Raw genomic sequence first — 72089 nt, 5'->3', positions numbered from 1 at the left:
GACTTGTCTCCATGGGTCTATTGCTGCCTCGGGCACCTTATGGTCGTTCTCCAGTGAGTCTAGATTATCGAATGGGACGAAAAACTGATAGTTAATTGTAACATTCAGGGCCTCCTAATGACGATGGCACACTCAAATTGCGTCCCGATTCAATACATCGTCCTCCAGCAGACTTGTCTCCAATTGTCTATTTCTGCCTCGGGCACCTTATGGCCGTTCCGCTGTGAGTCTAGATTATCGAATGGGACGAAAAACTGATAGTGAATTCTAACGTTTAGGGCCAGCTAATGACGATGGATCACTCAAATTGCGTCCCGATTCAATACATCGTCCTCCAGCAGACTTGTCTTCATGGGTCTATTGCTGCCTCGGGCACCTTATGGCCGTTCTGCTGTGAGTCTAGATTATCGAATGGGACGAAAAACTGATAGTTAATTGTAACATCAGGGCCTCCTAATGACGATGGAACACTCAAATTGCGTCCAGATTCAATACATCGTCCTCCAGCAGACTTGTCTCCATGGGTCTATTGCTGCCTCGGGCACCTTATGGCCGTTCTGCTGTGAGTCAAAGATTTTCGAATCGGACGAAAAACTGATAGTGAATTGTAACGTTCAGGGCCACCTAATGATGATGGAGCACTCAAATTGCGCCCCGATTCAATACATCGCCCTCCAGCCGACTTGTCTCCATGGGTCTATTGCTGCCTCGGGCTCCTTATGGCCGTTCTGCTGTGAGTCAAAGATTTTCGAATCGGACGAAAAAGTGATAGTGAATTGTAACGTTCAGGGCCTCCTAATGACGATGGAACACTCAAATTGCGTCCCGATTCAATACATCGTCCTGCAGCAGACTTGTCTCCATGGGTCTATTGCTGCCTCGGGCACCTTATGGCCGTTCTGCTGTGAGTCAAAGATTTTCGAATCTGACGAAAAACTGATAGTGAATAGTAACATTTTGGGCCACCTAATGACGATGGATCACTCAAATTGCGTCCCGATTCAATACATCGTCCTCCAGCCGACTTGACTCCATGGGTCTATTGCTGCCTCGGGCACCTTATGGCCGATCTGCTGTGAGTCTAGATTATCGAATGGGACGAAAAACTAATAGTTAATTGTAACGTTCAGGGCCACCTAATGACGATGGATCTCTCAAATTGCGTCCCGATTCTATACATCGTCCTCCAGCAGACTTGTCTCCATGGGTCTATTGCTGCATCGGGCACCTTATGGCCGTTCTGCTGTGAGTCAAAGATTTTCGAATCGGACGAAAAACTGATAGTGAATTGTAACATTCAGGGCCACCTAATGACGATGGACCACACAAATTGCGTCCCGATTCAATACATCGTCCTCCAGCCGACTTGACTCCATGGGTCTATTGCTGCCTCGGGCACCTTATAGCCGTTCTGCTGTGAGTCTAGATTATCGAATGGGACGAAAAACTGATAGTTGATTGTAACTTTCAGGGCCTCCTAATGACGATGGAACACTCAAATTGCGTCCCGATTCAATACATCGTCCTCCAGCAGACTTGTCTCCATGGGTCAATTGCTGCCTCGGGCACCTTATGGCCGTTCTGCTGTGAGTCAAAGATTTGCGAATCGGACGAAAAACTGATAGTGAATTGTAACTTTCAGGGGCACCTAATGACGACGGATCACTCAAATTGCTTCCCGATTCAATACATCGTCTTCCAAGAGTCTTGTCTCCATTGGTCTATTGCTGCCTCGGGCACCTTGTGGCCGTTCTGCTGTGAGTCAAAGATTTTCGAATCGGACGAAAAACTGATAGTGAATTGTAACGTTCAGGGCCTCCTAATGGCGATGGAACACTCAAATTGCGTCCCGATTCAATACATCGTCCTCCAGCAGACTTGTCTCCATGGGTCTATTGCTGCCTCGGGCACCTTATGGCCGTTCTGCTGTGAGTCAAAGATTTTCGAATCGGACGTATAACTGATAGTGAATTGTAACGTTCAGGGCCACCTAATGACGATAGATCACTCAAATTGCGTCCCGATTCAATACATCGTCCTCCAGCAGACTTGTCTCCATGGGTCTATTGCTGCCTCGGGGACCTTATGGCCGTTCTGCTGTGAGTCAAAGATTTTCGAATCGGACGAAAAACTGATAGTGAATTGCCACGTTCAGGGCCTCCTAATGACGATGGAACACTCAAATTGCGTCCCGATTCAATACCTCGTCCTCCAGCATACTTGACTCCATGGGTCTATTGCTGCCTCGGGCACCTTATGGCCGTTCTGCTGTGAGTCAAAGATTTTCGAAACGGACGAAAAACTGATAGTGAATTGAAACGTTCAGGGCCTCCTAATGACGATGGAACACTCAAATTGCGTCCCAATTCAATACATCTTCCTCCAGCAGACTTGTCTCCATGGGTCTATTGCTGCCTCGGGCACCTTATGGCCGTTCTGCTGTGAGTCAAAGATTTTCGAATCGGACGAAAAACTGATAGTGAATTGTAACGTTCAGGGCCACCTAATGACGATGAATCACTCAAATTGCGTCCCGATTCAATACATCGTCCACCAGCAGACTTGTCTCCATGGGTCTATTGCTGCCTCGGGCACTTTATGGCCGTTCTGCTGTGAGTCAAAGATTTTCGAATCGGACGAATAACTGATAGTGAATTGTAACTTTCAGGGCCACCTAATGACGATGGATCACTCAAATTGCGTACCGATTCAATACATCGTCCTCCAGCCGACTTGTCTCCATGGGTCTATTGCTGCCTCGGGCACCTTATGGCCGTTCTGCTGTAGGTCTAGATTATCGAATGGGACGAAAAACTGATAGTGAATTGTAACGTTCAGGGCCACCTAATGACGAAGGATAACTCAAATTGCGTCCCGATTCAATACATCGTCCTCCAGCAGACGTGTCTCCATTGGTCTATTGCTGCCTCGGGCACCTTATGGCCGTTCTGCTGTTAGTCAAAGATTTTCGAATCGGACGAAAAACTGATAGTGAATTGTAACGTTCAGGGCCTCCTAATGACGATGGATCACTCAAATTGCGTCCCGATTCAATACCTCGTCCTCCACCAGACTTGTCTCCATGGGTCTATTGCTGCTTCGGGCGCCTTATGGCCGTTCTGCAGTGAGTCAAAGATTTTCGAATCGGACGAAAAACTGATAGTGAATTGTCACGTTCAGGGCCTCCTAATGACGATGGAACACTCAAATTGCGTCCCGATGCAATACATAGTCCTCCAGCAGTCTTGTCTCCATGGGTCTATTGCTGCCTCGGGCACCTTATGGCCGTTCTGCTGTAGGTCTAGATTATCGAATGGGACGAAAAACTGATAGAGAATTGTAACGTTCAGGGCCACCTAATGACGATGGATCACTCAAATTGCGTCCCGATTCAATACATCGTCCTCCAGCAGACGTGTCTCCATTGGTCTATTGCTGCCTCGGGCACCTTATGGCCGTTCTGCTGTGAGTCAAAGATTTTCGAATCAGACGAAAAACTGATAGTGAATTGTCACGTTCAGGGCCACCTAATGACGATGGATCACTCAAATTGCGTCCCGATTCAATACATCGTCCTCCAGCCGACTTGCCTCTATGGGTTATTGCTGCCTCGGGCACCTTATGGCCGTTCTGCTGTGAGTCAAAGATTTTCGAATCGGACGAAAAACTGATAGTGAATTGTAACATTCAGGGCCACCTAATGACGATGGACCACACAAATTGCGTCCCGATTCAATACATCGTCCTCCAGCCAACTTGACTCCATGGGTCTATTGCTGCCTCGGGCACCTTATGGCCGTTATACTGTGAGTCAAAGATTTTCGAATCGGACGAAAAACTGATAGTGAATTGTAACGTTCAGGGCCTCCTAATGGCGATGGAACACTCAAATTGCGTCCCGATTCAATACATCGTCCTCCAGCAGACTTGTCTCCATGGGTCTATTGCTGCCTCGGGCACCTTATGGCCGTTCTGCTGTGAGTCAAAGATTTTCGAATCGGACGAAAAACTGATAGTGAATTGTAACGTTCAGGGCCACCTAATGACGATAGATCACTCAAATTGCGTCCCGATTCAATATATCGTCCTCCAGCAGACTTGTCTCCATGGGTCTATTGCTGCCTCGGGGACCTTATGGCCGTTCCGCTGTGAGTCAAAGATTTTCGAATCGGATGAAAAACTGATAGTGAATTGTCACGTTCAGGGCCTCCTAATGACGATGAAACACTCAAATTGCGTCCCGATTCAATACCTCGTCCTCCAGCATACTTGACTCCATGGGTCCATTGCTGCCTCGGGCACCTAATGGCCGTTCTGCTGTGAGTCAAAGATTTTCGAATCGGACGAAAAACTGATAGTGAATTGAAACGTTCAGGGCCTCATAATGACGATGGAACACTCAAATTGCGTCCCAATTCAATACATCGTCCTCCAGCAGACTTGTCTCCATGGGTCTATTGCTGCCTCGGGCACCTTATGGCCGTTCTGCTGTGAGTCAAAGATTTTCGAATCGGACGAAAAACTGATAGTGAATTGTAACGTTCAGGGCCACCTAATGACGATGAATCACTCAAATTGCGTCCCGATTCAATACATCGTCCTCCAGCCGACTTGTCTCCATGGGTCTATTGCTGCCTCGGGCACCTTATGGCCGTTCTGCTGTAGGTCTAGATTATCGAATGGGACGAAAAACTGATAGTGAATTGTAACGTTCAGGGCCACCTAATGACGATGGATCACTCAAATTGCGTCCCGATTCAATACATCGTCCTCCAGCAGACGTGTCTCCATTGGTCTATTGCTGCCTCGGGCACCTTATGGCCGTTCTGCTGTTAGTCAAAGATTTTCGAATCGGACGAAAAACTGATAGTGAATTGTAACGTTCAGGGCCTCCTAATGACGATGGATCACTCAAATTGCGTCCCGATTCAATACCTCGTCCTCCAGCAGACTTGTCTCCATGGGTCTATTGCTGCTTCGGGCGCCTTATGGCCGTTCTGCAGTGAGTCAAAGATTTTCGAATCGGACGAAAAACTGATAGTGAATTGAAACGTTCAGGGCCTCCTAATGACGATGGAACACTCAAATTGCGTCCCAATTCAATACATCGTCCTCCAGCAGACTTGTCTCCATGGGTCTATTGCTGCCTCGGGCACCTTATGGCCGTTCTGCAGTGAGTCAAAGATTTTCGAATCGGACGAAAAACTGATAGTGAATTATAACGATCAGGGCCACCTAATGACGATGAATCACTCAAATTGCGTCCCGATTCAATACATCGTCCACCAGCAGACTTGTCTCCATGGGTCTATTGCTGCCTCGGGCACCTTACGGCCGTTCTGCTGTGAGTCAAAGATTTTCGAATCGGACGAATAACTGATAGTGAATTGTAACTTTCACTGCCACCTAATGACGATGGATCACTCAAATTGCGTCCCGATTCAATACATCGTCCTCCAGCCGACTTGTCTCCATGGGTCTATTGCTGCCTCGGGCACCTTATGGCCGTTCTGCTGTAGGTCTAGATTATCGAATGGGACGAAAAACTGATAGTGAATTGTAACGTTCAGGGTCACCTAATGACGATGGATAACTCAAATTGCGTCCCGATTCAATACATCGTCCTCCAGCAGACGTGTCTCCATTGGTCTATTGCTGCCTCGGGCACCTTATGGCCGTTCTGCTGTTAGTCAAAGATTTCCGAATTGGACGAAAAACTGATAGTGAATTGTAACGTTCAGGGCCTCCTAATGACGATGGATCACTCAAATTGCGTCCCGATTCAATACCTCGTCCTCCAGCAGACTTGTCTCCATGGGTCTATTGCTGCTTCGGCCGCCTTATGGCCGTTCTGCAGTGAGTCAAAGATTTTCGAATCGGACGAAAAACTGATAGTGAATTGTCACGTTCAGGGCCACCTAATGACGATGGATCACTCAAATTGCGTCCCGATTCAATACATCGTCCTCCAGCCGACTTGTCTCTATGGGTTATTGCTGCCTCGGGCACCTTATGGCCGTTCTGCTGTGAGTCAAAGATTTTCGAATCGGACGAAAAACTGATAGTGAATTGTAACATTCAGGGCCACCTAATGACGATGGACCACACAAATTGCGTCCCGATTCAATACATCGTCCTCCAGCCAACTTGACTCCATGGGTCTATTGCTGCCTCGGGCACCTTATGGCCGTTATACTGTGAGTCAAAGATTTTCGAATCGGACGAAAAACTGATAGTGAATTGTAACGTTCAGGGCCTCCTAATGGCGATGGAACACTCAAATTGCGTCCCGATTCAATACATCGTCCTCCAGCAGACTTGTCTCCATGGGTCTATTGCTGCCTCGGGCACCTTATGGCCGTTCTGCTGTGAGTCAAAGATTTTCGAATCGGACGAAAAACTGATAGTGAATTGTAACGTTCAGGGCCACCTAATGACGAAGGATAACTCAAATTGCGTCCCGATTCAATACATCGTCCTCCAGCAGACGTGTCTCCATTGGTCTATTGCTGCCTCGGGCACCTTATGGCCGTTCTGCTGTTAGTCAAAGATTTTCGAATCGGACGAAAAACTGATAGTGAATTGTAACGTTCAGGGCCTCCTAATGACGATGGATCACTCAAATTGCGTCCCGATTCAATACCTCGTCCTCCACCAGACTTGTCTCCATGGGTCTATTGCTGCTTCGGGCGCCTTATGGCCGTTCTGCAGTGAGTCAAAGATTTTCGAATCGGACGAAAAACTGATAGTGAATTGTCACGTTCAGGGCCTCCTAATGACGATGGAACACTCAAATTGCGTCCCGATGCAATACATAGTCCTCCAGCAGTCTTGTCTCCATGGGTCTATTGCTGCCTCGGGCACCTTATGGCCGTTCTGCTGTAGGTCTAGATTATCGAATGGGACGAAAAACTGATAGAGAATTGTAACGTTCAGGGCCACCTAATGACGATGGATCACTCAAATTGCGTCCCGATTCAATACATCGTCCTCCAGCAGACGTGTCTCCATTGGTCTATTGCTGCCTCGGGCACCTTATGGCCGTTCTGCTGTGAGTCAAAGATTTTCGAATCAGACGAAAAACTGATAGTGAATTGTCACGTTCAGGGCCACCTAATGACGATGGATCACTCAAATTGCGTCCCGATTCAATACATCGTCCTCCAGCCGACTTGCCTCTATGGGTTATTGCTGCCTCGGGCACCTTATGGCCGTTCTGCTGTGAGTCAAAGATTTTCGAATCGGACGAAAAACTGATAGTGAATTGTAACATTCAGGGCCACCTAATGACGATGGACCACACAAATTGCGTCCCGATTCAATACATCGTCCTCCAGCCAACTTGACTCCATGGGTCTATTGCTGCCTCGGGCACCTTATGGCCGTTATACTGTGAGTCAAAGATTTTCGAATCGGACGAAAAACTGATAGTGAATTGTAACGTTCAGGGCCTCCTAATGGCGATGGAACACTCAAATTGCGTCCCGATTCAATACATCGTCCTCCAGCAGACTTGTCTCCATGGGTCTATTGCTGCCTCGGGCACCTTATGGCAGTTCTGCTGTGAGTCAAAGATTTTCGAATCGGACGAAAAACTGATAGTGAATTGTAACGTTCAGGGCCACCTAATGACGATAGATCACTCAAATTGCGTCACGATTCAATATATCGTCCTCCAGCAGACTTGTCTCCATGGGTCTATTGCTGCCTCGGGGACCTTATGGCCGTTCCGCTGTGAGTCAAAGATTTTCGAATCGGACGAAAAACTGATAGTGAATTGTCACGTTCAGGGCCTCCTAATGACGATGAAACACTCAAATTGCGTCCCGATTCAATACCTCGTCCTCCAGCATACTTGACTCCATGGGTCCATTGCTGCCTCGGGCACCTAATGGCCGTTCTGCTGTGAGTCAAAGATTTTCGAATCGGACGAAAAACTGATAGTGAATTGAAACGTTCAGGGCCTCATAATGACGATGGAACACTCAAATTGCGTCCCAATTCAATACATCGTCCTCCAGCAGACTTGTCTCCATGGGTCTATTGCTGCCTCGGGCACCTTATGGCCGTTCTGCTGTTAGTCAAAGATTTTCGAATCGGACGAAAAACTGATAGTGAATTGTAACGTTCAGGGCCTCCTAATGACGATGGATCACTCAAATTGCGTCCCGATTCAATACCTCGTCCTCCACCAGACTTGTCTCCATGGGTCTATTGCTGCTTCGGGCGCCTTATGGCCGTTCTGCAGTGAGTCAAAGATTTTCGAATCGGACGAAAAACTGATAGTGAATTGTCACGTTCAGGGCCTCCTAATGACGATGGAACACTCAAATTGCGTCCCGATGCAATACATAGTCCTCCAGCAGTCTTGTCTCCATGGGTCTATTGCTGCCTCGGGCACCTTATGGCCGTTCTGCTGTAGGTCTAGATTATCGAATGGGACGAAAAACTGATAGAGAATTGTAACGTTCAGGGCCACCTAATGACGATGGATCACTCAAATTGCGTCCCGATTCAATACATCGTCCTCCAGCAGACGTGTCTCCATTGGTCTATTGCTGCCTCGGGCACCTTATGGCCGTTCTGCTGTGAGTCAAAGATTTTCGAATCAGACGAAAAACTGATAGTGAATTGTCACGTTCAGGGCCACCTAATGACGATGGATCACTCAAATTGCGTCCCGATTCAATACATCGTCCTCCAGCCGACTTGCCTCTATGGGTTATTGCTGCCTCGGGCACCTTATGGCCGTTCTGCTGTGAGTCAAAGATTTTCGAATCGGACGAAAAACTGATAGTGAATTGTAACATTCAGGGCCACCTAATGACGATGGACCACACAAATTGCGTCCCGATTCAATACATCGTCCTCCAGCCAACTTGACTCCATGGGTCTATTGCTGCCTCGGGCACCTTATGGCCGTTATACTGTGAGTCAAAGATTTTCGAATCGGACGAAAAACTGATAGTGAATTGTAACGTTCAGGGCCTCCTAATGGCGATGGAACACTCAAATTGCGTCCCGATTCAATACATCGTCCTCCAGCAGACTTGTCTCCATGGGTCTATTGCTGCCTCGGGCACCTTATGGCCGTTCTGCTGTGAGTCAAAGATTTTCGAATCGGACGAAAAACTGATAGTGAATTGTAACGTTCAGGGCCACCTAATGACGATAGATCACTCAAATTGCGTCACGATTCAATATATCGTCCTCCAGCAGACTTGTCTCCATGGGTCTATTGCTGCCTCGGGGACCTTATGGCCGTTCCGCTGTGAGTCAAAGATTTTCGAATCGGACGAAAAACTGATAGTGAATTGTCACGTTCAGGGCCTCCTAATGACGATGAAACACTCAAATTGCGTCCCGATTCAATACCTCGTCCTCCAGCATACTTGACTCCATGGGTCCATTGCTGCCTCGGGCACCTAATGGCCGTTCTGCTGTGAGTCAAAGATTTTCGAATCGGACGAAAAACTGATAGTGAATTGAAACGTTCAGGGCCTCATAATGACGATGGAACACTCAAATTGCGTCCCAATTCAATACATCGTCCTCCAGCAGACTTGTCTCCATGGGTCTATTGCTGCCTCGGGCACCTTATGGCCGTTCTGCTGTGAGTCAAAGATTTTTGAATCGGACGAAAAACTGATAGTGAATTGTAACGTTCAGGGCCACCTAATGACGATGAATCACTCAAATTGCGTCCCGATTCAATACATCGTCCTCCAGCCGACTTGTCTCCATGGGTCTATTGCTGCCTCGGGCACCTTATGGCCGTTCTGCTGTAGGTCTAGATTATCGAATGGGACGAAAAACTGATAGTGAATTGTAACGTTCAGGGCCACCTAATGACGATGGATCACTCAAATTGCGTCCCGATTCAATACATCGTCCACCAGCAGACTTGTCTCCATGGGTCTATTGCTGCCTCGGGCACCTTACGGCCGTTCTGCTGTGAGTCAAAGATTTTCGAATCGGACGAATAACTGATAGTGAATTGTAACTTTCACTGCCACCTAATGACGATGGATCACTCAAATTGCGTCCCGATTCAATACATCGTCCTCCAGCCGACTTGTCTCCATGGGTCTATTGCTGCCTCGGGCACCTTATGGCCGTTCTGCTGTAGGTCTAGATTATCGAATGGGACGAAAAACTGATAGTGAATTGTAACGTTCAGGGTCACCTAATGACGATGGATAACTCAAATTGCGTCCCGATTCAATACATCGTCCTCCAGCAGACGTGTCTCCATTGGTCTATTGCTGCCTCGGGCACCTTATGGCCGTTCTGCTGTTAGTCAAAGATTTCCGAATTGGACGAAAAACTGATAGTGAATTGTAACGTTCAGGGCCTCCTAATGACGATGGATCACTCAAATTGCGTCCCGATTCAATACCTCGTCCTCCAGCAGACTTGTCTCCATGGGTCTATTGCTGCTTCGGCCGCCTTATGGCCGTTCTGCAGTGAGTCAAAGATTTTCGAATCGGACGAAAAACTGATAGTGAATTGTCACGTTCAGGGCCACCTAATGACGATGGATCACTCAAATTGCGTCCCGATTCAATACATCGTCCTCCAGCCGACTTGTCTCTATGGGTTATTGCTGCCTCGGGCACCTTATGGCCGTTCTGCTGTGAGTCAAAGATTTTCGAATCGGACGAAAAACTGATAGTGAATTGTAACATTCAGGGCCACCTAATGACGATGGACCACACAAATTGCGTCCCGATTCAATACATCGTCCTCCAGCCAACTTGACTCCATGGGTCTATTGCTGCCTCGGGCACCTTATGGCCGTTATACTGTGAGTCAAAGATTTTCGAATCGGACGAAAAACTGATAGTGAATTGTAACGTTCAGGGCCTCCTAATGGCGATGGAACACTCAAATTGCGTCCCGATTCAATACATCGTCCTCCAGCAGACTTGTCTCCATGGGTCTATTGCTGCCTCGGGCACCTTATGGCCGTTCTGCTGTGAGTCAAAGATTTTCGAATCGGACGAAAAACTGATAGTGAATTGTAACGTTCAGGGCCACCTAATGACGAAGGATAACTCAAATTGCGTCCCGATTCAATACATCGTCCTCCAGCAGACGTGTCTCCATTGGTCCATTGCTGCCTCGGGCACCTTATGGCCGTTCTGCTGTTAGTCAAAGATTTTCGAATCGGACGAAAAACTGATAGTGAATTGTAACGTTCAGGGCCTCCTAATGACGATGGATCACTCAAATTGCGTCCCGATTCAATACCTCGTCCTCCACCAGACTTGTCTCCATGGGTCTATTGCTGCTTCGGGCGCCTTATGGCCGTTCTGCAGTGAGTCAAAGATTTTCGAATCGGACGAAAAACTGATAGTGAATTGTCACGTTCAGGGCCTCCTAATGACGATGGAACACTCAAATTGCGTCCCGATGCAATACATAGTCCTCCAGCAGTCTTGTCTCCATGGGTCTATTGCTGCCTCGGGCACCTTATGGCCGTTCTGCTGTAGGTCTAGATTATCGAATGGGACGAAAAACTGATAGAGAATTGTAACGTTCAGGGCCACCTAATGACGATGGATCACTCAAATTGCGTCCCGATTCAATACATCGTCCTCCAGCAGACGTGTCTCCATTGGTCTATTGCTGCCTCGGGCACCTTATGGCCGTTCTGCTGTGAGTCAAAGATTTTCGAATCAGACGAAAAACTGATAGTGAATTGTCACGTTCAGGGCCACCTAATGACGATGGATCACTCAAATTGCGTCCCGATTCAATACATCGTCCTCCAGCCGACTTGCCTCTATGGGTTATTGCTGCCTCGGGCACCTTATGGCCGTTCTGCTGTGAGTCAAAGATTTTCGAATCGGACGAAAAACTGATAGTGAATTGTAACATTCAGGGCCACCTAATGACGATGGACCACACAAATTGCGTCCCGATTCAATACATCGTCCTCCAGCCAACTTGACTCCATGGGTCTATTGCTGCCTCGGGCACCTTATGGCCGTTATACTGTGAGTCAAAGATTTTCGAATCGGACGAAAAACTGATAGTGAATTGTAACGTTCAGGGCCTCCTAATGGCGATGGAACACTCAAATTGCGTCCCGATTCAATACATCGTCCTCCAGCAGACTTGTCTCCATGGGTCTATTGCTGCCTCGGGCACCTTATGGCCGTTCTGCTGTGAGTCAAAGATTTTCGAATCGGACGAAAAACTGATAGTGAATTGTAACGTTCAGGGCCACCTAATGACGATAGATCACTCAAATTGCGTCACGATTCAATATATCGTCCTCCAGCAGACTTGTCTCCATGGGTCTATTGCTGCCTCGGGGACCTTATGGCCGTTCCGCTGTGAGTCAAAGATTTTCGAATCGGACGAAAAACTGATAGTGAATTGTCACGTTCAGGGCCTCCTAATGACGATGAAACACTCAAATTGCGTCCCGATTCAATACCTCGTCCTCCAGCATACTTGACTCCATGGGTCCATTGCTGCCTCGGGCACCTAATGGCCGTTCTGCTGTGAGTCAAAGATTTTCGAATCGGACGAAAAACTGATAGTGAATTGAAACGTTCAGGGCCTCATAATGACGATGGAACACTCAAATTGCGTCCCAATTCAATACATCGTCCTCCAGCAGACTTGTCTCCATGGGTCTATTGCTGCCTCGGGCACCTTATGGCCGTTCTGCTGTGAGTCAAAGATTTTTGAATCGGACGAAAAACTGATAGTGAATTGTAACGTTCAGGGCCACCTAATGACGATGAATCACTCAAATTGCGTCCCGATTCAATACATCGTCCTCCAGCCGACTTGTCTCCATGGGTCTATTGCTGCCTCGGGCACCTTATGGCCGTTCTGCTGTAGGTCTAGATTATCGAATGGGACGAAAAACTGATAGTGAATTGTAACGTTCAGGGCCACCTAATGACGATGGATCACTCAAATTGCGTCCCGATTCAATACATCGTCCTCCAGCAGACGTGTCTCCATTGGTCTATTGCTGCCTCGGGCACCTTATGGCCGTTCTGCTGTTAGTCAAAGATTTTCGAATCGGACGAAAAACTGATAGTGAATTGTAACGTTCAGGGCCTCCTAATGACGATGGATCACTCAAATTGCGTCCCGATTCAATACCTCGTCCTCCAGCAGACTTGTCTCCATGGGTCTATTGCTGCTTCGGGCGCCTTATGGCCGTTCTGCAGTGAGTCAAAGATTTTCGAATCGGACGAAAAACTGATAGTGAATTGAAACGTTCAGGGCCTCCTAATGACGATGGAACACTCAAATTGCGTCCCAATTCAATACATCGTCCTCCAGCAGACTTGTCTCCATGGGTCTATTGCTGCCTCGGGCACCTTATGGCCGTTCTGCAGTGAGTCAAAGATTTTCGAATCGGACGAAAAACTGATAGTGAATTGTAACGTTCAGGGCCACCTAATGACGATGAATCACTCAAATTGCGTCCCGATTCAATACATCGTCCACCAGCAGACTTGTCTCCATGGGTCTATTGCTGCTTCGGGCACCTTACGGCCGTTCTGCTGTGAGTCAAAGATTTTCGAATCGGACGAATAACTGATAGTGAATTGTAACTTTCACTGCCACCTAATGACGATGGATCACTCAAATTGCGTCCCGATTCAATACATCGTCCTCCAGCCGACTTGTCTCCATGGGTCTATTGCTGCCTCGGGCACCTTATGGCCGTTCTGCTGTAGGTCTAGATTATCGAATGGGACGAAAAACTGATAGTGAATTGTAACGTTCAGGGTCACCTAATGACGATGGATAACTCAAATTGCGTCCCGATTCAATACATCGTCCTCCAGCAGACGTGTCTCCATTGGTCTATTGCTGCCTCGGGCACCTTATGGCCGTTCTGCTGTTAGTCAATGATTTCCGAATCGGACGAAAAACTGATAGTGAATTGTAACGTTCAGGGCCTCCTAATGACGATGGATCACTCAAATTGCGTCCCGATTCAATACCTCGTCCTCCAGCAGACTTGTCTCCATGGGTCTATTGCTGCTTCGGCCGCCTTATGGCCGTTCTGCAGTGAGTCAAAGATTTTCGAATCGGACGAAAAACTGATAGTGAAATGTCACGTTCAGGGCCACCTAATGACGATGGATCACTCAAATTGCGTCCCGATTCAATACATCGTCCTCCAGCCGACTTGTCTCTATGGGTTATTGCTGCCTCGGGCACCTTATGGCCGTTCTGCTGTGAGTCAAAGATTTTCGAATCGGACGAAAAACTGATAGTGAATTGTAACATTCAGGGCCACCTAATGACGATGGACCACACAAATTGCGTCCCGATTCAATACATCGTCCTCCAGCCAACTTGACTCCATGGGTCTATTGCTGCCTCGGGCACCTTATGGCCGTTATACTGTGAGTCAAAGATTTTCGAATCGGTCGAAAAACTGATAGTGAATTGTAACGTTCAGGGCCTCCTAATGGCGATGGAACACTCAAATTGCGTCCCGATTCAATACATCGTCCTCCAGCAGACTTGTCTCCATGGGTCTATTGCTGCCTCGGGCACCTTATGGCCGTTCTGCTGTGAGTCAAAGATTTTCGAATCGGACGAAAAACTGATAGTGAATTGTAACGTTCAGGGCCACCTAATGACGAAGGATAACTCAAATTGCGTCCCGATTCAATACATCGTCCTCCAGCCGACTTGTCTCCATGGGTCTATTGCTGCCTCGGGCACCTTATGGCCGTTCTGCTGTAGGTCTAGATTATCGAATGGGACGAAAAACTGATAGTGAATTGTAACGTTCAGGGTCACCTAATGGCGATGGATAACTCAAATTGCGTCCCGATTCAATACATCGTCCTCCAGCAGACGTGTCTCCATTGGTCTATTGCTGCCTCGGGCACCTTATGGCCGTTCTGCTGTTAGTCAAAGATTTCCGAATTGGACGAAAAACTGATAGTGAATTGTAACGTTCAGGGCCTCCTAATGACGATGGATCACTCAAATTGCGTCCCGATTCAATACCTCGTCCTCCAGCAGACTTGTCTCCATGGGTCTATTGCTGCTTCGGCCGCCTTATGGCCGTTCTGCAGTGAGTCAAAGATTTTCGAATCGGACGAAAAACTGATAGTGAATTGTCACGTTCAGGGCCACCTAATGACGATGGATCACTCAAATTGCGTCCCGATTCAATACATCGTCCTCCAGCCGACTTGTCTCTATGGGTTATTGCTGCCTCGGGCACCTTATGGCCGTTCTGCTGTGAGTCAAAGATTTTCGAATCGGACGAAAAACTGATAGTGAATTGTAACATTCAGGGCCACCTAATGACGATGGACCACACAAATTGCGTCCCGATTCAATACATCGTCCTCCAGCCAACTTGACTCCATGGGTCTATTGCTGCCTCGGGCACCTTATGGCCGTTATACTGTGAGTCAAAGATTTTCGAATCGGACGAAAAACTGATAGTGAATTGTAACGTTCAGGGCCTCCTAATGGCGATGGAACACTCAAATTGCGTCCCGATTCAATACATCGTCCTCCAGCAGACTTGTCTCCATGGGTCTATTGCTGCCTCGGGCACCTTATGGCCGTTCTGCTGTGAGTCAAAGATTTTCGAATCGGACGAAAAACTGATAGTGAATTGTAACGTTCAGGGCCACCTAATGACGAAGGATAACTCAAATTGCGTCCCGATTCAATACATCGTCCTCCAGCAGACGTGTCTCCATTGGTCTATTGCTGCCTCGGGCACCTTATGGCCGTTCTGCTGTTAGTCAAAGATTTTCGAATCGGACGAAAAACTGATAGTGAATTGTAACGTTCAGGGCCTCCTAATGACGATGGATCACTCAAATTGCGTCCCGATTCAATACCTCGTCCTCCACCAGACTTGTCTCCATGGGTCTATTGCTGCTTCGGGCGCCTTATGGCCGTTCTGCAGTGAGTCAAAGATTTTCGAATCGGACGAAAAACTGATAGTGAATTGTCACGTTCAGGGCCTCCTAATGACGATGGAACACTCAAATTGCGTCCCGATGCAATACATAGTCCTCCAGCAGTCTTGTCTCCATGGGTCTATTGCTGCCTCGGGCACCTTATGGCCGTTCTGCTGTAGGTCTAGATTATCGAATGGGACGAAAAACTGATAGAGAATTGTAACGTTCAGGGCCACCTAATGACGATGGATCACTCAAATTGCGTCCCGATTCAATACATCGTCCTCCAGCAGACGTGTCTCCATTGGTCTATTGCTGCCTCGGGCACCTTATGGCCGTTCTGCTGTGAGTCAAAGATTTTCGAATCAGACGAAAAACTGATAGTGAATTGTCACGTTCAGGGCCACCTAATGACGATGGATCACTCAAATTGCGTCCCGATTCAATACATCGTCCTCCAGCCGACTTGCCTCTATGGGTTATTGCTGCCTCGGGCACCTTATGGCCGTTCTGCTGTGAGTCAAAGATTTTCGAATCGGACGAAAAACTGATAGTGAATTGTAACATTCAGGGCCACCTAATGACGATGGACCACACAAATTGCGTCCCGATTCAATACATCGTCCTCCAGCCAACTTGACTCCATGGGTCTATTGCTGCCTCGGGCACCTTATGGCCGTTATACTGTGAGTCAAAGATTTTCGAATCGGACGAAAAACTGATAGTGAATTGTAACGTTCAGGGCCTCCTAATGGCGATGGAACACTCAAATTGCGTCCCGATTCAATACATCGTCCTCCAGCAGACTTGTCTCCATGGGTCTATTGCTGCCTCGGGCACCTTATGGCCGTTCTGCTGTGAGTCAAAGATTTTCGAATCGGACGAAAAACTGATAGTGAATTGTAACGTTCAGGGCCACCTAATGACGATAGATCACTCAAATTGCGTCACGATTCAATATATCGTCCTCCAGCAGACTTGTCTCCATGGGTCTATTGCTGCCTCGGGGACCTTATGGCCGTTCCGCTGTGAGTCAAAGATTTTCGAATCGGACGAAAAACTGATAGTGAATTGTCACGTTCAGGGCCTCCTAATGACGATGAAACACTCAAATTGCGTCCCGATTCAATACCTCGTCCTCCAGCATACTTGACTCCATGGGTCCATTGCTGCCTCGGGCACCTAATGGCCGTTCTGCTGTGAGTCAAAGATTTTCGAATCGGACGAAAAACTGATAGTGAATTGAAACGTTCAGGGCCTCATAATGACGATGGAACACTCAAATTGCGTCCCAATTCAATACATCGTCCTCCAGCAGACTTGTCTCCATGGGTCTATTGCTGCCTCGGGCACCTTATGGCCGTTCTGCTGTGAGTCAAAGATTTTTGAATCGGACGAAAAACTGATAGTGAATTGTAACGTTCAGGGCCACCTAATGACGATGAATCACTCAAATTGCGTCCCGATTCAATACATCGTCCTCCAGCCGACTTGTCTCCATGGGTCTATTGCTGCCTCGGGCACCTTATGGCCGTTCTGCTGTAGGTCTAGATTATCGAATGGGACGAAAAACTGATAGTGAATTGTAACGTTCAGGGCCACCTAATGACGATGGATCACTCAAATTGCGTCCCGATTCAATACATCGTCCTCCAGCAGACGTGTCTCCATTGGTCTATTGCTGCCTCGGGCACCTTATGGCCGTTCTGCTGTTAGTCAAAGATTTTCGAATCGGACGAAAAACTGATAGTGAATTGTAACGTTCAGGGCCTCCTAATGACGATGGATCACTCAAATTGCGTCCCGATTCAATACCTCGTCCTCCAGCAGACTTGTCTCCATGGGTCTATTGCTGCTTCGGGCGCCTTATGGCCGTTCTGCAGTGAGTCAAAGATTTTCGAATCGGACGAAAAACTGATAGTGAATTGAAACGTTCAGGGCCTCCTAATGACGATGGAACACTCAAATTGCGTCCCAATTCAATACATCGTCCTCCAGCAGACTTGTCTCCATGGGTCTATTGCTGCCTCGGGCACCTTATGGCCGTTCTGCAGTGAGTCAAAGATTTTCGAATCGGACGAAAAACTGATAGTGAATTGTAACGTTCAGGGCCACCTAATGACGATGAATCACTCAAATTGCGTCCCGATTCAATACATCGTCCACCAGCAGACTTGTCTCCATGGGTCTATTGCTGCTTCGGGCACCTTACGGCCGTTCTGCTGTGAGTCAAAGATTTTCGAATCGGACGAATAACTGATAGTGAATTGTAACTTTCACTGCCACCTAATGACGATGGATCACTCAAATTGCGTCCCGATTCAATACATCGTCCTCCAGCCGACTTGTCTCCATGGGTCTATTGCTGCCTCGGGCACCTTATGGCCGTTCTGCTGTAGGTCTAGATTATCGAATGGGACGAAAAACTGATAGTGAATTGTAACGTTCAGGGTCACCTAATGACGATGGATAACTCAAATTGCGTCCCGATTCAATACATCGTCCTCCAGCAGACGTGTCTCCATTGGTCTATTGCTGCCTCGGGCACCTTATGGCCGTTCTGCTGTTAGTCAATGATTTCCGAATCGGACGAAAAACTGATAGTGAATTGTAACGTTCAGGGCCTCCTAATGACGATGGATCACTCAAATTGCGTCCCGATTCAATACCTCGTCCTCCAGCAGACTTGTCTCCATGGGTCTATTGCTGCTTCGGCCGCCTTATGGCCGTTCTGCAGTGAGTCAAAGATTTTCGAATCGGACGAAAAACTGATAGTGAAATGTCACGTTCAGGGCCACCTAATGACGATGGATCACTCAAATTGCGTCCCGATTCAATACATCGTCCTCCAGCCGACTTGTCTCTATGGGTTATTGCTGCCTCGGGCACCTTATGGCCGTTCTGCTGTGAGTCAAAGATTTTCGAATCGGACGAAAAACTGATAGTGAATTGTAACATTCAGGGCCACCTAATGACGATGGACCACACAAATTGCGTCCCGATTCAATACATCGTCCTCCAGCCAACTTGACTCCATGGGTCTATTGCTGCCTCGGGCACCTTATGGCCGTTATACTGTGAGTCAAAGATTTTCGAATCGGTCGAAAAACTGATAGTGAATTGTAACGTTCAGGGCCTCCTAATGGCGATGGAACACTCAAATTGCGTCCCGATTCAATACATCGTCCTCCAGCAGACTTGTCTCCATGGGTCTATTGCTGCCTCGGGCACCTTATGGCCGTTCTGCTGTGAGTCAAAGATTTTCGAATCGGACGAAAAACTGATAGTGAATTGTAACGTTCAGGGCCACCTAATGACGATAGATCACTCAAATTGCGTCCCGATTCAATACATCGTCCTCCAGCAGACTTGTCTCCATGGGTCTATTGCTGCCTCGGGGACCTTATGGCCGTTCTGCTGTGAGTCAAAGATTTTCGAATCGGACGAAAAACTGATAGTGAATTGTCACGTTCAGGGCCTCCTAATGACGATGGAACACTCAAATTGCGTCCCGATTCAATACCTCGTCCTCCAGCATACTTGACTCCATGGGTCCATTGCTGCCTCGGGCACCTAATGGCCGTTCTGCTGTGAGTCAAAGATTTTCGAATCGGACGAAAAACTGATAGTGAATTGAAACGTTCAGGGCCTCCTAATGACGATGGAACACTCAAATTGCGTCCCAATTCAATACATCGTCCTCCAGCAGACTTGTCTCCATGGGTCTATTGCTGCCTCGGGCACCTTATGGCCGTTCTGCTGTGAGTCAAAGATTTTCGAATCGGACGAAAAACTGATAGTGAATTGTAACGTTCAGGGCCACCTAATGACGATGAATCACTCAAATTGCGTCCCGATTCAATACATCGTCCACCAGCAGACTTGTCTCCATGGGTCTATTGCTGCCTCGGGCACCTTATGGCCGTTCTGCTGTGAGTCAAAGATTTTCGAATCGAACGAAAAACTGATAGTGAATTGTAACGTTCAGGGCCACCTAATGACGATGAATCACTCAAATTGCGTCCCGATTCAATACATCGTCCACCAGCAGACTTGTCTCCATGGGTCTATTGCTGCCTCGGGCACCTTATGGCCGTTCTGCTGTGAGTCAAAGATTTTCGAATCGGACGAAAAACTGATAGTGAATTGTAACGTTCAGGGCCACCTAATGACGATGAATCACTCAAATTGCGTCCCGATTCAATACATCGTCCACCAGCAGACTTGTCTCCATGGGTCTATTGCTGCTTCGGGCGCCTTATGGCCGTTCTGCAGTGAGTCAAAGTTTTTCGAATCGGACGAAAAACTGATAGTGAATTGTCACGTTCAGGGCCTCCTAATGACGATGGAACACTCAAATTGCGTCCCGATGCAATACATAGTCCTCCAGCAGTCTTGTCTCCATGGGTCTATTGCTGCCTCGGGCACCTTATGGCCGTTCTGCTGTAGGTCTAGATTATCGAATGGGACGAAAAACTGATAGAGAATTGTAACGTTCAGGGCCACCTAATGACGATGGATCACTCAAATTGCGTCCCGATTCAATACATCGTCCTCCAGCAGACGTGTCTCCATTGGTCTATTGCTGCCTCGGGCACCTTATGGCCGTTGTGCTGTTAGTCAAAGATTTTCGAATCGGACGAAAAACTGATAGTGAATTGTAACGTTCAGGGCCTCCTAATGACGATGGATCACTCAAATTGCGTCCCGATTCAATACCTTGTCCTCCGGCAGACTTGTCTCCATGGGTCTATTGCTGTCTCGGGCACCTTATGGCCGTTCTGCTGTGAGTCAAAGATTTTCGAATCGGACGAAAAACTGATAATGAATTGTCACGTTCAGGGCCACCTAATGACGATGGATCACTCAAATTGCGTCCCGATTCAATACATCGTCCTCCAGCCGACTTGTCTCTATGGGTTATTGCTGCCTCGGGCACCTTATGGCCGTTCTGCTGTGAGTCAAAGATTTTCGAATCGGACGAAAAACTGATAGTGAATTGTAACATTCAGGGCCACCTAATGACGATGGACCACACAAATTGCGTCCCGATTCAATACATCGTCCTCCAGCCAACTTGACTCCATGGGTCTATTGCTGCCTCGGGCACCTTATGGCCGTTATACTGTGAGTCAAAGATTTTCGAATCGGACGAAAAACTGATAGTGAATTGTAACGTTCAGGGCCTCCTAATGGCGATGGAACACTCAAATTGCGTCCCGATTCAATACATCGTCCTCCAGCAGACTTGTCTCCATGGGTCTATTGCTGCCTCGGGCACCTTATGGCCGTTCTGCTGTGAGTCAAGAATTTTCGAATCGGACGAAAAACTGATAGTGAATTGTAACGTTCAGGGCCTCCTAATGACGATGGAACACTCAAATTGCGTCCCGATTCAATACCTCGTCCTCCAGCATACTTGACTCCATGGGTCCATTGCTGCCTCGGGCACCTAATGGCCGTTCTGCTGTGAGTCAAAGATTTTCGAATCGGACGAAAAACTGATAGTGAATTGAAACGTTCAGGGCCTCCTAATGACGATGGAACACTCAAATTGCGTCCCAATTCAATACATCGTCCTCCAGCAGACTTGTCTCCATGGGTCTATTGCTGCCTCGGGCACCTTATGGCCGTTCTGCTGTGAGTCAAAGATTTTCGAATCGGACGAAAAACTGATAGTGAATTGTAACGTTCAGGGCCACCTAATGACGATGAATCACTCAAATTGCGTCCCGATGCAATACATCGTCCACCAGCAGACTTGTCTCCATGGGTCTATTGCTGCCTCGGGCACCTTATGGCCGTTCTGCTGTGAGTCAAAGATTTTCGAATCGGACGAATAACTGATAGTGAATTGTAACTTTCAGGGCCACCTAATGACGATGGATCACTCAAATTGCGTCCCGATTCAATACATCGTCCTCCAGCCGACTTGTCTCCATGGGTCTATTGCTGGCTCGGGCACCTTATGGCCGTTCTGCTGTAGGTCTAGATTATCGAATGGGACGAAAAACTGATAGTGAATTGTAACGTTCAGGGCCACCTAATGACGATGGATAACTCAAATTGCGTCCCGATTCAATACATCGTCCTCCAGCAGACGTGTCTCCATTGGTCTATTGCTGCCTCGGGCACCTTATGGCCGTTCTGCTGTTAGTCAAAAATTTTCGAATCGGACGAAAAACTGATAGTGAATTGTAACGTTCAGGGCCTCCTAATGACGATGGATCACTCAAATTGCGTCCCGATTCAATACCTCGTCCTCCAGCAGACTTGTCTCCATGGGTCTATTGCTGCTTCGGGCGCCTTATGGCCGTTCTGCAGTGAGTCAAAGATTTTCGAATCGGACGAAAAACTGATAGTGAATTGAAACGTTCAGGGCCTCCTAATGACGATGGAACACTCAAATTGCGTCCCAATTCAATACATCGTCCTCCAGCACACTTGTCTCCATGGGTCTATTGCTGCCTCGGGCACCTTATGGCCGTTCTGCTGTGAGTCAAAGATTTTCGAATCGGACGAAAAACTGATAGTGAATTGTAACGTTCAGGGACACCTAATGACGATGAATCACTCAAATTGCGTCCCGATTCAATACATCGTCCACCAGCAGACTTGTCTCCATGGGTCTATTGCTGCCTCGGGCACCTTATGGCCGTTCTGCTGTGAGTCAAAGATTTTCGAATCGGACGAATAACTGATAGTGAATTGTAACTTTCAGGGCCACCTAATGACGATGGATCACTCAAATTGCGTCCCGATTCAATACATCGTCCTCCAGCCGACTTGTCTCCATGGGTCTATTGCTGCCTCGGGCACCTTATGGCCGTTCTGCTGTAGGTCTAGATTATCGAATGGGACGAAAAACTGATAGTGAATTGTAACGTTCAGGGCCACCTAATGACGATGGATAACTCAAATTGCGTCCCGATTCAATACATCGTCCTCCAGCAGACGTGTCTCCATTGGTCTATTGCTGCCTCGGGCACCTTATGGCCGTTCTGCTGTTAGTCAAAGATTTCTGAATCGGACGAAAAACTGATAGTGAATTGTAACGTTCAGTGCCTCCTAATGACGATGGATCACTCAAATTGCGTCCCGATTCAATACCTCGTCCTCCAGCAGACTTGTCTCCATGGGTCTATTGCTGCTTCGGGCGCCTTATGGCCGTTCTGCAGTGAGTCAAAGATTTTCGAATCGGACGAAAAACTGATAGTGAATTGTCACGTTCAGGTCCTCCTAATGACGATGGAACACTCAAATTGCGTCCCAATGCAATACATAGTCCTCCAGCAGTCTTGTCTCCATGGGTCTATTGCTGCCTCGGGCACCTTATGGCCGTTCTGCTGTAGGTCTAGATTATCGAATGGGACGAAAAACTGATAGAGAATTGTAACGTTCAGGGCCACCTAATGACGATGGATCACTCAAATTGCGTCCCAATTCAATACATCGTCCTCCAGCAGACGTGTCTCCATTGGTCTATTGCTGCCTCGTGCACCTTATGCCCGTTGTACTGTTAGTCAAAGATTTTCGAATCGGACGAAAAACTGATAGTGAATTGTAACGTTCAGGGCCTCCTAATGACGATGGATCACTCAAATTGCGTCCCGATTCAATACCTCGTCCTCCGGCAGACTTGTCTCCATGGGTCTATTGCTGCCTCGGGCACCTTATGGCCTTTCTGCTGTGAGTCAAAGATTTTCGAATCGGACGAAAAACTGATAGTGAATTGTCACGTTCAGGGCCTCCCAATAACGATGGAACACTCAAATTGCGTCCCGATTCAATACCTCGTCCTCCGGCAGACTTGTCTCCATGGGTCTATTGCTGCCTCGGGCACCTTATGGCCGTTCTGCTGTGAGTCAAAGATTTTCGAATCGGACGAAAAACGGATAGTGAATTGAAACGTTCAGGGCCTCCTAATGACGATGGAACACTCAAATTGCGTCCCAATTCAATGCATCGTCCTCCAGCAGACTTGTCTCCATGGGTCTATTGCTGCCTCGGGCACCTCATGGCCGTTCTGCTGTGAGTCAAAGATTTTCGAATCGGACGAAAAACTGATAGTGAATTGTAACGTTCAGGGCCACCTAATGACGATGGATCACTCAAATTGCGTCCCGATTCAATACATCGTCCTCCAGCAGACTTGTCTCCATGGGTCTATTGCTGCCTCGGGCACCTTATGGCCGTTCTGCTGTGAGTCAAAGATTTTCGAATCGGACGAAAAACTGATAGTGAATTGTAACTTTCAGGGCCACCTAATGACGATGGATCACTCAAATTGCGTCCCGATTCAATACATCGTCCTCCAGCCGACTTGTCTCCATGGGTCTATTGCTGCCTCGGGCACCTTATGGCCGTTCTGCTGTAGGTCTAGATTATCGAATGGGACGAAAAACTGATAGTGAATTGTAACGTTCAGGGCCACCTAATGACGATGGATCACTCAAATTGCGTCCCGATTCAATACATCGTCCTCCAGCAGACGTGTCTCCATTGGTCTATTGCTGCCTCGGGCACCTTAGGGCCGTTGTGCTGTTAGTCAAAGATTTTCGAATCGGACGAAAAACTGATAGTGAATTGTAACGTTCAGGGCCTCCTAATGACGATGGATCACTCAAATTGCGTCCCGATTCAGTACCTCGTCCTCCAGCAGACTTGGCTCCATGGGTCTATTGCTGCCTCGGGCACCTTATGGCCGTTCTGCTGTGAGTCAAAGATTTTCGAATCGGACGAAAAACTGATAGCGAATTGTAACGGTCAGGGCCACCTAATGACGATCGATCACTCAAATTGCGTCCCGATTCAATACATCGTCCTCCAGAAGACTTGTCTCCATGGGTTATTGCTGCCTCGGGCACCTTATGGCCGTTCTGCTGTTAGTCAAAGATTTCTGAATCGGACGAAAAACTGATAGTGAATTGTAACGTTCAGTGCCTCCTAATGACGATGGATCACTCAAATTGCGTCCCGATTCAGTACCTCGTCCTCCAGCAGACTTGTCTCCATGGGTCTATTGCTGCCTCGGGCACCTTATGGTCGTTCTCCCGTGAGTCTAGATTATCGAATGGGACGAAAAACTGATAGTTAATTGTAAAATTCAGGGCCTCCTAATGACGATGGAACACTCAAATTGCGTTCCGATTCAATCCATCGTCCTCCAGCAGACTTGTCTCCATTGGTCTATTGCTGCCTCGGGCACCTTATGGCCGTTCTGCTGTGAGTCAAAGATTTTCGAATCGGACGAAAAACTGATAGGGAGTTGTAACTTTCAGGGCCACCTAATGACGATGGAACACTCAAATTGCGTCCCGATTCAATACATCGTCCTCCAGCAGACTTGTCTCCATGGGTCTATTGCTGCCTCGGGCACCTTATGGCCGTTCTGCTGTGAGTCAAAGATTTTCGAATCGGACAAAAAACTGATGGTGAATTGTAACGTTCATGGCCACCTAATGACGATGGATCACTCAAATTGCGTCCCGATTAATACATCGTCCTCCAGCAGACTTGTCTCCATTGGTCTATTGTTGCCTCGGGCACCTTATGACCGTTCTGCTGTGAGTCAAAGATTTTCGAATCGGACGAAAAACTGATAGTGAATTGTAACATTCAGGGCCACCTAATGACGATGGATCACTCAAATTGCGTCCCGATTCAATACATCGTCTTCCAGCCGACTTGTCTCCATGGGTCTATTGCTCTCTCGGGCACCTTATGGCCGTTATGCTGTGTCTAAGATTTTCGAATCGGACGAAAAAATGATAGTGAATTGTAACATTCAGGGCCACCTAATGACGATGGACCACACTAATTGCGTCCCGATTCAAAACATCGTCCTCCAGCCGACTTGACTCCATGGGTCTATTGCTGCCACGGGCACACTATGGCCGTTCTGCTGTGAGTCTAGATTATCGAATGGGACGAAAATCTGATAGTGAATTGTCACGTTCAGGGCCACCTAATGACGATGGATCACTCAAATTGCGTCCCGATTCTATACATCGTCCTCCAGTAGACGTGTCTCCATGGGTCTATTGCTGCCTCGGGCACCTTAGGGCCGTTTTGCTGTGAGTCAAAGAATTTCGAATCGAACGAAAAACTGATAGTGAATTGTAACTTTTAGGGCCACCTAATGACGATGGATCACTCAAATTGCGTCCCGATTCAATACATCATCCTCCAGCCGACTTGTCTCCATGAGTCTATTGCTGCCTCGGGCACCTTATGGTCGTTCTCCCGTGAGTCTAGATTATCGAATGGGACGAAAAACTGATAGTTAATTGTAACATTCAGGGCCTCCTAATGACGATGGAACACTCAAATTGCGTCCCGATTCAATAAGTCCTCCTGCAGACTTGTCTCCATGGGTCTATTGCTGCCTCGGGCACCTCATGGCCGTTATGCTGTGAGTCAAAGATTTTCGAATCGGACGAAAAACTGATAGTGAATTGTAACATTCAGTGCCTCCTAATGACGATGGAACACTCAAATTGCGTCCCGATTCAATACATCGTCCTCCAGCCGACTTGTCTCCATGGGTCTATTGCTCCCCCGGGCCCCTTATGGCCGTTATGCTGTGAGTCAAAGATTTTCGAATCGGACGAAAAACTGATAGTGAATTGTAACATTCAGTGCCTCCTAATGACGATGGAACACTGAAATTGCGTCCCGGTTCAATACCTCGTCCTCCAGCAGACTTGTCTCCATGGGTCTATTGCTGCCTCGGGCACCTTATGGTCGTTCTCCCGTGAGTCTAGATTATCGAATGGGACGACAAACTGATAGTTAATTGTAACATTCAGGGCCTCCTAATGACGATAGAACACTCAAATTGCGTTCCGATTCAATCCATCGTGCTCCAGCAGACTTGTCTCCATTGGTCTATTGCTGCCTCGGGCACCTTATGGCCGTTCTGCTGTGAGTCAAAGATTTTCGAATCGGACGAATAACTGATAGGGAGTTGTAACTTTCAGGGCCACCTAATGACGATGGAACACTCAAATTGCGTCCCGAATCAATACATCGACCTCCAGCAGACTTGTCTCCATGGGTCTATTGCTGCCTCGGTCACCTTATGGCCGTTCTGCTGTGAGTCAAAGATTTTCGAATCGGACAAAAAACTGATGGTGAATTGTAACGTTCATGGCCACCTAATGACGATGGATCACTCAAATTGCGTCCCGATTCAATACATCGTCCTCCAGCAGACTTGTCTCCATTGGTCTATTGCTGCCTCGGGCACCTTATGGCCGTTTTGCTGTGAGTCAAAGATATTCGAATCGGACGAAAAACTGATAGTGAATTGTAACTTTTAGGGCCACCTAATGACGATGGATCACTCAAATTGCGTCCCGATTCAATACATCATCTCCCAGCCGACCTGTCTCCATGGGTCTATTGCTGCCTCGGGCACCTTATGGCCGTTCTGCTGTGACTCAAAGATTTTCGAATCGGACGAAAAACTGATAGTGAATTGTAACATTCAGGGCCACCTAATGACGATGGACCACACAAATGGTGTCCCGATTCAATACATCGTCCTCCAGCCGACTTGACTCCATGGGTCTATTGCTGCCTCGGGCACCTTATGGCCGTTCTGCTGTGAGTCTACATTATCGAATGGGACGAAAAACTGATAGTTAATTGTAACTTTCAGGGCCACCTAATGACGATGGATCACTCAAATTGCGTCCCGATTCAATACATCGTCCTCCAGCCGACTTGTCTCCATGGGTCTATTGCTGCCTCGGGCACCTTATGGCCGTTCTGCTGTAGGTCTAGATTATCGAATGGGACGAAAAACTGATAGTGAATTGTAACGTTCAGGGCCACCTAATGACAATGGATCACTCAAATTGCGTCCGGATTCAATACATGGTCCTCCAGCAGACGTGTCTCCATTGGTCTATTGCTGCCTCGGGCACCTTATGGCCGTTGTGCTGTTAGTCAAAGATTTTCGAATCGGACGAAAAACTGATAGTGAATTGTAACGTTCAGGGCCTCCTAATGACGATGGATCACTCAAATTGCGTCACGATTCAATACATCGTCCTCCAGCAGACTTGTCTCCATGGGTCTATTGCTGCCTCGGGCACCTTATGGCCGTTCTGCTGTGAGTCAAAGATTTTCGAATCGGACGAAAAACTGATAGTGAATTGTAACTTTCAGGGCCACCTAATGACGATGGATCACTCAAATTGCGTCCCGATTCAATACATCGTCCTCCAGCCGACTTGTCTCCATGGGTCTATTGCTGCCTCGGGCACCTTATGGCCGTTCTGCTGTAGGTCTAGATTATCGAATGGGACGAAAAACTGATAGTGAATTGTAACGTTCAGGGCCACCTAATGACAATGGATCACTCAAATTGCGTCCGGATTCAATACATGGTCCTCCAGCAGACGTGTCTCCATTGGTCTATTGCTGCCTCGGGCACCTTATGGCCGTTGTGCTGTTAGTCAAAGATTTTCGAATCGGACGAATAACTGATAGTGAATTGTAACGTTCAGGGCCTCCTAATGACGATGGATCACTCAAATTGCGTCCCGATTCAGTACCTCGTCCTCCAGCAGACTTGGCTCCATGGGTCTATTGCTGCCTCGGGCACCTTATGGCCGTTCTGCTGTGAGTCAAAGATTTTCGAATCGGACGAAAAACTGATAGCGAATTGTAACCGTCAGGGCCACCTAATGGCGATCGATCACTCAAATTGCGTCCCGATTCAATACGTCGTCCTCCAGAAGACTTGACTCCATGGGTTATTGCTGCCTCGGGCACCTTATGGCCGTTCTGCTGTGACTCAAAGATTTTCGAATCGGACGAAAAACTGATAGTGAATTGTAACGTTCAGGGCCTCCTAATGACGATGGACCACTCAAATTGCGTCCCGATTCAATACATCGTCCTCCAGCAGACTTGTCTCCATGGGTCTATTGCTGCCTCGGGCACCTTACGGCCGTTCTGCTGTGAGTCAAAGATTTTCGAATCGGCCGAAAAACTGATAGTGAATTGTAACATTCAGGGCCACCTATTGACGATGAACCACACAAATTGCGTCCCGATACAATACATCGTCTTTCAGCCAACTTGACTCCATGGGTCTAATGCTGCCTCGGGCACCCTATGGCCGTTCTGCTGTGAGTCTAGATTATCGAATGGGACGAAAAACTGATAGTGAATTGTCACGTTCAGGGCCACCTACTGACGATGGATCACTCAAATTGCGTCCCGATTCTATACATCGTCCTCCAGCAGACTTGTCTCCATGGGTCTATTGCTGCCTCGGGCACCTAATGGCCGTTTTGCTGTGAGTCAAAGATATTCGAATCGGACGAAAAACTGATAGTGAATTGTAACTTTTAGGGCCACCTAATGACGATGGATCATTCAAATTGCGTCCCGATTCAATACATCGTCCTCCAGGAGACTTGTCTCCATTGGTCTATTGCTGCCTCGGGCACCTTATGGCCGTTCTGCTGTGAGTCAAAGATTTTCGAATCGGACGAAAAACTGATAGTGAATTGTAACGTTCAGTGCCTCCTAATGACGATGGAACACTCAAATTGCGTCCCGGTTCAATACCTCGTCCTCCAGCAGACTTGTCTCCATGGGTCTATTGCTGCCTCGGGCACCTTATGGTCGTTCTCCCGTGAGTCTAGATTATCGAATGGGACGACAAACTGATAGTTAATTGTAACATTCAGGGCCTGCTAATGACGATAGAACACTCAAATTGCGTTCCGATTCAATCCATCGTCCTCCAGCAGACTTGTCTCCATTGGTCTATTGCTGCCTCGGGCACCTTATGGCCGTTCTGCTGTGAGTCAAAGATTTTCGAATCGGACAAAAAACTGATGGTGAATTGTAACGTTCATGGCCACCTAATGACGATGGATCACTCAAATTGCGTCCCGATTCAATACATCGTCCTCCAGCAGACTTGTTTCCATTGGTCTATTGCTGCCTCGGGCACCTTATGGCCGTTTTGCTGTGAGTCAAAGATATTCGAATCGGACGAAAAACTGATAGTGAATTGTAACTTTTAGGGCCACCTAATGACGATGGATCACTCAAATTGCGTCCCGATTCAATACATCATCTCCCAGCCGACCTGTCTCCATGGGTCTATTGCTGCCTCGGGCACCTTATGGCCGTTCTGCTGTGACTCAAAGATTTTCGAATCGGACGAATAACTGATAGTGAATTGTAACATTCAGGGCCACCTATTGACGATGGACCACACAAATTGCGTCCCGATTCAATTCATCGTCCTCCAGCCGACTTGACTCCATGGGTCTATTGCTGCCTCGGGCACCTTATGGCCGTTCTGCTGTGAGTCTACATTATCGAATGGGACGAAAAACTGCTAGTTAATTGTAACATTCAGGGCCTCCTAATGACGATGGAACACTCAAATTGCGTCCCGATTCAATACATCGTCCTCCAGCCGACTTGTCTCCATTGGTCTATTGCTGCCTCGGGCACCTTATGGCCGTTCTGCTGTGAGTCAAAGATTTTCGAATCGTACGAAAAACTGATAGTGAATTGTAACGTTCAGTGCCTCCTAATGACGATGGAACACTCAAATTGCGTCCCGGTTCAATACCTCGTCCTCCTGCAGACTTGTCTCCATGGGTCTATTGCTGCCTCGGGCAAATTATGGTCGTTCTCCCGTGAGTCTAGATTATCGAATGGGACGAAAAACTGATAGTTAATTGTAACATTCAGGGCCTCCTAATGACGATGGAACACTCAAATTGCGTTCCGATTCAATCCATCGTCCTCCAGCAGACTTGTCTCCATTGGTCTATTGCTGCCTCGGGCACCTTATGGCCGTTCTGCTGTGAGTCAAAGATTTTCGAATGGGACGAAAAACTGATAGAGAATTGTAACGTTCAGGGCCACCTAATGACGATGGATCACTCAAATTGCGTCCCGATTCAATACATCGTCCTCCAGCAGACGTGTCTCCATTGGTCTATTGCTGCCTCGGGCACCTTATGGCCGTTGTGCTGTTAGTCAAAGATTTTCGAATCGGACGAAAAACTGATAGTGAATTGTAACGTTCAGGGCCTCCTAATGACGATGGATCACTCAAATTGCGTCCCGATTCAATACCTCGTCCTCCAGCAGACTTGTCTCCATGGGTCTATTGCTGCCTCGGGCACCTTATGGCCGTTCTGCTGTGAGTCAAAGATTTTCGAATCGGACGAAAAACTGATAGTGAATTGTCACGTTCAGGGCCACCTAATGACGATGGATCACTCAAATTGCGTCCCGATTCAATACATCGTCCTCCAGCCGACTTGTCTCTATGGGTTATTGCTGCCTCGGGCACCTTATGGCCGTCCTGCTGTGACTCAAAGATTTTCGAATCGGACGAAAAACTGATAGTGAATTGCAACGTTCAGGGCCTCCTAATGACGATGGATCACTCAAATTGCGTCCCGATTCAATACCTCGTCCTCCAGCAGACTTGGCTCCATGGGTCTATTGCTGCCTCGGGCACCTTTGGCCGTTCTGCTGTGAGTCAAAGATTTTCGAATCGGACGAAAAACTGATAGCGAATTGTAACGGTCAGGGCCACCTAATAACGATCGATCACTCAAATTGCGTCCCGATTCAATACGTCGTCCTCCAGAAGACATGTCTCCATGGGTTATGGCTGCCTCGGGCACCTTATGGCCGTTCTGCTGTGACTCAAAGATTTTCGAATCGGACGAAAAACTGATAGTGAATTGTTACGTTCAGGGCCTCCTAATGACGATGGAACACTCAAATTGCGTCCCGATTCAATACATCGTCCTCCAGCAGACTTGTCTCCCTGGGTCTATTGCTGCCTCGGGCACCTTACGGCCGTTCTGCTGTGAGTCAAAGATTTTCGAATCGGCCGAAAAACTGATAGTGAATTGTAACATTCAGGGCCACCTATTGACGATGAACCACACAAATTGCGTCCCGATACAATACATCGTCTTTCAGCCAACTTGACTCCATGGGTCTATTGCTGCCTCGGGCACCCTATGGCCGTTCTGCTGTGAGTCTAGATTATCGAATGGGACGAAAAACTGATAGTGAATTGTCACGTTCAGGGCCACCTAATGACGATGGATCACTCAAATTGCGTCCCGATTCTATACATCGTCCTCCAGCAGACTTGTCTCCATTGGTCTATTGCTGCCTCGGGCACCTTATGGCCGTTTTGCTGTGAGTCAAAGATATTCGAATCGGACGAAAAACTGATAGTGAATTGTAACTTTTAGGGCCACCTAATGACGATGGATCACTCAAATTGCGTCCCGATTCAATACATCATCTCCCAGCCGACCTGTCTCCATGAGTCTATTGCTGCCTCGGGCACCTTATGGCCGTTCTGCTGTGACTCAAAGATTTTCGAATCGGACGAAAAACTGATAGTGAATTGTAACGTTCAGTGCCTCCTAATGACGATTGAACACTCAAATTGCGTCCCGGTTCAATACCTCGTCCTCCAGCAGACTTATGGCCGTTCTGCTGTGAGTCAAAAATTATCGAATCGGACAAAAAACTGATGGTGAATTGTAACGTTCATGGCCACCTAATGACGATGGATCACTCAAATTGCGTCCCGATTCAATACATGCCTCGGGCACCTTATGGTCGTTCTCCCGTGAGTCTAGATTATCGAATGGGACGAAAAACTGATAGTTAATTGTAACATTCAGGGCCTCCTAATGACGATGGAACACTCAAATTGCGTTCCGATTCAATCCATCGTCCTCCAGCAGACTTGTCTCCATTGGTCTATTACTGCCTCGGGCACCTTATGGCCGTTCTGCTGTGAGTCAAAGATTTTCGAATCGGACGAAAATCTGATAGGGAGTTGTAACTTTCAGGGCCACCTAATGACGATGGAACACTCAAATTGCGTCCCGATTCAATACATCGTCCTCCAGCAGACTTGTCTCCATGGGTCTATTGCTGCCTCGGGCACCTTATGGCCGTTCTGCTGTGAGTCAAAAATTATCGAATCGGACAAAAAAACTGATGGTGAATTGTAACGTTCATGGCCACCTAATGACGATGGATCACTCAAATTGCGTCCCGATTCAATACATCGTCCTCCAGTAGACTTGTCTCCATGAGTCTATTGCTGCCTCGGGCACCTTATGGCCGTTCTGCTGTGAGTAAAAGATTTTCGAATCGGACGAAAAACTGATAGTGAATTGCAACTTTCAGGGCCACCTAATGACGATGGATCACTCAAATTGCGTCCCGATTCAATACATCGTCTTCCAGCCGACTTGTCTCCATGGGTCTATTGCTCCCTCGGGCACCTTATGGCCGTTATGCTGTGTCTAAGATTTTCGAATCGGACGAAAAAATGATAGTGAATTGTAACATTCAGGGCCACCTGATGACGATGGACCACACAAATTGCGTCCCGATTCAATACATCGTCCTCCAGCCGACTTGACTCCATGGGTCTATTGCTGCCTCGGGCAGCTTATGGCCGTTCTGCTGTGGGTCTAGATTATCGAATGGGACGAAAAACTGATAGTTAATTGTAACATTCAGGGCCTCCTAATGACGATGGACCACACAAATTGCGTCCCGATTCAATACATCGACCTCCAGCCGACTGGACTCCATGGGTCTATTTCTGCCTCGGGCACCTTATGGCCATTCTGCTGTGAGTCTAGATTATCGAATGGGACGAAAAACTGATAGTTAATTGTAACATTCAGGGCCTCCTAATGACGATGGAACACTCAAATTGCGTCCCGATTCAATACATCGTCCTCCAGCAGACTTGTCTCCATGGGTCTATTGCTGCCTCGGGCACCTTATGGCCGTTCTGCTGTGAGTCAAAGATTTTCGAATCGGACGAAAAACTGATAGTGAATTGTAACATTCACGGCCACCTAATGACGATGGATCACTCAAATTGCGTCCCGATTCAATACATCGTCTTCCAGCCGACTTGTCTCCATGGGTCTATTGCTCCCTCGGGCACCTTATGGCCGTTATGCTGTGTCTAAGATTTTCGAATCGGGCGAAAAAATGATAGTGAATTGTAACATTCAGGGCCACCTAATGACGATGGACCACACAAATTGCGTCCCGATTCAATACATCGTCCTCCAGCCGACTTGACTCCATGGGTCTATTGCTGCCTCGGGCACACTATGGCCGTTCTGCTGTGAGTCTAGATTATCGAATGGGACGAAAAACTTATAGTTAATTGTAACATTCAGGGCCTCCTAATGACGATGGACCACACAAATTGCGTCCCGATTCAATACATCGTCCTCCAGCCGACTGGACTCCATGGGTCTATTTCTGCCTCGGGCACCTTATGGCCATTCTGCTGTGAGTCTAGATTATCGAATGGGACGAAAAACTGATAGTTATTTGTAACATTCAGGGCCTCCTAATGACGATGGAACACTCAAATTGCGTCCCGATTCAATACATCGTCCTCCAGCAGACTTGTCTCCATGGGTCTATTGCTGCCTCGGGCACCTTATGGCCGTTCTGCTGTGAGTCAAAGATTTTCGAATCGGACGAAAAACTGATAGTGAATTGTAACATTCACGGCCACCTAATGACGATGGATCACTCAAATTGCGTCCCGATTCAATACATCGTCTTCCAGCCGACTTGTCTCCATGGGTCTATTGCTCCCTCGGGCACCTTATGGCCGTTATGCTGTGTCTAAGATTTTCGAATCGGGCGAAAAAATGATAGTGAATTGTAACATTCAGGGCCACCTAATGACGATGGACCACACAAATTGCGTCCCGATTCAATACATCGTCCTCCAGCCGACTTGACTCCATGGGTCTATTGCTGCCTCGGGCACACTATGGCCGTTCTGCTGTGAGTCTAGATTATCGAATGGGACGAAAATCTGATAGGGAGTTGTAACTTTCAGGGCCACCTAATGACGATGGAACACTCAAATTGCGTCCCGATTCAATACATCGTCCTCCAGCAGACTTGTCTCCATGGGTCTATTGCTGCCTCGGGCACCTTATGGCCGTTCTGCTGTGAGTCAAAAATTTTCGAATCGGACAAAAAACTGATGGTGAATTGTAACGTTCATGGCCACCTAATGACGATGGATCACTCGAATTGCGTCCCGATTCAATACATCGTCCTCCAGCAGACTTGCCTCCATTGGTCTATTGTTGCCTCGGGCACCTTATGGCCGTTCTGCTGTGAGTCAAAGATTTTCGAATCGGACGAAAAACTGATAGTGAATTGTAACGTTCAGGGCCACCTAATGACGATGGATCACTCAAATTGCGTCCCGATTCAATACATCGTCCTCAAGTAGACTTGTCTCCATGAGTCTATTGCTGCCTCGGGCACCTTATGGCCGTTCTGCTGTGAGTCAAAGATTTTCGAATCAGACGAAAAACTGATAGTGAATTGCAACTTTCAGGGCCACCTAATGACGATGGATCACTCAAATTGCGTCCCGATTCAATACATCGTCTTCCAGCCGACTTGTCTCCATGGGTCTATTTCTCCCTCGGGCACCTTATGGCCGTTATGCTGTGACTAAGATTTTCGAATCGGACGAAAAAATGATAGTGAATTGTAACATTGAGGGCCACCTAATGACGATGGACCACACAAATTGCGTTCCGATTCAATACATCGTCCTCCAGCCGACTTGACTCCATGGGTCTATTGCTGCCTCGGGCACCTTATGTCCGTTCTGCTGTGGGTCTAGATTATCGAATGGGACGAAAAACTGATAGTTAATTGTAACATTCAGGGCCTCCTAATGACGATGGACCACACAAATTGCGTCCCGATTCAATACATCGTCCTCCAGCCGACTGGACTCCATGGGTCTATTTCTGCCTCGGGCACCTTATGGCCATTCTGCTGTGAGTCTAGATTATCGAATGGGACGAAAAACTGATAGTTAATTGTAACATTCAGGGCCTCCTAATGACGATGGAACACTCAAATTGCGTCCCGATTCAATACATCGTCCTCCAGCAGACTTGTCTCCATGGGTCTATTGCTGCCTCGGGCACCTTATGGCCGTTCTGCTGTGAGTCAAAGATTTTCGAATCGGACGAAAAACTGATAGTGAATTGTAACATTCAGGGCCACCTAATGACGATGGATCACTCAAATTGCGTCCCGATTCAATACATCGTCTTCCAGCCGACTTGTCTCCATGGGTCTATTGCTCCCTCGGGCACCTTATGGCCGTTATGCTGTGTCTAAGATTTTCGAATCGGGCGAAAAAATGATAGTGAATTGTAACATTCAGGGCCACCTAATGACGATGGACCACACAAATTGCGTCCCGATTCAATACATCGTCCTCCAGCCGACTTGACTCCATGGGTCTATTGCTGCCTCGGACACCTTATGGCCGTTCTGCTGTGAGTCTACATTATCGAATAGGACGAAAAACTGATAGTTAATTGTAACATTCAGGGCCTCCTAATGACGATGGAACACTCAAACTGCGTCCCGATTCAATACATCGTCCTCCAGGAGACTTGTCTCCATTGGTCTATTGCTGCCTCGGGCACCTTATGGCCGTTCTGCTGTGAGTCAAAGATTTTCGAATCGGACGAAAAACTGATAGTGAATTGTAACGTTCAGTGCCTCCTAATGACGATGGAACACTCAAATTGCGTCCCGGTTCAATACCTCGTCCTCCAGCAGACTTGTCTCCATGGGTCTATTGCTGCCTCGGGCACCTTTTGGTCGTTCTCCCGTGAGTCTAGATTATCGAATGGGACGACAAACTGATAGTTAATTGTAACATTCAGGGCCTCCTAATGACGATGGAACACTCAAATTGCGTTCCGATTCAATCCATCGTCCTCCAGCAGACTTGTCTCCATTGGTCTATTGCTGCCTCGGGCACCTTATGGCCGTTCTGCTGTGAGTCAAAGATTTTCGAATCGGACGAATAACTGATAGTGAATTGTAACATTCAGGGCCACCTATTGACGATGAACCACACAAATTGCGTCCCGATACAATACATCGTCTTTCAGCCAACTTGACTCCATGGGTCTATTGCTGCCTCGGGCACCCTATGGCCGTTCTGCTGTGAGTCTAGATTATCGAATGGGACGAAAAACTGATAGTGAATTGTCACGTTCAGGGCCACCTAATGACGATGGATCACTCAAATTGCGTCCCGATTCTATACATCGTCCTCCAGCAGACTTGTCTCCATGGGTCTATTGCTGCCTCGGGCACCTTATGGCCGTTTTGCTGTGAGTCAAAGATATTCGAATCGGACGAAAAACTGATAGTGAATTGTAACTTTTAGGGCCACCTAATGACGATGGATCACTCAAATTGCGTCCCGATTCAATACATCATCTCCCAGCCGACCTGTCTCCATGAGTCTATTGCTGCCTCGGGCACCTTATGGCCGTTCTGCTGTGAGTCAAAGATTTTCGAATCGTACGAAAAACTGATAGTGAATTGTAACGATCAGTGCCTCCTAATGACGATGGAACACTCAAATTGCGTCCCGGTTCAATACATGCCTCGGGCACCTTATGGTCGTTCTCCCGTGAGTCTAGATTATCGAATGGGACGAAAAACTGATAGTTAATTGTAACATTCAGGGCCTCCTAATGACGATGGAACACTCAAATTGCGTTCCGATTCAATCCATCGTCCTCCAGCAGACTTGTCTCCATTGGTCTATTGCTGCCTCGGGCACCTTATGGCCGTTCTGCTGTGAGTCAAAGATTTTCGAATCGGACGAAAATCTGATAGGGAGTTGTAACTTTCAGGGCTACCTAATGACGATGGAACACTCAAATTGCGTCCCGATTCAATACATCGTCCTCCAGCAGACTTGTCTCCATGGGTCTATTGCTGCCTCGGGCACCTTATGGCCGTTCTGCTGTGAGTCAAAAATTATCGAATCGGACAAAAAACTGATGGTGAATTGTAACGTTCATGGCCACCTAATGACGATGGATCACTCAAATTGCGTCCCAATTCAATACATCGTCCTCCAGCAGACTTGTCTCCATTGGTCTATTGTTGCCTCGGGCACCTTATGGCCGTTCTGCTGTGAGTCAAAGATTTTCGAATCGGACGAAAAACTGATAGTGAATTGTAACGTTCAGGGCCACCTAATGACGATGGATCACTCAAATTGCGTCCTGATTCAATACATCGTCCTCCAGTAGACTTGTCTCCATGAGTCTATTGCTGCCTCGGGCACCTTATGGCCGTTCTGCTGTGAGTCAAAGATTTTCGAATCGGACGAAAAACTGATAGTGAATTGCAACTTTCAGGACCACCTAATGACGATGGATCACTCAAATTGCGTCCCGATTCAATACATCGTCTTCCAGCCGACTTGTCTCCATGGGTCTATTGCTCCCTTGGGCACCTTATGGCCGTTATGCTGTGTCTAAGATTTTCGAATCGGACAAAAATATGATAGTGAATTGTAACATTCAGGGCCACCTAATGACGATGGACCACACAAATTGCGTCCCGATTCAATACATCGTCCTCCAGTCGACTTGACTCCATGGGTCTATTGCTGCCTCGGGCAGCTTATGGCCGTTCTGCTGTGGGTCTAGATTATCGAATGGGACGAAAAACTGATAGTTAATTGTAACATTCAGGGCCTCCTAATGACGATGGACCACACAAATTGCGTCCCGATTCAATACATCGTCCTCCAGCCGACTGGACTCCATGGGTCTATTTCTGCCTCGGGCACCTTATGGCCATTCTGCTGTGAGTCTAGATTATCGAATGGGACGAAAAACTGATAGTTAATTGTAACATTCAGGGCCTCCTAATGACGATGGAACACTCAAATTGCGTCCCGATTCAATACATCGTCCTCCAGCAGACTTGTCTCCATGGGTCTATTGCTGCCTCGGGCACCTTATGGCCGTTCTGCTGTGAGTCAAAGATTTTCGAATCGGACGAAAAACTGATAGTGAATTGTAACATTCACGGCCACCTAATGACGATGGATCACTCAAATTGCGTCCCGATTCAATACATCGTCTTCCAGCCGACTTGTCTCCATGGGTCTATTGCTCCCTCGGGCACCTTATGGCCGTTATGCTGTGTCTAAGATTTTCGAATCGGGCGAAAAAATGATAGTGAATTGTAACATTCAGCGCCACCTAATGACGATGGACCACACAAATTGCGTCCCGATTCAATACATCGTCCTCCAGCCGACTTGACTCCATGGGTCTATTGCTGCCTCGGGCACACTATGGCCGTTCTGCTGTGAGTCTAGATTATCGAATGGGACGAAAATCTGATAGGGAGTTGTAACTTTCAGGGCCACCTAATGACGATGGAACACTCAAATTGCGTCCCGATTCAATACATCGTCCTCCAGCAGACTTGTCACCATGGGTCTATTGCTGCCTCGGGCACCTTATGGCCGTTCTGCTGTGAGTCAAAAATTTTCGAATCGGACAAAAAACTGTTGGTGAATTGTAACGTTCATGGCCACCTAATGACGATGGATCACTCAAATTGCGTCCCGATTCAATACATCGTCCTCCAGCAGACTTGCCTCCATTGGTCTATTGTTGCCTCTGGCACCTTATGGCCGTTCTGCTGTGAGTCAAAGACTTTCGAATCGGACGAAAAACTGATAGTGAATTGTAACGTTCAGGGCCACCTAATGACGATGGATCACTCAAATTGCGTCCCGATTCAATACATCGTCCTCCAGTAGACCTGTCTCCATGAGTCTATTGCTGCCTCGGGCACCTTATGGCCGTTCTGCTGTGAGTCAAAGATTTTCGAATCGGACGAAAAAGTGATAGTGAATTGCAACTTTCAGGGCCACCTAATGACGATGGATCACTCAAATTGCGTCCCGATTCAATACATCGTCTTCCAGCCGACTTGTCTCCATGGGTCTATTTCTCCCTCGGGCACCTTATGGCCGTTATGCTGTGACTAAGATTTTCGAATCGGACGAAAAAATGATAGTGAATTGTAACATTGAGGGCCACCTAATGACGATGGACCACACAAATTGCGTCCCGATTCAATACATCGTCCTCCAGCCGACTTGACTCCATGGGTCTATTGCTGCCTCGGGCACCTTATGTCCGTTCTGCTGTGGGTCTAGATTATCGAATGGGACGAAAAACTGATAGTTAATTGTAACATTCAGGGCCTCCTAATGACGATGGACCACACAAATTGCGTCCCGATTCAATACATCGTCCTCCAGCCGACTGGACTCCATGGGTCTATTTCTGCCTCGGGCACCTTATGGCCATTCTGCTGTGAGTCTAGATTATCGAATGGGACGAAAAACTGATAGTTAATTGTAACATTCAGGGCCTCCTAATGACGATGGAACACTCAAATTGCGTCCCGATTCAATACATCGTCTTCCAGCCGACTTGTCTCCATGGGTCTATTGCTCTCTCGGGCACCTTATGGCCGTTATGCTGTGTCTAAGATTTTCGAATCGGGCGAAAAAATGATAGTGAATTGTAACATTCAGGAACACCTAATGACGATGGACCACACAAATTGCGTCCCGATTCAATACATCGTCCTCCAGCCGACTTGACTCCATGGGTCTATTGCTGAATCGGACACCTTATGGCCGTTCTGCTGTGAGTCTACATTATCGAATAGGACGAAAAACTGATAGTTAATTGTAACATTCAGGGCCTCCTAATGACGATGGAACACTCAAATTGCGTCCCGATTCAATACATCGTCCTCCAGGAGACTTGTCTCCATTGGTCTATTGCTGCCTCGGGCACCTTATGGCCGTTCTGCTGTGAGTCAAAGATTTTCGAATCGGACGAAAAACTGATAGTGAATTGTAACGTTCAGTGCCTCCTAATGACGATGGAACACTCAAATTGCGTCCCGGTTCAATACCTCGTCCTCCAGCAGACTTGTCTCCATGGGTCTATTGCTGCCTCGGGCACCTTTTGGTCGTTCTCCCGTGAGTCTAGATTATCGAATGGGACGACAAACTGATAGTTAATTGTAACATTCAGGGCCTCCTAATGACGATGGAACACTCAAATTGCGTTCCGATTCAATCCATCGTCCTCCAGCAGACTTGTCTCCATTGGTCTATTGCTGCCTCGGGCACCTTATGGCCGTTTTGCTGTGAGTCAAAGATATTCGAATCGGACGAAAAACTGATAGTGAATTGTAACTTTTAGGGCCACCTAATGACAACGGATCACTCAAATTGCGTCCCGATTCAGTACATCATCTCCCAGCCGACCTGTCTCCATGGGTCTATTGCTGCCTCGGGCACCTTATGGCCGTTCTGCTGTGACTCAAAGATTTTAGAATCGGACGAAAAACTGATACTGAATTGTAACATTCAGGGCCACCTAATGACGATGGACCACACAAATTGCGTCCCGATTCAATACATCGTCCTCCAGCCGATTTGACTCCATGGGTCTATTGCTGCCTCGGGCACCTTATGGCCGTTCTGCTGTGAGTCTACATTATCGAATGGGACGAAAAACTGATAGTTAATTGTAACATTCAGGGCCTCCTAATGACGATGGAACACTCAAATTGCGTCCCGATTCAATACATCGTCCTCCAGGAGACTTGTCTCCATTGGTCTATTGCTGCCTCGGGTACCTTATGGCCGTTATGCTGTGAGTGAAAGATTTTCGAATCGTACGAAAAACTGATAGTGAATTGTAACGTTCAGTGCCTCCTAATGACAATGGAACACTCAAATTGCGTCCCGGTTCAATACCTCGTCCTCCAGCAGACTTGTCTCCATGGGTCTATTGCTGCCTCGGGCACCTTATGGTCGTTCTCCCGTGAGTCTAGATTATCGAATGGGACGAAAAACTGATAGTTAATTGTAACATTCAGGGCCTCCTAATGACGATGGAACACTCAAATTGCGTTCCGATTCAATCCATCGTCCTCCAGCAGACTTGTCACCATTGGTCTATTGCTGCCTCGGGCACCTTATGGCCGTTCTGCTGTGAGTCAAAGATTTTCGAATCGGACGAATAACTGATAGGGAGTTGTAACTTTCAGGGCCACTTAATGACGATGGAACACTCAAATTGCGTCCCGATTCAATACATCGACCTCCAGAAGACTTGTCTCCATGGGTCTATTGCTGCCTCGGGCACCTTATGGCCGTTCTGCTGTGAGTCAAAGATTTTCGAATCGGACAAAAAACTGATGGTGAATTGTAACGTTCATGGCCACCTAATGACGATGGATCACTCAAATTGCGTCCCGATTCAATACATCGTCCTCCAGCAGACTTGTCTCCATTGGTCTATTGCTGCCTCGGGCACCTTATGGCCGTTTTGCTGTGAGTCAAAGATATTCGAATCGGACGAAAAACTGATAGTGAATTGTAACTTTTAGGGCCACCTAATGACGATGGATCACTCAAATTGCGTCCCGATTCAATACATCATCTCCCAGCCGACCTGTCTCCATGGGTCTATTGCTGCCTCGGGCACCTTATGGCCGTTCTGCTGTGACTCAAAGATTTTAGAATCGGACGAAAAACTGATACTGAATTGTAACATTCAGGGCCACCTAATGACGATGGACCACACAAATTGCGTCCCGATTCAATACATCGTCCTCCAGCCGACTTGACTCCATGGGTCTATTGCTGCCTCGGGCACCTTATGGCCGTTCTGCTGTGAGTCTACATTATCGAATGGGACGAAAAACTGATAGTTAATTGTAACATTCAGGGCCTCCTAATGACGATGGAACACTCAAATTGCGTCCCGATTCAATACATCGTCCTCCAGGAGACTTGTCTCCATTGGTCTATTGCTGCCTCGGGTACCTTATGGCCGTTATGCTGTGAGTCAAAGATTTTCGAATCGTACGAAAAACTGATAGTGAATTGTAACGTTCAGTGCCTCCTAATGACAATGGAACACTCAAATTGCGTCCCGGTTCAATACCTCGTCCTCCAGCAGACTTGTCTCCATGGGTCTATTGCTGCCTCGGGCACCTTATGGTCGTTCTCCCGTGAGTCTAGATTATCGAATGGGACGAAAAACTGATAGTTAATTGTAACATTCAGGGCCTCCTAATGACGATCGAACACTCAAATTGCGTTCCGATTCAATCCATCGTCCTCCAGCAGACTTGTCTCCATTGGTCTATTGCTGCCTCGGGCACCTTATGGCCGTTCTGCTGTGAGTCAAAGATTTTCGAATCGGACGAAAAACTGATAGGGAGTTCTAACTTTCAGGGCCACCTCATGACGATGGAACACTCAAATTGCGTCCCGATTCAATACATCGTCCTCCAGCAGACTTGTCTCCATGGGTCTATTGCTGCCTCGGGCACCTTATGGCCGTTCTGCTGTGAGTCAAAGATTTTCGAATCGGACAAAAAACTGATGGTGAATTGTAACGTTCACGGCCACCTAATGACGATGGATCACTCAAATTGCGTCTGGATTCAATACATCGTCCTCCAGCAGACTTGTCTCCATGGGTCTATTGTTGCCTCGGGCACCTTATGGCCGTTCTGCTGTGAGTCAAAGATTTTCGAATCGGACGAAAAACTGATAGTGAATTGTAACGTTCAGGGCCACCTAATGACGATGGATCACTCAAATTGCGTCCCGATTCAATACATCGTCCTCCAGTAGACTTGTCTCCATGAGTCTATTGCTGCCTCGGGCACCTTATGGCCGTTCTGCTGTGAGTCAAAGATTTTCGAATCGGACGAAAAACTGATAGTGAATTGTAACTTTCAGGGCCACCTAATGACGATGGGTCACTCAAATTGCGTCCCGATTCAATACATCGTCTTCCAGCCGACTTGTCTCCATGTGTCTATTGCTCCCTCGGGCACCTTATGGCCGTTATGCTGTGTCTAAGATTTTCGAATCGGACGAAAAAATGATAGTGAATTGTAACATTCAGGGCCACCTAATGACGATGGACCACACAAATTGCGTCCCGATTCAATACATCGTCCTCCAGCCGACTTGACTCCATGGGTCTATTGCTTCCTCGGGCACCTTATGGCCGTTCTGCTGTGGGTCTAGATTATCGAATGGGACGAAAAACTGATAATTAATTGTAACATTCAGGGCCTCCTAATGACGATGGACCACACAAATTGCGTCCCGATTCAATACATCGTCCTCCAGCCGACTGGACTCCATGGGTCTATTTCTGCATCGGGCACCTTATGGCCATTCTGCTGTGAGTCTAGATTATCGAATGGGACGAAAAACTGATAGTTAATTGTAACATTCAGGGCCTCCTAATGACGATGGAACACTCAAATTGCGTCCCGATTCAATACATCGTCCTCCAGCAGACTTGTCTCGATGGGTCTATTGCTGCCTCGGGCACCTTATGGCCGTTCTGCTGTGAGTCAAAGATTTTCGAATCGGACGAAAAACTGATAGTGAATTGTAACATTCAGGGCCACCTAATGACGATGGATCACTCAAATTGCGTCCCGATTCAATACATCGTCCTCCAGCAGACTTGTCTCCATGGGTCTATTGCTGCCTCGGGCACCTTATGGCCATTGTGCTGTTAGTCAAAGATTTTCGAATCGGACGAAAAACTGATAGTGAATTGTAACGTTCAGGGCCTCCTAATGACGATGGATCACTCAAATTGCGTCCTGATTCAATACCTCGTCCTCCAGCAGACTTGTCTCCATGGGTCTATTGCTGCCTCGGGCACCTAATGGCCGTTCTGCTGTGAGTCAAAGATTTTCGAATCGGACGAAAAACTGATAGCGAATTGTAACGGTCAGAGCCACCTAATGACGATCGATCACTCAAATTGCGTCCCGATTCAATACATCGTCCTCCAGAAGACTTGTCTCCATGGGTTATTGCTGCCTCGGGCACCTTATGGCCGTTCTGCTGTGACTCAAAGATTTTCGAATTGGACGAAAAACTGATAGTGAATTGTAACGTTTCGGGCCTCCTAATGACGATGGAACACTCAAATTGCGTCCCGATTCAATACATCGTCCTCCAGCAGACTTGTCTCCATGGGTCTATTGCTGCCTCGGGCACCTTATGGCCGTTCTGCTGTGAGTCAAAGATTTTCGAATCGGCCGAAAAACTGATAGTGAATTGTAACATTCAAGGCCACCTATTGACGATGAACCACACAAATTGCGTCCCGATACAATACATCGTCCTCCAGCCAACTTGACTCCATGGGTCTATTGCTGCCTCGGGCACACTATGGCCGTTCTGCTGTGAGTCTAGATTATCGAATGGGACGAAAAACTGATAGTGAATTGTCACGTTCAGGGCCACCTAATGACGATGGATCACTCAAATTGCGTCCCGATTCTATACATCGTCCTCCAGTAGACGTGTCTCCATGGGTCTATTGCTGCCTCGGGCACCTTAGGGCCTTTTTGCTGTGAGTCAAAGATTTTCGAATCGGACGAAAAACTGATAGTGAATTGTAACTTTTAGGGCCACCTAATGACGATGGATCACTGAAATTGCGTCCCGATTCAATACATCATCCTCCAGCCGACTTGTCTCCATGAGACTATTGCTGCCTCGGGCACCTTATGGTCGTTCTCCCGTGAGTCTAGATTATCGAATGGGACGAAAAACTGATAGTTAATTGTAACATTCAGGGCCTCCTAATGACGATGGAACACTCAAATTGCGTCCCGATTCAATAAGTCCTCCAGCAGACTTGTCTCCATGGGTCTATTGCTGCCTCGGGCACCTCATGGCCGTTCTGCTGTGAGTCAAAGATTTTCGAATCGGACGAAAAACTGATAGTGAATTGTAGCTTTCAGGGCCACCTAATGACGATGGATCACGCAAATTGCGTCCCGATTCAATACATCGTCCTCCAGCCGACTTGTCTCCATGGGTCTATTGCTCCCCCGGGCACCTTATGGCCGTTATGCTGTGAGTCAAAGATTTTCGAATCGGACGAAAAACTGATAGTGAATTGTAACATTCAGGCCACCTAATGACGATGGACCACAAAAATTGCGTCCCGATTCAATACATCGTCCTCCAGCCGACTTGACTCCATGGGTCTATTGCTGCCTCGGACACCTTATGGCCGTTCTGCTGTGAGTTTACATTATCGAATGGGACGAAAAACTGATAGTTAATTGTAACATTCAGGGCCTCCTAATGACGATGGAACACTCAAATTGCGTCCCGATTCAATACATCGTCCTCCAGGAGACTTGTCTCCATTGGTCTATTGCTGCCTCGGGCACCTTATGGCCGTTCTGCTGTGAGTCAAAGATTTTCGAATCGGACGAAAAACTGATTGTGAATTGTAACGTACAGGGCCACCTAATGACGATGGATCACTCAAATTGCGTCCCGATTCAATACATCGTCTTCCAGCAGACTTGTCTCCATGGGTCAAATGCTGCCTCGGGCACCTTATGGCCGTTCTGCTGCGAGTAAGGATTTTCGAATCGGACGAAAAACTGGTAGTGAATTCTAACGTACAGGGCCTCCTAATGCCGATGGAACACTCAAATTGCGTCCCGATTCAATACCTCGTCCTCCAGCAGACTTGTCTCCATGGGTCTATTGCTGCCTCGGGCACCTTATGGTCGTTCTGCCGTGAGTCTAGATTATCGAAAGGGACGAAAAACTGATAGTTAATTGTAACATTCAGGGCCTCCTAATGACGATGGAACACTCAAATTGCGTCCCGATTCAATACATCGTTCTTCAGCCGACTTGTCTCCATGGGTCTATTGCTACCTCGGGCACCTTATGGCCGTTCTGCTGTGAGTCTAGATTATCGAATGGGACGAAAAACTGATAGTGAATTGTAACGTTCAGGGGCCACCTAATGACGATGGATCACTCAAATTGCGTCCCGATTCAATCCATCGTCCTCCAGCAGACTTGTCTCCATTGGTCTATTGCTGCCTCGGGCACCTTATGGCCGTTCGGCTGTGAGTCAAAGATTTTCGAATCGGACGAAAAACTGATAGGGAATTGTAACTTTCAGTGCCACCTAATGACGATGGATCACTCAAATTGCGTCCCGATTCAATACATCGTCCTCCAGCAGACTTGTCTCCATGAGTCTATTGCTGCCTCGGGCACCTTATGGCCGTTCTGCTGTGACTCAAAGATTTTCGAATCGGACGAAAAACTGATAGTGAATTGTAACGTTCAGGGCCACCTAATGACGATGGATCACTCAAATTGCGTCCCGATTCAATATATCGTCCTCCAGAAGACTTGTCTCCATGGGTCTATTGCTGCCTCGGGCACCTTATGGCCGTTCTGCTGCGAGTAAAGATTTTCGACTCGGACGAAAAACTGGTAGTGAATTCTAACGTTCAGGGCCTCCTAATGCCGATGGAACCCTCAAATTGCGTCCCGATTCAATACCTGGTCCTCCAGCAGACTTGTCTCCATGGGTCTATTGCTGCCTCGGGCACCTTATGGTCGTTCTGCCATGAGTCTAGATTATCGAATGGGACGAAAAACTGATAGTTAATTGTAACATTCAGGGCCTCCTAATGACGATGGAACACTCAAATTGCGTCCCGATTCAATAAGTCCTCCAGCAGACTTGTCTCCATGGGTCTATTGCTGCCTCGGGCACCTCATGGCCGTTCTGCTGTGAGTCAAAGATTTTCGAATCGGACGAAAAACTGATAGTGAATTGTAACGTTCAGGGCCACCTAATGACGATGGATCACTCAAATTGCGTCCCGATTCAATACATCCTCCTCCAGCAGAATTGTCTCCATGGGTCTGTTGCTGCCTCGGGCACCTTATGGCCGTTCTGCTGTGAGTCAAAGATTTTCGAATCGGACGAAAAACTGATAGTGAATTGTAACGTTCAGGGCCACCTAATGACGATGGATCACTCAAATTGCGTCCCGATTCAATACATCGTCCTCCAGCAGACTTGTCTCCATGAGTCTATTGCTGCCTCGGGCACCTTATGGTCGTTCTCCCGTGAGTCTAGATTATCGAATGGGATGAAAAACTGATAGGGAATTGTAACATTCAGGGCCTCCTAATGACGATGGATCACTCTAATTGCGTCCCGATTCAATACATCGTACTCCAGCCGACTTGTCTTCATGGGTCTATTGCTACCACGGGCACCCTATGGCCGTTCTGCTGTGAGTCATAGATTTTGGAATCGGACGATAAACTGATAGTGAATTGTAACGTTCAGGGCCACCTAATGACGATGGATCACTCAAATTGCGTCCCGATTCAATACATCCTCCTCCAGCAGACTTGTCTCCATGGGTCTATTGCTGCCTCGGGCACCTTATGGCCGTTCTGCTGTGAGTCAAAGATTTTCGAATCGGACGAAAAACTGATAGTGAATTGTAACTTTTAGGGCCACCTAATGACGATGGATCACTCAAATAGCGTCCCGATTCAATACATCATCCTCCAGCCGACATGTCTCCATGAGTCTATTGCTGCCTCGGGCACCTTATGGTCGTTCTCCCGTGAGTCTAGATTTTCGAATGGGACGAAAAACTGATAGTTAATTGGAACATTCAGGGCCTCCTAATGACGATGGAACACTCAAACTGCGTCCCGATTCAATACGTCCTCCAGCAGACTTGTCTCCATGGGTCTATTGCTCCCCCGGGCACCTTATGGCCGTTATGCTGTGAGTCAAAGATTTTCGAATCGGACGAAAAACTGATAGTGAATTGTAACATTCAGGGCCACCTAATGACGATGGACCACACAAATTGCGTCCCGATTCAATACATCGTCCTCCAGCCGACTTGACTCCATGGGTCTATTGCTGCCTCGGGCACCTTATGGCCGTTCTGCTGTGAGTCTACATTATCGAATGGGACGAAAAACTGATAGTCAATTGTAACATTCAGGGCCTCCTAATGACGATGGATCACTCAAATTGCGTCCCGATTTAATACATCGTCCTCCAGCAGACTTGTCTCCATGGGTCTATTGCTGCCTCGGGCACCTTATGGCCGTTCTGCTGTGAGTCAAAGAATTTCGAATCGGACGAAAAACTGATAGTGAATTGTAACGTTCAGGGCCACCTAATGACGATGGATCACTCAAATTGCGTCCCGATTCAATACCTCGTCCTCCAGCAGACTTGTCTCCATGGGTCTATTGCTGCCTCGGGCACCTTATGGTCGTTCTCCCGTGAGTCTAGATTATCGAATGGGACGAAAAACTGATGGTTAATTGTAACATTTAGGGCCTCCTAATGACGATGGAACACTCAAATTGCGTCCCGATTCAATCCATCGTCCTCCAGCCGACTTGACTCCATGGGTCTATTGCTGCCTCGGGCACCTTATGGCCGTTCTGCTGTGGGTCTAGATTATCGAATGGGACGAAAAACTGATAGTTAATTGTAACATTCAGGGCCTCCTAATGACGATGGACCACACAAATTGCGTCCCGATTCAATACATCGTCCTCCAGCCGACTGGACTCCATGGGTCTATTTCTGCCTCGGGCACCTTATGGCCATTCTGCTGTGAGTCTAGATTATCGAATGGGACGAAAAACTGATAGTTAATTGTAACATTCAGGGCCTCCTAATGAAAATGGAACACTCAAATTGCGTCCCGATTTAATACATCGTCCTCCAGCAGACTTGTCTCCATGGGTCTATTGCTGCCTCGGGCACCTTATGGCCGTTCTGCTGTGAGTCAAAGAATTTCGAATCGGACGAAAAACTGATAGTGAATTGTAACGTTCAGGGCCACCTAATGACGATGGATCACTCAAATTGCGTCCCGATTCAATATATCGTCCTCCAGAAGACTTGTCTCCATGGGTCTATTGCTGCCTCGGGCACCTTATGGCCGTTCTGCTGCGAGTAAAGATTTTCGACTCGGACGAAAAACTGGTAGTGAATTCTAACGTTCAGGGCCTCCTAATGCCGATGGAACCCTCAAATTGCGTCCCGATTCAATACCTGGTCCTCCAGCAGACTTGTCTCCATGGGTCTATTGCTGCCTCGGGCACCTTATGGTCGTTCTGCCATGAGTCTAGATTATCGAATGGGACGAAAAACTGATAGTTAATTGTAACATTCAGGGCCTCCTAATGACGATGGAACACTCAAATTGCGTCCCGATTCAATACATCATCCTCCAGCCGACTTGTCTCCATGAGTCTATTGCTGCCTCGGGCACCTTATGGTCGTTCTCCCGTGAGTCTAGATTATCGAATGGGACGAAAAACTGATAGTTAATTGTAACATTCAGGGCCTCCTAATGACGATGGAACACTCAAATTGCGTCCCGATTCAATAAGTCCTCCAGCAGACTTGTCTCCATGGGTCTATTGCTGCCTCGGGCACCTCATGGCCGTTCTGCTGTGAGTCAAATATTTTCGAATCAGACGAAAAACTGATAGTGAATTGTAGCTTTCAGGGCCACCTAATGACGATGGATCACGCAAATTGCGTCCCGATTCAATACATCGTCCTCCAGCCGACTTGTCTCCATGGGTCTATTGCTCCCCCGGGCACCTTATGGTCGTTCTGCTGTGAGTCAAAGATTTTCGAATCGGACGAAAAACTGATAGTGAATTGTAACGTTCAGGGCCACCTAATGACGATGGATCACTCAAATTGCGTCCCGATTCAATACATCCTCCTCCAGCAGGATTGTCTCCATGGGTCTGTTGCTGCCTCGGGCACCTTATGGCCGTTCTGCTGTGAGTCAAAGATTTTCGAATCGGACGAAAAACTGATAGTGAATTGTAACGTTCAGGCCACCTAATGACGATGGATCACTCAAATTGCGTCCCGATTCAATACATCGTCCTCCAGCAGACTTGTCTCCATGAGTCTATTGCTGCCTCGGGCACCTTATGGTCGTTCTCCCGTGAGTCTAGATTATCGAATGGGATGAAAAACTGATAGGGAATTGTAACATTCAGGGCCTCCTAATGACGATGGATCACTCAAATTGCGTCCCGATTCAATACATCGTACTCCAGCCGACTTGTCTTCATTGGTCTATTGCTACCTCGGGCACCCTATGGCCGTTCTGCTGTGAGTCATAGATTTTGGAATCGGACGATAAACTGATTGTGAATTGTAACGTTCAGGGCCACCTAATGACGATGGATCACTCAAATTGCGTCCCGATTCAATACATCCTCCTCCAGCAGACTTGTCTCCATGGGTCTATTGCTGCCTCGGGCACCTTATGGCCGTTCTGCTGTGAGTCAAAGATTTTCGAATCGGACGAAAAACTGATAGTGAATTGTAACTTTTAGGGCCACCTAATGACGATGGATCACTCAAATAGCGTCCCGATTCAATACATCATCCTCCAGCCGACATGTCTCCATGAGTCTATTGCTGCCTCGGGCACCTTATGGTCGTTCTCCCGTGAGTCTAGATTATCGAATGGGACGAAAAACTGATAGTTAATTGGAACATTCAGGGCCTCCTAATGACGATGGAACACTCAAACTGCGTCCCGATTCAATACGTCCTCCAGCAGACTTGTCTCCATGGGTCTATTGCTCCCCCGGGCACCTTATGGCCGTTATGCTGTGAGTCAAAGATTTTCGAATCGGACGAAAAACTGATAGTGAATTGTAACATTCAGGGCCACCTAATGACGATGGACCACACAAATTGCGTCCCGATTCAATACATCGTCCTCCAGCCGACTTGACTCCATGGGTCTATTGCTGCCTCGGGCACCTTATGGCCGTTCTGCTGTGAGTCTACATTATCGAATGGGACGAAAAACTGATAGTCAATTGTAACATTCAGGGCCTCCTAATGACGATGGAACACTCAAATTGCGTCCCGATTCAATACATCGTCCTCCAGCAGACTTGTCTTCATGGGTCTATTGCTGCCTCGGGCACCTTATGGCCGTTCTGCTGTGAGTCAAAGATTTTCGAATCGGACGAAAAACTGATAGTGAATTGTAACGTTCAGGGGCACCTAATGACGATGGATCACTCAAATTGCGTCCCGATTCAATACATCGTCCTCCAGGAGACTTGTCTCCATTGGTCTATTGCTGCCTCGGGCACCTTATGGCCGTTCTGCTGTGAGTCAAAGATTTTCGAATCGGACGAAAAACTGATAGTGAATTGTAACGTTCAGGGCCTACTAATGACGATGGAACACTCAAATTGCGTCCCGATTCAATACCTCGTCCTCCAGCAGACTTGTCTCCATGGGTCTATTGCTGCCTCGGGCACCTTATGGTCGTTCTCCCGTGAGTCTAGATTATCGAATGGGACGAAAAACTGATAGTTAATTGTAACATTTAGGGCCTCCTAATGACGATGGAACACTCAAATTGCGTCCCGATTCAATCCATCGTCCTCCAGCAGACTTGTCTCCATTGGTCTATTGCTGCCTCGGGCACCTTATGGCCGTTCTGCTGTGAGTCAAAAATTTTCGAATCGGACGAGAAACTGATTGGGAGTTGTAACTTTGAGGGCCACCTAATGACGATGGATCACTCAAATTGCGTCCCGATTCAATACATCCTCCTCCAGCAGACTTGTCTCCATGGGTCTATTGCTGCCTCGGGCACCTTATGGCCGTTCTGCTGTGAGTCAAAGATTTTCGAATCGGACGAAAAACTGATAGTGAATTGTAACTTTTAGGGCCACCTAATGACGATGGATCACTCAAATTGCGTCCCGATTCAATACATCATCCTCCAGCCGACATGTCTCCATGAGTCTATTGCTGCCTCGGGCACCTTATGGTCGTTCTCCCGTGAGTCTAGATTATCGAATGGGACGAAAAACTGATAGTTAATTGTAACATTCAGGGCCTCCTAATGACGATGGAACACTCAAATTGCGTCCCGATTCAATACGTCCTCCAGCAGACTTGTCTCCATGGGTCTATTGCTGCCTCGGGCACCTCACGGCCGTTCTGCTGTGAGTCAAAGATTTTCGAATCGGACGAAAAACTGATAGTGAATTGTAGCTTTCAGGGCCACCTAATGACGATGGATCACGCAAATTGCGTCCCGATTCAATACATCGTCCTCCAGCCGCCTTTTCTCCATGGGTCTATTGCTCTCCTGGGCACCTTATGGCCGTTATGCAGAGAGTCAAAGATTTTCGAATCGGACGAAAAACTGATAGTGAATTGTAACATTCAGGGCCACCTAATCACGATGGACCACACAAATTGCGTCCCGATTGAATACATCGTCCTCCAGCCGACTTGACTCCATGGAACACCTCGGGCACCTTATGGCCGTTCTGCTGTGAGTCTAGATTATCGAATGGGACGAAAAACTGATAGTGAATTGTAACGTTCAGGGGCCACCTAATGACGATGGATCACTCAAATTGCGTACCGATTCAATACATCGTCCTCCAGCAGACTTGTCTCCATGGGTCTATTGCTGCCTCGGGCACCTTATGGCCGTTCTGCTGTGAGTCAAAAATTTTCGAATCGGACGAAAAACTGATAGTGAATTGTAACGTTCAGAGCCACCTAATGACGATGGATCACTCAAATTGCGTCCCGATTCAATACATCGTCCTCCAGCAGACCTGTCTCCATGGGTCTATTGCTGCCTCGGGCACCTTATGGCCGTTCTGCTGTGAGTCAAAGATTTTCGAATCGGACGAAAAACTGATAGTGAATTGTAACGTTCAGAGCCACCTAATGACGATGGATCACTCAAATTGCGTCCCGATTCAATACATCGTCCTCCAGCAGACCTGTCTCCATGGGTCTATTGCTGCCTCGGGCACCTTATGGCCGTTCTGCTGTGAGTCAAAGATTTTCGAATCGGACGAAAAACTGATAGGGAATTGTAACATTCAGGGCCACCTAATGACGATTGATCACTCAAATTGCGTCCCGATTCAATACATCGTCCTCCAGCCGACTTGTCTTCATGGGTCTATTGCTGCCTCGGGCACCTTATGGCCGTTCTGCTGTGAGTCAAAGATTTTGGAATCGGACGAAAAACAGATAGTGAATTGTAACTTTCAGGGCCACCTAATGACGATGGATCACTCAAATTGCGTCCCGATTCAATACATCGTCTTCCAGCCGACTTGTCTCCATGGGTCTATTGCTGCCTCGGGCACCTTATGGCCGTTCTGCTCTGAGTCAAAGATTTTCGAATCGGACGAAAAACTGATAGTGAATTGTAACGTTCAGGGCCACCTAATGACGATGGATCACTCAAATTGCGTCCCGATTCAATACATCGTCCTCCAGCAGACCTGTCTTCATGGGTCTATTGCTGCCTCGGGCACCTTAAGGCCGTTCTGCTGTGAGTCAAAGATTTTCGAAACGGACGAAAAACTGAAAGTGAATTGTAACATTCAGGGCCACCTAATGACGATGGATCACTCAAATTGCGTCCCGATTCAATACATCGTCCTCCAGCCGACTTGTCTCCATGGGTCTATTGCTGCCTCGGGCACCTTATGGCCGTTCTGCTGTGAGTCAAAGATTTTGGAATCGGACGAAAAACTGATAGTGAATTGTAACGTTCAGGGCCACCTAATGACGATGGATCACTCAAATTGCGTCCCGATTCAATACATCCTCCTCCAGCAGACTTGTCTCCATGGGTCTATTGCTGCCTCGGGCACCTTATGGCCGTTCTGCTGTGAGTCAAAGATTTTCGAATCGGTCGAAAAACTGATAGTGAATTGTAACGTTCAAGGCCACCTAATGACGATGGATCACTCAAATTGCGTCCCGATTCAATACATCGTCCTCCAGCAGACTTGTGTCCATGGGTCTATTGCTGCCTCGGGCATCTTATGGTCGTTCTGCTGTGAGTCAAAGATTTTCGAATCGGACGAAAACCTGATAGTGAATTGTAACGTTCAGGGCCTCCTAATGACGGTGGAACACTCAAATTGCGTCCCGATTCAATACATCGTCCTCCAGCAGACTTGTCTCCATGGGTCTATTGCTGCCTCGGGCACCTTATGGCCGTTCTGCTGTGAGTCAAAGATTTTCGAATCGGACGAAAAACTGATAGTGAATTGTAACGTTCAGAGCCACCTAATGACGATGGATCACTCAAATTGCGTCCCGATTCAATACATCGTCCTCCAGCAGACCTGTCTCCATGGGTCTATTGCTGCCTCGGGCATCTTATGGCCGTTCTGCTGTGAGTCAAAGATTTTCGAATCGGACGAAAAACTGATAGGGAATTGTAACATTCAGGGCCACCTAATGACGATGGATCACTCAAATTGCGTCCCGATTCAATATATCGTCCTCCAGCCGACTTGTCTTCATGGGTCTATTGCTGCCTCGGGCACCTTATGGCCGTTCTGCTGTGAGTCAAAAATTTTGGAATCGGACGAAAAACTGATAGTGAATTGTAACGTTCCGGGCCACCTAATGACGATGGATCACTCAAATTGCGTTCCGATTCAATACATCCTCCTCCAGCAGACTTGTCTCCATGGGTCTATTGCTGCCTCGGGCACCTTATGGCCGTTCTGCTGTGAGTCAAAGATTTTCGAATCGGACGAAAAACTGATAGTGAATTGTAACGTTCAGCGCCACCTAATGACGATGGATCACTCAAATTGCGTCCCGATTCAATACAACGTCCTCCAGCAGACTTTTCTCTATGGGTCTATTGCTGCCTCGGGCACCTTATGGCCGTTCTGCTGTGAGTCAAAGATTTTCGAATCTGACGAAAAACTGATAGTGAATTGTAACATTCAGGGCCACCTAATGACGATGGAACACTCAAATTGCGTCCCGATTCAATACATCGTCCTCCAGCCGACTTGTCTCCATGGCCGTTATGCTGTGAGTCTAAATTATCGAATGGGACGAAAAACTGATAGTGAATTGTAACGTTCAGAGCCACCTAATGACGATGGATCACTCAAATTGCGTCCCGATTCAATACATCGTCCTTCAGCAGACTTGTCTCCATGGGTCTATTGCTGCCTCGGGCACCTAATGGCCGTTCTGCTGTGAGTCAAAGATTTTCGAATCGGACGAAAAACTGATAGTGAATTGTAACGTTCAGGGCCACCAAATGACGATGGATCACTGAAATTGCGTCCCGATTCAATACATCGTCTTCCAGCCGACTTGTCTCCATGGGTCTATTGCTGCCTCGGGCATCTTATGGCCGTTCTGCTGTGAGTCAAAGATTTTCGAATCGGACGAAAAACTGATTGTGAATTGTAACTTTCAGGGCCACCTAATGACGATGGATCACTCATATTGCGTCCCGATTCAATACATCGTCTTCCAGCCGACTTGTCTCCATGGGTCTATTGCTGCCTCGGGCACCCTATGGCCGTTCTGCTGTGAGTCAAAGATTTTCGAATCGGACGAAAAACTGATAGTGAATTGTAACGTTCAGGGCCACCTAATGACGATGGATCACTCAAATTGCGGCCCGATTCAATACATCCTCCTCCAGCAGACTTGTCTCCATGGGTCTATTGCTGCCTCGGGCACCTAATGGCCGTTCTGCTGTGAGTCAAAGATTTTCAAATCGGACGAAAAACTGATTGTGAATTGTAACTTTCAGGGCCACCTAATGACGATGGATCACTCAAATTGCGTCCCGATTCAATACATCGTCTTCCAGCCGACTTGACTCCATGGGTCTATTGCTGCCTCGGGCACCTTATGGCCGTTCTGCTGTGAGTCAAAAATTTTCGAATCGGACGAAAAACTGATAGTGAATTGTAACGTTCAGGGCCACCCAATGACGATGGATCACACAAATTGCGTCCCGATTCAATACATCGTCCTCCAGCAGACCTGTCTTCATGGGTCTATTGCTGCCTCGGGCACCTTATGGCCGTTCTGCTGTGAGTCAAAGATTTTCGAATGGGACGAAAAACTGATAGTGAATTGTAACTTTCAGGGCCACCTAATGACGATGGATCACTCAAATTGCGTCCCGATTCAATACATCGTCTTCCAGCCGACTTGTCTCCATGGGTCTATAGCTGCCTCGGGCAACTTATGGCCGTTCTGCTGTGAGTCAAAGATTTTCGAATCGGACGAAAAACTGATAGTGAATTGTAACGTTCAGGGCCACCTAATGACGATGGATCACTCAAATTGCGTCCCGATTCAATACATCGTCCTCCAGCAGACGTGTCTTCATGGGTCTATTGCTGCCTCGGGCACCTTAAGGCCGTTCTGCTGTGAGTCAAAGATTTTCGAATCGGACAAAAAACTGATAGTGAATTATAACATTCAGGGCCACCTAATGACGATGGATCACTCAAATTGCGTCCCGATTCAATACATCGTCCTCCAGCCGACTTGTCTCCATGGGTCTATTGCTGCCTCGGGCACCTTATGGCCGTTCTGCTGTGAGTCAAAGATTTTGGAATCGGACGAAAAACTGATAGTGAATTGTAACGTTCAGGGCCACCTAATGACGATGGATCACTCAAATTGCGTCCCGATTCAATACATCCTCCTCCAGCAGACTTGTCTCCATGGGTCTATTGCTGCCTCGGGCACCTTATGGCCGTTCTGCTGTGAGTCAAAGATTTTCGAATCGGTCGAAAAACTGATAGTGAATTGTAACGTTCAAGGCCACCTAATGACGATGGATCACTCAAATTGCGTCCCGATTCAATACATCGTCCTCCAGCAGACTTGTCTCCATGGGTCTATTGCTGCCTCGGGCATCTTATGGTCGTTCTGCTGTGAGTCAAAGATTTTCGAATCGGACGAAAAACTGATAGTGAATTGTAACGTTCAGGGCCTCCTAATGACGATGGAACACTCAAATTGCGTCCCGATTCAATACATCGTCCTCCAGCAGACTTGTCTCCATGGGTCTATTGCTGCCTCGGGCACCTTATGGCCGTTCTGCTGTGAGTCAAAGTTTTTCGAATCGGACGAAAAACTGATAGTGAATTGTAACGTTCAGATCCACCTAATGACGATGGATCACTCAAATTGCGTCCCGATTCAATACATCGTCCTCCAGCAGACCTGTCTCCATGGGTCTATTGCTGCCTCGGGCACCTTATGGCCGTTCGGCTGTGAGTCAAAGATTTTCGAATCGGACGAAAAACTGATAGGGAATTGTAACATTCAGGGCCACCTAATGACGATGGATCACTCAAATTGCGTCCCGATTCAATATATCGTCCTCCAGCCGACTTGTCTTCATGGGTCTATTGCTGCCTCGGGCACCTTATGGCCGTTCTGCTGTGAGTCAAAGATTTTGGAATCGGACGAAAAACTGATAGTGAATTGTAACGTTCCGGGCCACCTAATGACGATGGATCACTCAAATTGCGTTCCGATTCAATACATCCTCCTCCAGCAGACTTGTCTCCATGGGTCTATTGCTGCCTCGGGCACCTTATGGCCGTTCTGCTGTGAGTCAAAGATTTTCGAATCGGACGAAAAACTGATAGTGAATTGTAACGTTCAGCGCCACCTAATGACGATGGATCACTCAAATTGCGTCCCGATTCAATACAACGTCCTCCAGCAGACTTGTCTCTATGGGTCTATTGCTGCCTCGGGCACCTTATGGCCGTTCTGCTGTGAGTCAAAGATTTTCGAATCTGACGAAAAACTGATAGTGAATTGTAACATTCAGGGCCACCTAATGACGATGGAACACTCAAATTGCGTCCCGATTCAATACATCGTCCTCCAGCCGACTTGTCTCCATGGCCGTTATGCTGTGAGTCTAAATTATCGAATGGGACGAAAAACTGATAGTGAATTGTAACGTTCAGAGCCACCTAATGACGATGGATCACTCAAATTGCGTCCCGATTCAATACATCGTCCTTCAGCAGACTTGTCTCCATGGGTCTATTGCTGCCTCGGGCACCTTATGGCCGTTCTGCTGTGGGTCAAAGATTTTCGAATCGGACGAAAAACTGATAGTGAATTGTAACTTTCAGGGCCACCTAATGACGATGGATCACTCAAATTGCGTCCCGATTCAATACATCGTCTTCCAGCCGACTTGTCTCCATGAATCTATTGCTGCCTTGGGCACCTTATGGCCGTTCTGCTGTGAGTCAAAGTTTTTCGAATCGGACGAAAAACTGATAGTGAATTGTTACGTTCAGGGCCTCCTAATGACGATGGAACTCACAAATTGCGTCCCGATTCAATACATCATCCTCCAGCAGACATGTCTCCATGGGTCTATTGCTGCCTCGGGCATCTTATGGCCGTTCTGCTGTGAGTCAAAGATTTTCGAATCGGACGAAAAACTGATAGTGAATTGTAATGTTCAGGGCTACCTAATGACGATGGATCACTCAAATTGCGTCCCGATTCAATACATCGTCCTCCAGCAGACTTGTCTCCATGGGTCTATTGCTGCCTCGGGCATCTTATGGTCGTTCTGCTGTGAGTCAAAGATTTTCGAATCGGACGAAAAACTGATAGTGAATTGTAACGTTCAGGGCCTCCTAATGACGATGGAACACTCAAATTGCGTCCCGATTCAATACATCGTCCTCCAGCAGACTTGTCTCCATGGGTCTATTGCTGCCTCGGGCACCTTATGGCCGTTCTGCTGTGAGTCAAAGATTTTCGAATCGGACGAAAAACTGATAGTGAATTGTAACGTTCAGAGCCACCTAATGACGATGGATCACTCAAATTGCGTCCCGATTCAATACATCGTCCTCCAGCAGACCTGTCTCCATTGGTCTATTGCTGCCTCGGGCACCTTATGGCCGTTCTGCTGTGAGTCAAAGATTTTCGAATCGGACGAAAAACTGATAGGGAATTGTAACATTCAGGGCCACCTAATGACGATGGATCACTCAAATTGCGTCCCGATTCAATATATCGTCCTCCAGCCGACTTGTCTTCATGGGTCTATTGCTGCCTCGGGCACCTTATGGCCGTTCTGCTGTGAGTCAAAGATTTTGGAATCGGACGAAAAACTGATAGTGAATTGTAACGTTCCGGGCCACCTAATGACGATGGATCACTCAAATTGCGTTCCGATTCAATACATCCTCCTCCAGCAGACTTGTCTCCATGGGTCTATTGCTGCCTCGGGCACCTTATGGCCGTTCTGCTGTGAGTCAAAGATTTTCGAATCGGACGAAAAACTGATAGTGAATTGTAACGTTCAGCGCCACCTAATGACGATGGATCACTCAAATTGCGTCCCGATTCAATACAACGTCCTCCAGCAGACTTGTCTCTATGGGTCTATTGCTGCCTCGGGCACCTTATGGCCGTTCTGCTGTGAGTCAAAGATTTTCGAATCTGACGAAAAACTGATAGTGAATTGTAACATTCAGGGCCACCTAATGACGATGGAACACTCAAATTGCGTCCCGATTCAATACATCGTCCTCCAGCCGACTTGTCTCCATGGCCGTTATGCTGTGAGTCTAAATTATCGAATGGGACGAAAAACTGATAGTGAATTGTGACGTTCAGAGCCACCTAATGACGATGGATCACTCAAATTGCGTCCCGATTCAATACATCGTCCTTCAGCAGACTTGTCTCCATGGGTCTATTGCTGCCTCGGGCACCTAATGGCCGTTCTGCTGTGAGTCAAAGATTTTCGAATCGGACGAAAAACTGATAGTGAATTGTAACTTTCAGGGCCACCTAATGACGATGGATCACTCAAATTGCGTCCCGATTCAATACATCGTCTTCCAGCCGACTTGTCTCCATGGGTCTATTGCTGCCTCGGGCATCTTATGGCCGTTCTGCTGTGAGTCAAAGATTTTCGAATCGGACGAAAAACTGATAGTGAATTGTAACGTTCAGGGCTACCTAATGACGATGGATTACTCAAATTGCGTCCCGATTCAATACATCGTCCTCCAGCAGACTTGTCTCCATGGGTCTATTGCTGCCTCGGGCACCTTATGGCCGTTCTGCTGTGGGTCAAAGATTTTCGAATCGGACGAAAAACTGATAGTGAATTGTAACTTTCAGGGCCACCTAATGACGATGGATCACTCAAATTGCGTCCCGATTCAATACATCGTCTTCCAGCCGACTTGTCTCCATGAATCTATTGCTCCCTTGGGCACCTTATGGCCGTTCTGCTGTGAGTCAAAGTTTTTCGAATCGGACGAAAAACTGATAGTGAATTGTTACGTTCAGGGCCTCCTAATGACGATGGAACACACAAATTGCGTCCCGATTCAATACATCATCCTCCAGCAGACTTGTCTCCATGGTTCTATTGCTGCCTCGGGCACCATACGGCCGTTCTGCTGTGAGTCAAAGATTTTCGAATCGGACGAAAAACTGATAGTGAATTGTAACGTTCAGGGCCACCTAATGACGATGGATCACTCAAATTGCGTCCCGATTCAATACATCCTCCTCCAGCAGACTTGTCTCCATGGGTCTATTGCTGCCTCGGGCACCTAATGGCCGTTCTGCTGTGAGTCAAAGATTTTCGAATCGGACGAAAAACTGATAGTGAATTGTAACGTTCAGGGCCACCTAATGACGATGGATCACACAAATTGCGTCCCGATTCAATACATCGTCCTCCAGCAGACCTGTCTTCATGGGTTTATTGCTGCCTCGGGCACCTTATGGCCGTTCTGCTGTGAGTCAAAGATTTTCGAAACAGACGAAAAACTGATAGTGAATTGTAATGTTCAGCGCCACCTAATGACGATGGATCACTCAAATTGCGTCCCGATTCAATACTACGTCCTCCAGCAGACTTGTCTCTATGGGTCTATTGCTGCCTCGGGCACCTTATGGCCGTTCTGCTGTGAGTCAAAGATTCTCGAATCTGACGAAAAACTGATAGTGAATTGTAACATTCAGGGCCACCTAATGACGATGGATCACTCAAATTGCGTCCCGATTCAATACATCGTCTTCCAGCCGACTTGTCTCCATGAATCTATTGCTGCCTTGGGCACCTTATGGCCGTTCTGCTGTGAGTCAAAGTTTTTCGAATCGGACGAAAAACTGATAGTGAATTGTTACGTTCAGGGCCTCCTAATGACGATGGAACACACAAATTGCGTCCCGATTCAATACATCATCCTCCAGCAGACTTGTCTCCATGGGTCTATTGCTGCCTCGGGCATCTTATGGCCGTTCTGCTGTGAGTCAAAGATTTTCGAATCGGACGAAAAACTGATAGTGAATTGTAACGTTCAGGGCTACCTAATGACGATGGATCACTCAAATTGCGTCCCGATTCAATACATCGTCCTCCAGCAGACTTGTCTCCATGGGTCTATTGCTGCCTCGGGCATCTTATGGCCGTTCTGCTGTGAGTCAAAGATTTTCGAATCGGACGAAAAACTGATAGTGAATTGTAACGTTCAGGGCTACCTAATGACGATGGATCACTCAAATTGCGTCCCGATTCAATACATCGTCCTCCAGCAGACTTGTCTCCATGGGTCTATTGCTGCCTCGGGCATCTTATGGTCGTTCTGCTGTGAGTCAAAGATTTTCGAATCGGACGAAAAACTGATAGTGAATTGTAACGTTCAGGGCCTCCTTATGACGATGGAACACTCAAATTGCGTCCCGATTCAATACATCGTCCTCCAGCAGACTTGTCTCCATGGGTCTATTGCTGCCTCGGGCACCTTATGGCCGTTCTGCTGTGAGTCAAAGATTTTCGAATCGGACGAAAAACTGATAGTGAATTGTAACGTTCAGAGCCACCTAATGACGATGGATCACTCAAATTGCGTCCCGATTCAATACATCGTCCTCCAGCAGACCTGTCTCCATGGGTCTATTGCTGCCTCGGGCACCTTATGGCCGTTCTGCTGTGAGTCAAAGATTTTCGAATCGGACGAAAAACTGATAGGGAATTGTAACATTCAGGGCCACCTAATGACGATGGATCACTCAAATTGCGTCCCGATTCAATATATCGTCCTCCAGCCGACTTGTCTTCATGGGTCTATTGCTGCCTCGGGCACCTTATGGCCGTTCTGCTGTGAGTCAAAGATTTTGGAATCGGACGAAAAACTGATAGTGAATTGTAACGTTCCGGGCCACCTAATGACGATGGATCACTCAAATTGCGTTCCGATTCAATACATCCTCCTCCAGCAGACTTGTCTCCATGGGTCTATTGCTGCCTCGGGCACCTTATGGCCGTTCTGCTGTGAGTCAAAGATTTTCGAATCGGACGAAAAACTGATAGTGAATTGTAACGTTCAGCGCCACCTAATGACGATGGATCACTCAAATTGCGTCCCGATTCAATACAACGTCCTCCAGCAGACTTGTCTCTATGGGTCTATTGCTGCCTCGGGCACCTTATGGCCGTTCTGCTGTGAGTCAAAGATTTTCGAATCTGACGAAAAACTGATAGTGAATTGTAACATTCAGGGCCACCTAATGACGATGGAACACTCAAATTGCGTCCCGATTCAATACATCGTCCTCCTGCCGACTTGTCTCCATGGCCGTTATGCTGTGAGTCTAAATTATCGAATGGGACGAAAAACTGATAGTGAATTGTAACGTTCAGAGCCACCTAATGACGATGGATCACTCAAATTGCGTCCCGATTCAATACATCGTCCTTCAGCAGACTTGTCTCCATGGGTCTATTGCTGCCTCGGGCACCTAATGGCCTTTCTGCTGTGAGTCAAAGATTTTCGAATCGGACGAAAAACTGATAGTGAATTGTAACTTTCAGGGCCACCTAATGACGATGGATCACTCAAATTGCGTCCCGATTCAATACATCGTCTTCCAGCCGACTTGTCTCCATGGGTCTATTGCTGCCTCGGGCATCTTATGGCCGTTCTGCTGTGAGTCAAAGATTTTCGAATCGGACGAAAAACTGATAGTGAATTGTAATGTTCAGGGCTACCTAATGACGATGGATCACTCAAATTGCGTCCCGATTCAATACATCGTCCTCCAGCAGACTTGTCTCCATGGGTCTATTGCTGCCTCGGGCACCTTATGGCCGTTCTGCTGTGGGTCAAAGATTTTCGAATCGGACGAAAAACTGATAGTGAATTGTAACTTTCAGGGCCACCTAATGACGATGGATCACTCAAAATGCGTCCCGATTCAATACATCGTCTTCCAGCCGACTTGTCTCCATGAATCTATTGCTGCCTTGGGCACCTTATGGCCGTTCTGCTGTGAGTCAAAGTTTTTCGAATCGGACGAAAAACTGATAGTGAATTGTTACGTTCAGGGCCTCCTAATGACGATGGAACACACAAATTGCGTCCCGATTCAATACATCATCCTCCAGCAGACTTGTCTCCATGGGTCTATTGCTGCCTCGGGCACCATACGGCCGTTCTGCTGTGAGTCAAAGATTTTCGAATCGGACGAAAAACTGATAGTGAATTGTAACGTTCAGGGCCACCTAATGACGATGGATCACTCAAATTGCGTCCCGATTCAATACATCCTCCTCCAGCAGACTTGTCTCCATGGGTCTATTGCTGCCTCGGGCACCTAATGGCCGTTCTGCTGTGAGTCAAAGATTTTCGAATCGGACGAAAAACTGATTGTGAATTGTAACTTTCAGATCCACCTAATGACGATGGATCACTCAAATTGCGTCCCGATTCAATACATCGTCTTCCAGCCGACTTGTCTCCATGGGTCTATTGCTGCCTCGGGCACCTTATAGCCGTTCTGCTGTGAGTCAAAGATTTTCGAATCGGACGAAAAACTGATAGTGAATTGTAACGTTCAGGGCCACCTAATGACGATGGATCACACAAATTGCGTCCCGATTCAATACATCGTCCTCCAGCAGACCTGTCTTCATGGGTCTATTGCTGCCTCGGGCACCTTATGGCCGTTCTGCTGTGAGTCAAAGATTTTCGAATCGGAAGAAAAACTGATAGTGAATTGTAACGTTCAGCGCCACCTAATGACGATGGATCACTCAAATTGCGTCCCGATTCAATACAACGTCCTCCAGCAGACTTGTCTCTATGGGTCTATTGCTGCCTCGGGCACCTTATGGCCGTTCTGCTGTGAGTCAAAGATTCTCGAATCTGACGAAAAACTGATAGTGAATTGTAACATTCAGGGCCACCTAATGACGATGGAACACTCAAATTGCGTCCCGATTCAATACATCGTCCTCCAGCCGACTTGTCTCCATGGCCGTTATGCTGTGAGTCTAAATTATCGAATGGGACGAAAAACTGATAGTGAATTGTAACGTTCAGAGCCACCTAATGACGATGGATCACTCAAATTGCGTCCCGATTCAATACATCGTCCTTCAGCAGCCTTGTCTCCATGGGTCTATTGCTGCCTCGGGCACCTAATGGCCGTTCTGCTGTGACTCAAAGATTTTGGAATCGGACGAAAAACTGATAGTGAATTGTAACTTTCAGGGCCACCTAATGACGATGGATCACTGAAATTGCGTCCCGATTCAATACATCGTCTTCCAGCCGACTTGTCTCCATGGGTCTATTGCTGCCTCGGGCATCTTATGGCCGTTCTGCTGTGAGTCAAAGATGTTCGAATCGGACGAAAAACTGATAGTGAATTGTAACGTTCAGGGCTACCTAATGACGATGGATCACTCAAATTGCGTCCCGATTCAATACATCGTCCTCCAGCAGACTTGTCTCCATTGGTCTATTGCTGCCTCGGGCACCTTATGGCCGTTATGCTGTGGGTCAAAGATTTTCGAATCGGACGAAAAACTGATAGTGAATTGTAACTTTCAGGGCCACCTAATGACGATGGATCACTCAAATTGCGTCCCGATTCAATACATCGTCTTCCAGCCGACTTGTCTCCATGAATCTATTGCTGCCTTGGGCACATTACGGCCGTTCTGCTGTGAGTCAAAGTTTTTCGAATCGGACGAAAAACTGATAGTGAATTGTAACGTTCAGGGCCTCCTAATGACGATGGAACACACAAATTGCGTCCCGATTCAATACATCATCCTCCAGCAGACTTGTCTCCATGGGTCTATTGCTGCCTCGGGCACCTAATGGCCGTTCTGCTGTGAGTCAAAGATTTTCGAATCGGACGAAAAACTGATTGTGAATTATAACTTTCAGGGCCACCTAATGACGATGGATCACTCTAATTGCGTCCCGATTCAATACATCGTCTTCCAGCCGACTTGTCTCCATGGGTCTATTGCTGCCTCGGGCACCATATGGCCGTTCTGCTGTGAGTCAAAGATTTTCGAATCGGACGAAAAACTGATAGTGAATTGTAACGTTCAGGGCCACCTAATGACGATGGATCACTCAAATTGCGTCCCGATTCAATACATCCTCCTCCAGCAGACTTGTCTCCATGGGTCTATTGCTGCCTCGGGCACCTAATGGCCGTTCTGCTGTGAGTCAAAGATTTTCGAATCGGACGAAAAACTGATTGTGAATTGTAACTTTCAGGGCCACCTAATGACGATGGATCACTCAAATTGCGTCCCGATTCAATACATCGTCTTCCAGCCGACTTGACTCCATGGGTCTATTGCTGCCTCGGGCACCTTATGGCCGTTCTGCTGTGAGTCAAAGATTTTCGAATCGGACGAAAAACTGATAGTGAATTGTAACGTTCAGGGCCACCCAATGACGATGGATCACACAAATTGCGTCCCGATTCAATACATCGTCCTCCAGCAGACCTGTCTTCATGGGTCTATTGCTGCCTCGGGCACCTTATGGCCGTTCTGCTGTGAGTCAAAGATTTTCGAATGGGACGAAAAACTGATAGTGAATTGTAACTTTCAGGGCCACCTAATGACGATGGATCACTCAAATTGCGTCCCGATTCAATACATCGTCTTCCAGCCGACTTGTCTCCATGGGTCTATTGCTGCCTCGGGCACCTTATGGCCGTTCTGCTGTGAGTCAAAGATTTTCGAATCGGACGAAAAACTGATAGTGAATTGTAACGTTCAGGGCCACCTAATGACGATGGATCACTCAAATTGCGTCCCGATTCAATACATCGTCCTCCAGCAGACCTGTCTTCATGGGTCTATTGCTGCCTCGGGCACCTTAAGGCCGTTCTGCTGTGAGTCAAAGATTTTCGAATCGGACGAAAAACTGATAGTGAATTGTAACATTCAGGGCCACCTAATGACGATGGATCACTCAAATTGCGTCCCGATTCAATACATCGTCCTCCAGCCGACTTGTCTCCATGGGTCTATTGCTGCCTCGGGCACCTTATGGCCGTTCTGCTGTGAGTCAAAGATTTTGGAATCGGACGAAAAACTGATAGTGAATTGTAACGTTCAGGGCCACCTAATGACGATGGATCACTCAAATTGCGTCCCGATTCAATACATCCTCCTACTGCAGACTTGTCTCCATGGGTCTATTGCTGCCTCGGGCACCTTATGGCCGTTCTGCTGTGAGTCAAAGATTTTCGAATCGGTCGAAAAACTGATAGTGAATTGTAACGTTCAAGGCCACCTAATGACGATGGATCACTCAAATTGCGTCCCGATTCAATACATCGTCCTCCAGCAGACTTGTCTCCATGGGTCTATTGCCGCCTCGGGCATCTTATGGTCGTTCTGCTGTGAGTCAAAGATTTTCGAATCGGACGAAAAACTGATAGTGAATTGTAACGTTCAGGGCCTCCTAATGACGATGGAACACTCAAATTGCGTCCCGATTCAATACATCGTCCTCCAGCAGACTTGTCTCCATGGGTCTATTGCTGTCTCGGGCACCTTATGGCCGTTCTGCTGTGAGTCAAAGATTTTCGAATCGGACGAAAAACTGATAGTGAATTGTAACGTTCCGGGCCACCTAATGACGATGGATCACTCAAATTGCGTCCCGATTCAATACATCGTCCTCCAGCAGACCTGTCTCCATGGGTCTATTGCTGCCTCGGGCACCTTATGGCCGTTCTGCTGTGAGTCAAAGATTTTCGAATCGGACGAAAAACTGATAGGGAATTGTAACATTCAGGGCCACCTAATGACGATGGATCACTCAAATTGCGTCCCGATTCAATATATCGTCCTCCAGCCGACTTGTCTTCATGGGTCTATTGCTGCTTTGGGCACCTTATGGCCGTTCTGCTGTGAGTCAAAGATTTTCGAATCGGACGAAAAACTGATAGTGAATTGTAACGTTCAGGGCCACCTAATGACGATGGATCACTCAAATTGCGTCCCGATTCAATACATCCTCCCCCAGCAGACTTGTCTCCATGGGTCTATTGCTGCCTCGGGCACCTAATGGCCGTTCTGCTGTGAGTCAAAGATTTTCGAATCGGACGAAAAACTGATTGTGAATTGTAACTTTCAGGGCCACCTAATGACGATGGATCACTCAAATTGCGTCCCGATTCAATACATCGTCTTCCAGCCGACTTGACTCCATGGGTCTATTGCTGCCTCGGGCACCTTATGGCCGTTCTGCTGTGAGTCAAAGATTTTCGAATCGGACGAAAAACTGATAGTGAATTGTAACGTTCAGGGCCACCCAATGACGATGGATCACACAAATTGCGTCCCGATTCAATACATCGTCCTCCAGCAGACCTGTCTTCATGGGTCTATTGCTGCCTCGGGCACCTTATGGCCGTTCTGCTGTGAGTCAAAGATTTTCGAATGGGACGAAAAACTGATAGTGAATTGTAACTTTCAGGGCCACCTAATGACGATGGATCACTCAAATTGCGTCCCGATTCAATACATCGTCTTCCAGCCGACTTGTCTCCATGGGTCTATTGCTGCCTCGGGCACCTTATGGCCGTTCTGCTGTGAGTCAAAGATTTTCGAATCGGACGAAAAACTGATAGTGAATTGTAACGTTCAGGGCCACCTAATGACGATGGATCACTCAAATTGCGTCCCGATTCAATACATCGTCCTCCAGCAGACCTGTCTTCATGGGTCTATTGCTGCCTCGGGCACCTTAAGGCCGTTCTGCTGTGAGTCAAAGATTTTCGAATCGGACGAAAAACTGATAGTGAATTGTAACATTCAGGGCCACCTAATGACGATGGATCACTCAAATTGCGTCCCGATTCAATACATCGTCCTCCAGCCGACTTGTCTCCATGGGTCTATTGCTGCCTCGGGCACCTTATGGCCGTTCTGCTGTGAGTCAAAGATTTTGGAATCGGACGAAAAACTGATAGTGAATTGTAACGTTCAGGGCCACCTAATGACGATGGATCACTCAAATTGCGTCCCGATTCAATACATCCTCCTCCTGCAGACTTGTCTCCATGGGTCTATTGCTGCCTCGGGCACCTTATGGCCGTTCTGCTGTGAGTCAAAGATTTTCGAATCGGTCGAAAAACTGATAGTGAATTGTAACGTTCAAGGCCACCTAATGACGATGGATCACTCAAATTGCGTCCCGATTCAATACATCGTCCTCCAGCAGACTTGTCTCCATGGGTCTATTGCCGCCTCGGGCATCTTATGGTCGTTCTGCTGTGAGTCAAAGATTTTCGAATCGGACGAAAAACTGATAGTGAATTGTAACGTTCAGGGCCTCCTAATGACGATGGAACACTCAAATTGCGTCCCGATTCAATACATCGTCCTCCAGCAGACTTGTCTCCATGGGTCTATTGCTGTCTCGGGCACCTTATGGCCGTTCTGCTGTGAGTCAAAGATTTTCGAATCGGACGAAAAACTGATAGTGAATTGTAACGTTCCGGGCCACCTAATGACGATGGATCACTCAAATTGCGTCCCGATTCAATACATCGTCCTCCAGCAGACCTGTCTCCATGGGTCTATTGCTGCCTCGGGCACCTTATGGCCGTTCTGCTGTGAGTCAAAGATTTCCGAATCGGACGAAAAACTGATAGGGAATTGTAACATTCAGGGCCACCTAATGACGATGGATCACTCAAATTGCGTCCCGATTCAATACATCGTCCTCCAGCCGACTTGTCTTCATGGGTCTATTGCTGCTTTGGGCACCTTATGGCCGTTCTGCTGTGAGTCAAAGATTTTGGAATCGGACGAAAAACTGATAGTGAATTGTAACGTTCCGGGCCACCTAATGACGATGGATCACTCAAATTGCGTTCCGATTCAATACATCCTCCTCCAGCAGACTTGTCTCCATGGGTCTATTGCTGCCTCGGGCACCTTATGGCCGTTCTGCTGTGAGTCAAAGATTTTCGAATCGGACGAAAAACTGATAGTGAATTGTAACGTTCAGCGCCACCTAATGACGATGGATCACTCAAATTGCGTCCCGATTCAATACAACTTCCTCCAGCAGACTTGTCTCTATGGGTCTATTGCTGCCTCGGGCACCTTATGGCCGTTCTGCTGTGAGTCAAAGATTTTCGAATCTGACGAAAAACTTATAGTGAATTGTAACATTCAGGGCCACCTAATGACGATGGAACACTCAAATTGCGTCCCGATTCAATACATCGTCCTCCAGCCGACTTGTCTCCATGGCCGTTATGCTGTGAGTCTAAATTATCGAATGGGACGAAAAACTGATAGTGAATTGTAACGTTCAGAGCCACCTAATGACGATGGATCACTCAAATTGCCTCCCGATTCAATACATCCTCCTCCAGTAGACTTGTCTCCATGGGTCTATTGCTGCCTCGGGCACCTAATGGCCGTTCTGCTGTGAGTCAAAGATTTTCTAATCGGACGAAAAACTGATAGTGAATTGTAACTTTCAGGGCCACCTAATGACGATGGATCACTCAAATTGCGTCCCGATTCAATACATCGTCTTCCAGCCGACTTGTCTCCATGGGTCTATTGCTGCCTCGGGCATCTTATGGCCGTTCTGCCGTGAGTCAAAGATTTTCGAATCGGACGAAAAACTGATAGTGAATTGTAACGTTCAGGGCTACCTAATGACGATGGATCACTCAAATTGCGTCCCGATTCAATACATCGTCCTCCAGCAGACTTGTCTCCATGGGTCTATTGCTGCCTCGGGCACCTTATGGCCGTTCTGCTGTGGGTCAAAGATTTTCGAATCGGACGAAAAACTGATCGTGAATTGTTACTTTCAGGGCCACCTAATGACGATGGATCACTCAAATTGCGTCCCGATTCAATACATCGTCTTCCAGCCGACTTGTCTCCATGAATCTATTGCTGCCTTGGGCACCTTATGGCCGTTCTGCTGTGAGTCAAAATTTTTCGAATCGGACGAAAAACTGATAGTGAATTGTTACGTTCAGGGCCTCCTAATGACGATGGAACACACAAATTGCGTCCCGAATCAATACATCATCCTCCAGCAGACTTGTCTCCATGGGTCTATTGCTGCCTCGGGCACCATACGGCCGTTCTGCTGTGAGTCAAAGATTTTCGAATCGGACGAAAAACTGATAGTGAATTGTAACGTTCAGGGCCACCTAATGACGATGGATCACTCAAATTGCCTCCCGATTCAATACATCCTCCTCCAGTAGACTTGTCTCCATGGGTCTATTGCTGCCTCGGGCATCTTATGGCCGTTCTGCTGTGAGTCAAAGATTTTCGAATCGGACGAAAAACTGATAGTGAATTGTAACTTTCAGGGCCACCTAATGACGATGGATCACTCAAATTGCGTCCCGATTCAATACATCGTCTTCCAGCCGACTTGTCTCCATGAGTCCATTGCTGCCTCCGGCACCTTATGGCCGTTCTGGTGTGAGTCAAAGATTTTCGAATCGGATGAAATACTGATAGTGAATTGTAACGTTCAGGGCCTCCTAATGACGATGGAACACTCAAATTGCGTCCCGATTCAATACCTCGTCCTCCAGCAGACTTGTCTCCATAGGTCTATTGCTGCCTCGGGCACCTTATGGTCGTTCTGCCGTGAGTCTAGATTATCGAATGGGACGAAAAAATGATAGTTAATTGTAACATTCAGGGCCTCCTAATGACGATGGAACACTCAAATTGCGTCCCGATTCAATACTTCGTTCTCCAGCCGACTTGTCTCCATGGGTCTATTGCTGCCTCGGGCACCTTATGGCCGTTCTGCTGTGAGTCTAGATTATCGAATGGGACGAAAAACTGATAGTGAATTGTAACGTTCAGGGGCCACCTAATGACGATGGATCACTCAAATTGCGTACCGATTCAATACATCGTCCTCCAGCAGACTTGTTTCCATGGGTCTATTGCTGCCTCGGGCACCTTATGGCCGTTCTGCTGTGAGTCAAAAATTTTGGAATCGGACGAAAAACTGATAGGGAATTGTAACTCTCAGGGCCACCTAATGACGATGGATCACTCAAATTGCGTCCCGATTCAATACATCGTCCTCCAGCCGACTTGTCTCCATGGGTCTAT

This window comes from Schistocerca cancellata, chromosome 3 (genome assembly GCF_023864275.1).
Source record: "Schistocerca cancellata isolate TAMUIC-IGC-003103 chromosome 3, iqSchCanc2.1, whole genome shotgun sequence".
NCBI lineage: Eukaryota > Metazoa > Arthropoda > Insecta > Orthoptera > Acrididae > Schistocerca > Schistocerca cancellata.
The sequence above is the reverse complement of the archived record's forward strand: the minus strand, read 5'-3'. Positions refer to the sequence as shown.